Consider the following 72,089-nt stretch of genomic DNA (forward strand, 5'->3'; position numbering starts at 1 on the left):
CAAAAAGTGCTCTGGTCAGGAAGTGGGTAAAATCTTCCGTGGCTGTAGCAGTTAATTTGCACTGAAGTTTTAAAAAGCTGTATGAGAAATTATATTACATACAGCTAGTATAAATACCTAAATATGATTTGGTATTGGTATCTTGTAATCGTCTGTACAGCAGTACTCAGATCTGGTAAGAGAGGGGCAGGACTGAGAGACAAATATGCTGACCAGGAAAATACTAATAGGTGGAGGAGCAGAGTGACAAGAGAAAGACAGCCTGAGGCCACGTACACACGGGCGGATTGTCTGCCCAACTAAGTTCGGCAGACAATCCGACAGACAGTCCGTTCAAAATTTGCATAAACGGACTTGACCACACACGATGAGCAGACAGTCCGCTGAAAGCGTGCGTGATGACGTGTACAGCACGTACGTGGGGACTAGAAAAACGACGTCCAATACACTGCAATGCAACCTTCGGCCGTGTAAACTCTTTCTGAGCATGCGCCATACTTAGTCCGTCCAACTTGCCTACACACGAGCGGACTGTCCGCTGAAACCAAGTTTGGACGGACAAAACCAAGTTTGAACGGACTGTCTTACGGAAATTCCGTAAGACTTTGTTCGTCAGACTGTCCGCTGAAAAAGTCCGCTGAAGCCCACACACGGGCGGACTGTCTGTCCAACTTAGTCCGCTGAACAGTGTTTCAGCGGACTAAGTTGGACAGACAGTCCGCCCGTGTGTACGCGGCCTCAGTCTCCTGCTGTTCCTCCACAATTGCATCCTTTCTTGTATAACTGTAAAGCCCCATACACACTATCAGATTTTCTGCTGTTTTTTTCCTTCAGATTTACCAAAACCATATAATATGAGGTCAAACCTTAGGAGTTTCAATGTGTATGCAATCAGGCAGGCCCTTGCACTACATGGTTTTGGTAAATCTGAAGACAAAACTCAGCAGAAAATCTGATAGTGTGTATGGGGCTAAACAAAGAAAGTAGTTCTAGTTGTGTCTAGTATGTACACTATGTTACAGCTCGCCTGAAAAATCCAAGCAAGATAAAACGAAAGGAAATCCTTTCCTCTCTGTAGACTATGCCAAATATCTGGAAATCCCAATCACCAATGCTTAATAACTCCAACGTTGGCTTATTTTCCCTCATTACAGATAAGGTAAGTTGACTTTCAACTTTTCAGGTCAGGTCACCTCACTTAATCTATAATTATCTTTCAGTTTTGCTTTGGACGCCAAAAATATTATTATACACGAGAACCAATAAATATTTTATTGTCTGGTTTAGGGGAACCATCAAAGTAACTACAATGTGCCAGAAGAAACCGTGGAGGATAAACTGCTTTTCCTATCATTCACAGCAGATAGAAAGCTCATTCAAGAATAACAGTTTTCCATCCATGTAAAAGATAAGAATGAAGGAATGAAGGGCCTGCAAATCATTTTTTAAGCTACATTCCAAATGCAGGAAATGTAAGTATTAATGGGATTACATGACTTCATTAGTGGAATTACACCAAGAGGATTTGTTGGAATCCCTGACTGATAGAGGACTAGACAGCAGACTAGTCCATTTGAGCAAACTCATATATCATGGCAGGGTGCAAAAAATAAAAAAGAGACTTATAGGGGTTTAGGAGAAGGAATACTCTTAATATCCTCTATGTAAAGGCTGGAGGGTGTCCAGGGACATTGTGTATCTTAGTCCTTTCCAAATAAAACAGGAAAAGCCCTAATGTAACCTTGAGAGTGTTACTTAGATAACGAGTGGTCACACTGTAAAAAAGCAATGGTAATAAATTTGTATATAATTTTATTATAATTTCACTTTAAACATTTTATTTTACTGGTATAGCTGCTTGCATGGTAGAAAATCACATGCCATTATATTTATGAATATAGTCAAAGGATAATATCATGTCAGCCCATTGACTTGCATTTACACATTACTATTTAGGGCAATCGTGGGTTTGTAAAAACAAAACTGGTTTAGTTTATCTACTGCCCTGGCATGGTAAACTATAGATCTTCTTACCTTGCAATATATATGGAATACATATATGGGAGTTGTTTTCCATGGTAACACATTTGTATTTCAACAACTTATTAATTAAAAATATACATTTTTATTTACAAAAGCACTAAAAAGCAAAATCAGTACAAAAAATAGTCATCAGTAATCAAAAACTCATCCCCATTTGTGTTACAGCTATTGCAAGATAATAATACTATATTGGTGGAAACCACCACAAATCACTCTCAAAGATGAAGTAGTAAATAATCCAAGATTGCAGAATAAACAACAAAATATACCGTACACAAAATATGATATTCGTTAATTTGGAACTATAACATGGAGTATATTTAGTGCAATCTGGTTAAAAGACATGGAACACCGGTGCACAACAGAACAGTTGATTAGGAACACCACGGGGACGTGTGTAACATAGTAAAAATGATTACAAAGGGACCAGAGAGATACAAGGTATATGATAAACATTGACTTACTGAGTATAAAAATAGGTATAACTAGACCAAATTATTTAACATAAAAATTGCTAAATAGCGACCAAGATCCTGTATATATAAATAACCATTCAAGATGTGTATAAGACTCACCAACATTGTTTTCCATAATATGTTGGTGAGTCCTATACACGTCTTGAATGGCTATTTATATATACAGGGTCTTGATTGCTATTTAGCAATCATTATGCTTAAATAATTTTCTAATTCTACACTTATTCATGTTTTAGAGCATTTTTTCTGGCATTTTCAAACATACTAGCGTAGGGCCCTGATGGCGGCCAATGGCGTAAGCGGTTTGATATGGTAGTTGGTGCCACTACTTACCGGGACCTCTTTCTTGTTGGGATTTGTTCTAGTTATACCTATTTTTATACTCAACCACACAACCATATCACTGTGACACTCAGTAGGAGACACAAGATATAAGCAATAGGTGCCATGCCTAAAAATGCAATTGCATGTTATGTCATTTCTAGAATTGATGGATATATTGTATTCTCCCAGGAGCATAACTACAACTAATGGGGCTTTATAGCAAAATTTTGATGGAGCCCCCAAGCATCCTTCATCTGTGACACCTGGTAATGTCACCTTGGACTGTAGTGGAATTGATCCTAGCATCAAGTATGTCTAAACCAAGAGCAGAAAGCTGGAAAGGTGTTAACATAGTCAGTACATTGCTAGGGATCAGTTCTGTGGATAGCAGTTGCCACAATAGAGCAGCAGTGTGGAATTCACTTTTAACCTTGATTGTCCTTATGAGTACTCACAAGCATTTTTCAGCATCAACTGATCTTTGTCAAAACCTAAAGTATTATGGCTTTGGTCTAAATTTAAAGCCCTCCCCTCCCTTTTATCACCCCAGGAAGCAAATGATGAACATTGTGGTTTAGTATTCTGTATGTAGCACTACCCCCGCAAGGGCCACTGGGATGTTCGGGCCTTTCCCTTCCACACAGCCAGGCAACAGGAGGTTTCACACTTTCTCAAAGGCTAAATAATAAGTCCAGGGGATTTGGTTTTGTTTTGTTTATTTAAGTGATAAACTTGGGTAGGGAATAGGAATGCATGGGATGCCCAGAACTGAACTACTTGGATAATTCTTGACTTGCTAATGTCTTCGGCTGCTAAAAACTGACTTGAAATGGTGCTGCCCACCAGTGGGAATGATAATTAAGCTATAATAACATCAAGAAGGTTCCACAACTGGAGGTGCAGTTGCTGCTTCTTGCAGGAATACAAAAGCACCTGGCACCTTTTAGTAGTTCCTGGAACCTGAAGAGGCTGCTTTGGGTATAGAAAAGAATCACCCCCTTTAAAATAATCACATTTTGGATGTGGATCTGCTGGTATCCTGACTTAAGAAAAGACTGGACAGGTTTGTTGCCATTTCCAGAGACCCTTAAGCCTTCACAGTGGATGCTTTGAAGATCAACTTGATCTTCCCCTTTTCCCCTCTACAGCTACTCCCTTCTGTGCCAATTATCCCCATGTCAACTATCCTTTTATTCGGTTGCTGGCTTTAGCAGCATGTCTGTTAAAAACCCAGGTCCTGAGGGACATTGGCCTGTCAGTTCAATCATTCCTATGATCCTGAATGCTACTAGGTTGACGCCTTGCAAAGTCTTCCATTGCACCCCAAAAGCATATTTTGTGTGGTGCAAGACCAGTAATTTCAACCTAGAAAGTACTCTGTGGGATACTTCCTTCCTCTAGCCTGGTTGAGTTCGAGATCAGAATTTGGCCTTGAGTATCATCAAGAGGAAAATCTTGGTCCTGGCTATTGTTTTAGAGACCACTGTCCTCTTTTTGTTTAGTTAAGTTTTTTGTGCAGGGTGCTCCTCTGCACTTTATCCTGTGTGTACGTGGGACCTTACCCTGGTTCTTCAAAAGCTGCCCTTCAAACCTGTTAAGGGTATTTCTTTGCCTGACCTCACTTGCAAGGTAACATTTCTTGTTGCTATCATCTCATCACAAAGACTTTCTGAGTTAGCTGTGTCTTGCACAAGGGCAAGGTTGTTTTGAGGCCTAAAGCCTCTTTTCTCACTAAGGTGGTTTCACATAATGCACACACAATAATGCATCCTAATGTTTTTCCGCAATAGGATTCCTTCTTTGACCTTCCAGAAGGTTTCCACAGTGGCTCATCTGCTTCCAGCTCCACCATTGCTAGTTATAATTTGAGCCTATGGTCTAAAGCAGGGGACTCCGGACTACGGCCTTCGAACTGTTGCGGAACTAAGCATCCCATGAGGCATTGTAAAACTCTGACATTCACAAACATGACTAGGCATGATGGGAATTGTAGTTCCTGAACAAGGGGAGGGCCATAATTTGGCGACCCCTGGTCTAAAGGATAAGGTTCCTACTTTCCCGGGTTAAGGCACACTCAATTTGTTTTTTTCTGATTTGCAAGGCTGCCTTCTCTTCTTTTGTTCACATGGTTGTAAGTTTTATGCCCAGTTTTGGACATAAAGGTGCTGCAAGCTGCTCTCTGAGTTTGTCAACCCCTTTTTTTTTTATTTAATCTTTATTTATGACAAACAAAAATGAAAGACAATGAGGATATACATAATGAACTTTGTCCTCAACATACTGTAAGGCAGGAATCAATTACACCAATTCATACAAGCAGCAGTAGGTTGTAAAAATCTTCCCATAAGGGGTTAAACTACCTAGCTGGTGTAGAAGCTGCCTAGGTTTGTAGAGATGTGTTTAGGCGAGTATGTATTGCCTCTTTGAGCGAGTAAGGTTTCCGGGTCCGATAGAAGCCCAATCCTGCATGTCCTCCCTAGAGAGGGAGGGTTCGAAGAACCTCCTTCTGACCCTCTCCGGCCATTATCTAGCCCATGGACAAGCAGGAGAAAGGCAACGTACCATCATGGGCCCCTTCTTCCTTACAGAAAGGAGAGGGAGCGTCAACCTTTATAAAAAGTGAAACTAGTGATATTGAAGTAACTAATTTCCACCAGGTAGCATGGTCTAGGCAAAGATGTGTGGATCCAAAATATAACATAAAAACCCAAAAATAAAAGGCATAAAAAATGAGAGAAAAGGGGAAAGTAAGAGAAGGAGGAGCCCTCTCCTCCTGGCATGTACTCATGTCCCTGTGAAAAAAATGCAGGTAATTGCTCACAACTGACGTTCAGCTTTGCAAAAGAGAGTAAAATGGTCCTACCAGGTCTGGGGTCTCTATCATAAGAGGTTGAACTATACTGACAAAGGCGTCCTTTAAGGGAGGGCTCAGCGAGCTCCAGTAAGGTGACATCCAGGCTAGAAGAAATATACCCTGTGTCAGAGGTGTGTTTTATCGAAGGGGCCCAAGTAGTGTTGAAACGTTCCCTAGTGCCATTGTAGGTTGCCACCCATTCCTCTGCTTCTCTAATCTGCTTTACCTTCCTGGGCCATTCCTCTTGGCTAGGCACATGAGTCTGCCTCCAGTAGACAGGAAGCAGGCATTTAGCTGTATTCAGGAAGTGCGGCAAGGCACTCTTCCTAAATTGGCTAACAGGTATAGGAGGAATATGCAGCGACAAACATGGGCATTTAGGTCAGGTGTCTTCCACCTGGGTTAAATTTGAAATATATGTCAGTCCTGGGCCCACAGATGGGCAAGCGGAGCCCGGGGGGGGGGGGCACAGGTACTGGGGGCGTTTGGAGGCATTCAGGCAACAGCACAGACACCCAAATGCATCCACCAGACAGGCAGGAATCTACCTGTCAGTTTTACCCTCTGCGACATACAGACATGGCAGCAAAAGGGTTATTAGACATGTAGCGCCTCATTAGGCTGCTAGCGGTTACATTTAGTTTTTGTCCTCCCTGTAGTCAGGGAGAGCAACAATTGTTTTGTTAAGCCTGCTCTGGGCTCTGCTGGTTTGGGCTTGGTCACTTCCCCCCTGTATCCCAGGGAGCAGGGATATAGTGGGTGGAAGAGTACAGAACCCAGCCTGCATATTAATGCTTCTCCAGCCAATACTTGGTCAGGGCTGTGAGTGTCCAGCAGGGGGTTGAGGTGGGTATAAATAGGATGGAACCCAGAGCAGAGGTCTCTTGTTTTTGGGGGAGTAAGATAAAGCCTGTGGGCTGTGGCGTCCCCGGAAAATCCACCTGTAGCTGAAAGAATATTTTATGGAATCCCAGCTACTGTTTGGCTGGGGGACCCCTGTTCTATACTCCTGAAGCATTTGCTCAAAGTTTCCTGAGGACCCAGGATATAGGCAGTTGAAGTATACAAAACAAAACTGTAGGTGACTACACAAAATTCAGGACACAGTGAGTAGTACCAGTCTTCTGGACATAGAGACTTTCCTGGACCTCTTTTGGGAGATTTACTTTACTACCAGTACATTCAGGACAGTATTTCTGTTGAGGAGTCCCTGTTTAGTGCCACGTTGTCTACACTTCAAAGGGGGTGCCCTCATCCTGAATTATTAGCTCAGCATTAGTGTCCTCTAATGCAAGTTTTAAGTTATTGAAGTATCCCTAGGCTCGGCCTCTAACCACGTTCTATAAAAAAACAAAAAACACAAAAAGATATGCGCAGCCTGTGCCTATCAGGGAATAGAACCTGCGATCAAACAGCAAGACCAGTCTCTGGTCTGCGCTACAGACATAGCAGTATGAATGAATGATATAATTGTATAGTGATCACAGTTAGCACCACTGAGCTTCATCACATCATCCAACACATTGTTGGCTCTTTAGATTGTTATGATCTAAGAAGTAGGTTTTATCAAGGCTTTAAAAATACATTTTAGGCACATTAATGGTCAAGAGCCTTAAGTGTTCTGCTAACCTGGAAAGCTGGTAGCTCTGATTTACAGAGAGGAATGTGCATTCTCAGTTGTGGCAACTTTCTATCTGGTCCTGCCTGATAAAATTCATTACACACTCTGAACAAGCAAAGGTTAGGGAGCTGCAATCAGTTAAAATATTTCCAGACATTAGGGTCATGCAGTGTGTTATCTACATTCTAAAGGCTGCCTTTAAAACCAACACTGCAAAGTTTAATGCTTGAGGGATGGGCTCCTGCCATTGCAATCTGAATAAATTATGAAGTGGGAGAAGTTGAAAACCACTTTTGGAAAGTGCAGGGCTCATTTGTTTGCTTTCCTGTTACCAGTAGAAGTAGTAAAGAAGTTATAATTTGAAAAGAAGTTGTTGAACCATAACACAAAAAGTGGCCTATCTGACATTTAAGAGGGGTCAGTTTATAAAGGGCGGCATCTTTTATTTATTAAAAAATCAACATAAATCTGTAACCTGAATTATAAAACCTATAAAAAAGTCATTATTCACATATTACAGAGCGACTTGGGTTGCAAAAGTTCACTGGTGCTTTTCAGGGGAACAAAGCTGTTAAAGTGGAGCGCCACCCTAAAAAAAAAAAAGAGCATTAATATTCTTAAAAAAAAATAATACATTTTTTTTACCTTGCAGAAATCCCTGTTGCTAGGCAGTCTTCCTAATCTGCCTTCGTCCTGCTACTTGGTGATATTCGTCTTCTCCCCTCCTCCGCGTTGTCTTCTGGGTAATGGGGCACGCTGTGTTCTGGGAACTGTGTGTTCCCTAACACAGCGCGTCCCAGTCACAAATCGCAGCGCAACTCGCGCATGCGCAGTAGGAAACAGAAATAGAAAAAAGAAAGAACTGCGCTAACCACAAATACTCAAATGTGAGTAGGGTATGTATATGTGCCAGACCCACGATATGGGTCTTAGTGTCTTAATATCTCCAAAACCACCTCCAAAGTATAATGAAAACCATATACAAATAAGTGCAATTTAAATGCAAAAACAAACCATAAATACGTGTCAAGAGTGTGAGTTCCCCAAACACAGTATGAGTAAATCAAACTCAGTGCATATACCTTGAGGAGGAATCGCTATCCGGATACTCTTTGACTATTGTCGCCTGTGGTGACCCTCTGTAACGGGGGGTCGCTTGGATCTGGTAAGAAGCCAATTCACTCATTCGGTGTTGGGAAAAGCACAATACATCTTTGGAGAAGATTTCATTTTGTGTACTTATAACTCAGCTGTTTGAAGTTTGTCCTTCACTGCTGCACTCCACTTGAAGCTTTACTTCACTGGTGTTTGTTTACTATATGGACATTTTATTATTATCTTTTTTGACATATAACTATATGGACATTATATAGGGTGTCTCTAAATATAATTTTTTTCTTGATATTTCATTTATGTAAAAAAATTGAAAAAAAAAATTTTTTTTCATATTCTATTCTATTTTTGAATTTTTATTTTTAGAGGTATATGCACTGAGTTTGATTTACTCATACTGTGTTTGGGGAACTCACACTCTTGACACGTATTTATGGTTTGTTTTTGCATTTAAATTGCACTTATTTGTATATGGTTTTCATTATACTTTGGAGGTGGTTTTGGAGATATTAAGACACTAAGACCCATATCGTGGGTCTGGCACATATACATACCCTACTCACATTTGGGTATTTGTGGTTAGCGCAGTTCTTTCTTTTTTCTATTTCTGTTTGGTGTATTCTTGGTGTACATTTTGAATTGCAGCTTCCGTTCAATACCATTTGTATTCCGTAGCGCAGTTTCTTCCCCTTTTTTTCGCAGTAGTAAACAGGCAGTGAAGCCGCAAAGGCTCCACTGCCTGTTTCCCTTAGTGAGGATGGCAGCGCTGGGACCCGAGAGCCGAGGGACATGTCAGCCTCGGCGGCCGAAATCGCGGGCGCCCTGGAGAGGTAAGTCTCCTTATTAAAAGTCAGTAGCTACTTTTGTTTCAGCTGCTGACTTTTAAAAAAACATTTTTTACGGCTGAAACACCGCTTTAAGTAGGTATTAAAGTGAGTAGAACTTTACTTTGTTTGAGGGCCACATGTTCTTTTTAAGCTTTAGGAAAAGACAAAGGTAGAGCAGGCAGAAAGCAGATGTATAGTTAAAATGTATTCATTAGGTATGTAAGTAGTGCTCTTAAAATAATCCACGATTTAGCCCTGGTTCACATTGATATGATTTGGCATGCGATTTGACATGTCAAATCGCATGCCAAATTGGCGGTAATTGCAGGGTCCGAATCGGTGCAACGTCGCACCGATTCCGACACCCCACCGATTCCCAAAAGTAGTTTCTGTACTACTTTTGGTGATTTCAGGGTGCAATTTCCATTGACATCTGTGCAGAACCTCCTCACAGATGTCTCTGAAATCGCCCCCAAAGTCGGGACTAACATGCAGGAATGAAATCATGCGAGTTCAGCTGAACTAGCACGATTTCATTCCTGCTGTCAGTGTGAACCTAAAGCCTCGTACACACAATCAGATTTTCGTCCAGGAATTGTGTGATGACAGACTGTTTGCCTAAAATCCGACCATTAGTACGCTCCATCAGAAAATTGTTGGCCAACTTTCCGCCAACAAATGTTGGTTAGCAGGCTAGTAAATTTTCGGCAGACAATGGTCTGTTGGCAGTTTTCCTAACGTGTGTACACAATTCCATTACACAAAAGTCAAAGTAAAAACATGCATGCTCAGGATCAATGCCCACCAAACACTACATTAGCAGAAGGTGCTCAAAGGCTGGTGCTCAAGAGCTGAAATTCCACGTAGTACGTCACTAGGTTTGTGTTTGTTGGCCAGCAATTGTGTCCTGTTAGTGTGCAAGACAAAATCCAGGCCTACGCCCTTCAGATAAAAGTCTGACGCTTTGTTTGCCAAAAATCCGATCGTGTGTACGAGGCTTTAGATATTAAAAAAGAAAACCCTAACTATAAAATGTATGTAAAATAATTTTCAGGCATTTGGAGAGTGGGTAAGGGTTAGACCCTCTGCCAAGTTTTTCTTTGCAGTCCTTGCCCTGCTGGTGACCACCGTTACCAAGACAGAAAGTAGGGGAAAGTCTTAAATGTTAGGGTTGAGCAAGCAACGAGGATGAACAAATATTCAGGTAATAACTGTCTAAAATGGGGGCTCCCCCCATTTTGGGACAATTTCCTCTTGTTTCTTGTTGCATTATCAGGACAGGAAGTGAAGGAAAATCTTCCCTGTTGGATTCAGATAGCAAAAAAAAAAAAATTTGTTAGGTGCTTTAGCCCTTCCCTACTCTGTCTAAAATAAGAAATATTTTGCCTTTGCATGCTCTTATACACAATACAGTGCACTACAAATACACACTGAATGTAGCACTCCTTCCCTAAGGGTAGCTTGGAATGACCCCTAATGTACTGTGGCAGGGTAACATTTGATACTCAAGAGGTGAATCATTGGCATATAATGGGGTAAAAAAATAGGTTGGGCACCAGTCACTACTCTTTTTACAAACTATTGCTGAACTCAATTCAAATGCCGCGTACACACAATTGGAATTCTCGTCCGTAAAAGCTCTGATGGTTTTCCTGACGGAATTCCAACGGAATTCCGCTCAAGCTGTCTTCCCTACCCACGGTCACACCAAACTCCGATCATTTAAAACGCGGTGACGTACAACACGTACGACGAGGCTAGAAAAAGGAAGTTCAATAGCCAGTAGCCAATAGATTCTATCTCGTAGTTGAATCTGAGCATGCGTGATTTTTGGCGTGTCGGAATTGCATACACACGATCGGAATTTCCGTAACATGCTATCAATTTTTGGCTGTCGGAAATTCGGACAGCTAAATTCTGATGGAGCATACACACGGCTGCATTTGCCGATGAAAAGCTCTTTTCCATTTTTTTTCTGGCCGGAATTCCAATCGTGTGTATGCGGTATAAAAGAGTGAGTTGGGGTACAGGATACACAAAAAGAACAAAATAGCTCATGTCTCTTGGTGGTAATTGGCCATTTAATATAAGCCAAACAGATATATTATCCTGTAACAGCGGCACAGTCTTTTCCTTAAAGCGGAATTCCATCCATAAAATTGAATTTGCAGTATTCAGCAGCAATAAACCTAAGCAACAACATTTGGAAAAATGTACGGTATTTATTTTTTCCACTCACTCTTTCCTGGCTGTTGCTAAGGGGTGCCTTGTAATCTGCTTCTTCCTCTCCCTGGTTCCTGACATCATTTTCCTCAGCGCCTGTGCTCGCTAGTGCTCCTGGGAGATGTGCGTCATCATTTCCCAGAAATCAGTGGGCAGCGATGAGGGCTTCGTTGCCATCACAATGGGGCAGGCACTTCCGACGCCGACGCCCGTTGTGATGGCAACATCAGTAGTGTACCGCTCTGTGAGGTGTACCTCCTGCGCATGCACTGATTGTGGGCTTCACATGCCCACAAACAATATAGAAATTGCCAGGTAAGAGGAATATAAGATGTCTTCCTCTATGAAATTCGCAGTCGAGTGGCGATACATCCCAGAAAGGTGAGTGCTATAAATAGAAGTTTTAAACTAACAATATTCATCAAAAAAGAAATAAAAAAAGTAACAGTTGGAACTCCGCTTTAAAGTGGTAGTAAACTCTCCTTTATTACTTTTCCACATCCAAAACATACTGCATTAACTTATATATAGCTGTATTTTATAGTCGCCAAAGCTGCGTGGTTTGTGAGAGATCCACCGCTGTTCCCTGCAGTGGCGTCATTTGCCTTTCTGTCTCGTTTCTCAGCACGCTCTGTGTGCCGTCAAACCCTTCACCAAGGTGCCGTGCCAACCTCACCGGCAGTCGGCGGTATCCATCTCAGTCATGCGAGAGCTCCGGCACTTCCCAAAATGCAGGCGGTGTAAACATCGGGCCTTTACCAGAAGTACCGTGCATGCAAGGGATTATGCCAGGAAGGGCGGAAGTATACCCTGCACAGGAACAGGATACCAGGAGCTGACAGGGCACAGGCTCCCACCAGGAGACATAGAGAAAGTAAGAAAAATGTACATAAAACCTGACATGAATAGCAGAATTGATATGGCAGTGTGCGGCATTGATGCAATGAATATGGATTCTGCTGGCTGACTTTACTTCCGCTTTAAAGTGAAACTGCACTATGTCCGAGAACCACACACCAAAAAATGCTATTTAACCGCTTCCTACCCTCCCAACGACATATGACGCCGCAGACTTTGAGCGGTGATAGCTGAATGATATTTGCAGTTACAGGTATTATTATTATTCAGGATTTATATAGCGCCAGCAATTTACGCAGCGCTTTACAATGTAAAAAGGAGACAATACAGTTACAATACAATAAAATACAAGAGGATTAAGAGGGCCCTGCTCAGAAGAGCTTACAATCTAATAGGGTGGGGCAGGTGGTACAAAAGGTTATAACTGTGGGGAATGAGCTGATGTTTCTTCTTTTACAGCCGGCGATTCCCTCCACCATAAGAACAATCATGTTTAGCCGATTGATCGTTCTTACAGGCTGGCGGGGGGAGGGCATCCCCCTCCCCCCTGCAACCTCCGGTGCTTCTCCGAGCTCGTCTCTTTATCTGTGAACCGGCGAAGGAAACCGGCCAGCACCGGATGGTGACCATAGAGATTTCCGGCAGGCCAGATGGTCCCCGAAGTCTCTATGATCATTTCGGCATTTTTTTCGACTGCAGAGGCCGGCCGTGACGTCATAACATCGCATCCGGCCTCTGCAGTTGAAAAAATGCCGCCGCCTCGGATCATTTTTTATTTTTTTCTATTTCAGGATTCCCAGCCTAGAGGTGAGATTTGGGGACTTATTGACCCATCACAGTTTGCTACGGAAGTGACGTTCCGTCACCGCCATCTTGCTATAACCCACACTCGTCCACAGTAAGGATACACTAAAGCCTCATGCACACGATAGGACTTTGTACAAACTTTCCCTTGGATGTTTGTACAAAGGGCGTCGGCCCTGAACTTGTATTGCATACACACAGCAGGACTTTTTCAGCCAACTTTCACCAAATCATGTGCTTTACCGCCACCTTTGGTCAACTTCTGTATTGTTGTCTGAACTTTTGCATTGGTTCTGAGCATGTGTGTTTGTACTTTGTACAAAAGTCCTATGGTTTTCTGTACACACGATCAGACTTTGTTCCATCAGACTTTTGTTGCCAGAAAATTTGTCCGTTCGCACAGCCAACAAAAGTCAGTTGAAAACCAAAAAAGTTTGTCCGATGGAGCGTATACACGGTCGGATGTTGCTCCAAAACAGCTAATTTGCATGTTTGTTGTCAAAAAGTCTGATCGTTTGTATGGGCCTTAAGAAGGGGGAAAGCGGACATGTTGTTACACCCACCGGAGTTTTGCATTTTACACGTATTTATAACAGTCAGTTTATATAGTGAAATACAGGACTATAGCCTCATACACACAAAAGGACTTTGTACAAACTTTCCCTTGAATTTTTGTACAAAGGGCGTCGGCCCTGAACTTGTTATGCATACACACAGCAGGACTTTTTCAGCCAACTTTCACCAAATCATGTGGTTTTTCTGCTCTTTACCGCCTCCTTTGGTCAACTTCTGTATTGTTGTCTGATCTTTTGCATTGGTTCTGAGCATGTCTGTTTATACTTTGTACAAAAGTCCTATGGTTTTCTGTACACACGATCAGACTTTGCTCCATCGGACTTTTGTTGCCAGAAAGTTTGTCCATTCGCACAGCCAACAAAAGTCCGATGAAAACCAAAAAAATGTGTCTGATGGAGCGTATACACGGTCGGATGTGGCTCCAAAACAGCTAATTTGCATGTTTGTTGTCAAAAAGTCTGATCGTGTGTACAGGCCTTTACAGCTCCGTCTGACTACTTAGATCTTAAATTTTAAAAGCATAGCAACCCTGCTCATCTCACAGGTTTGCTAATCTGACAGAAGTTCGCTGCTTTTAAAATTCAACATCTAAGCAGTCAGACAGAGTTGTAAGTCCTGTATTTCACTATAGAAACTCACTTTACTGTTATAAATGCATCTAAAATGCAAAACTCCATTGGTTATAACAACATGTCCGCTTTCCCGCTTCTTAGTGTATCCTTACTGTGGACGAGTGTGGGGTGTAGCAAGATGGTGGCGACGGAACGTCACTTTCATAGCAAACTGTGATGGGTCGCTAAATATATTGTTACACAGGCTGAGCTTAGAACTCCCCTCCCCTCCTGAAGACTGCTGGAATGTGTGACATCATTTGCTAGGCATGGAAACCAGTAAGTAAAAAAGTTTAAAACGAATAAATATGATATACTTTCCTATCCATTTACTAATACTAGCAGAATAAAGAATAAAAATAGTCCATGTTGATGGAGAGTGAAGTTCTGCTTTAAGTTGCAGTGGAGCATTTATTTCTCTAATCAGTTTGGCCCTTGACCCTTTGATAATAGCCACAAGTTACTTTGATTTATGGTTCCAGCGGTAGTAGCTTCCACACAGCTCCCCATAGACACCCTTTAGCATAGAGAATTCCTTCACACTGCCAGTGTTTTTCAGGCGCTACCGTGCTAAAAATAGCACCTGTATAGCGCCTGAAAAAGCTGCTCCATGGACTCTAGTGTGAAAGCTCGAGGGCTTTCACACTGGAGAGTTGCGCTGGCAGGGCCTCAAAAAAAGTCCTGCCAGCAGCTGCTTTGGAGCGATGAATGAGCGGTGAACTCACCGCTCCTCCACCGCTGCTCCCCATTGAAATCAATGGGGCAGCGCTGCGACACTGCCTGCATAACGCCGCCCCGGCGTAATTTTGCGGGTGGATTTAACCCCTTTTTGGGCACTAGCGGGGGGTTCAAAAACCGCCCCACTAGCGGCCGAATAGCACTGTTAAAACTACGGTAAATTGGCACTAAAAATAGCGCCACTTTATCGCCGATGCCCCCCTGCGGCTCGATGTGAGAGGGCTCTAACAGATGCTCCATTCAGGCAGCCATCTTCATGCCCAGCTCCCTCTAGATCAGTGATTCTCAACTAGGGTTCCTCCAGAGGTTGCTAGGGGTTCCTTCAGCATTGGGAAATTTCTGCCTCTCAGTTAAGTTCCCACTCACACCATTGATCTTTTTAGCTATCTGTAAGGAGGTAATTCTTCTCAATGACAACAAGTGTAAGGACCATTCTTCCCACTGACCATCACACTAATGTATCATGAGTTGTAGATTTCTAATTTTTAGCAGGGGTTCCTCGAGACCGGAAAACTATTTCAAGGGTTCCTCTGTGTTGAAAAGGTTGAGAAAGGCTGTTCTAGATATAACCTCCAGCTGGGAAGCTAATATCCCTGAACCTCTAGTACAAGCCAGAGAAGGAAAGAATCCTCTGAAAGGTTTGCACTGAATATTTATCACCTTCGTGAGCCCATACCCTGGATCAAAATCCTCATTGATTGGCTAGGGTGGATAAATATTAACAATTCATATATTGTTACCTCTTGTATTAAAGTATATGTAAATATTCACATGGTAAAACAATCCATTCAGTTTAACATAGAAATGAAAGGCAAAAAGATTGTGTATAGTTAAAAAACATTTTCAATACCCTTTTTTTCTTTTTTATAAGTGACCATCTACCCTCTGTTCTCAGCTGGTTTTCCCAGTGAATGGCTGTGCAGGAAGGAGGGTGTCAGCACCAGTCTGATCATTGAAGGAGAGCAGGCTGAGGTCCCAGCACAGCTAGAAAACTCACCATGCTGTGCTCTCATACCTATTGTGGTCAGTTTTAATAAGAATGCAGAGGGACTGGCAGGAACACCAGGAATGTTACACAAAGGAAGCAATGCAAAGAGAGCAGGGTCATTTTTCATACAAGTACATGGTACAGAAGCCACATATCAGGAATATAAAATGTTGTGTTTACATATTCTTTAAAACAGAGTTCCACCCATTCTTATAGTCAGCAGCTACAAAAAGTATAGCTGCTGACTTTTAATAATCGGACACTCACTTGTCTCACGGTCCAGCGATGCGGGGGAACGAAGCCTCGCTCCTCTCCCCCCCTCTCTGCGGCGCAGGAATTGTAACTGTGGGCGCCCGGCTGCATGCACTGTGCATGCGCGAGCCGGACTTTGCGCTGTAAATGGCCAGGCAATCTTCTGGGACCTGTGATGTGTCCCAGAAGATTGCAGGGAAGGAGGGGGGAGAGGGGAACTTCCTTCTGGTGCCGCAGAGCCCTGGGAGGATGAGGGAGCTGGATGCCTCTAAAAAGATGGTATCTGCCCCCCCAAAAAAATTGCATGCCGATTGTGGCATTTTTGAGTGGAACTCCGCTTTTATTATCAGAGACAACTCAACAGCAGCAGGTAGAAATAATTATATCCTGAGCTAAGGAGAAACCTATCGAGCACAGAAAACACAAAGGAAGCTCAAACTGGTTACAGCCTAGCTGCAAAAATAACCCTATATTTAACTAGGGTTCCCCCAAACATAAGGCAGAGTCCCTGCACATAAAAAATGCAAAAATACAACCAATCGAATCAAAATGTATTTATTACAGTTTTTTCCCCACAATATACCACTGCCAACTTTACCAGAACAAAGCTATAAGGCCTCTAAGTCCATTCACACTTGTGCGACTTAAAAATCGTGCAATTTCCATTGCAATTTTTTACACTTCGACTTGATTTGCGGTTTTGATGCAATTTTGATGTGACTTTGTGTGACTTTGTTACCACTTTGGTTTGACAAATATGAACGTTTTGTTTGTGCGCTACAAAGTCGTTAGACATTTGCAGAATAAAAAAAAAATGTGCTTAGTTTTGTTTGGTTTCTTTATTTTCTAACGAATTCCAAATTTTCTGAACGATTTGAAATTGAATCGGTCGAAAATTCATTGACCGATAATAATTCTATGCTGGTTGTTAAGGAGCGAGCCGGAATAGTGTGTTTTTAACTTTGAACTCATGTTCGACAGCAATAAGAACTCCAAAAATTTGCAATACTGAGAATAATCCCTGAGGGACAATTACTAATAGAGATGTGCACCATGTGGACTAGGGCCTTATATTTGGCACGTAAAATGGATTTCTCCTGCCCCATCAACCTATAAAAAAATGGAGCAAGAAACTTAATTACATATTAAAAAGAGAAAGGCTAACGTACAAACACAGAGGAATACATCAAAAATGTAAGAAAAATACGGATCTATTGGTTGGACCCTAACAATCCATAATCCATTATATGATGGTTCACTTTGTAGAGAGGAAGGGGAGAGGAACGGGAGGGACAGAAACTGAGAAATGAGCCCATAAGAGAATAAATGTTGTCATAAGATCAAAGTAGGTAATTAGTGTGGATAAAATCAAAGTGTAGTGGGTGCTTATGCCTTAGGGCAATGTTATATATTGTTAAGTAATATTTACTTGTAATAATTGTATTATGAGTGTTAGTTTTGTTTGTCTTGTTAATGCTTTTGCTTTTGCTGATTTATTCGGATTTATTTTCCTTGTTTGTTTTTTTTGTCTTTTTTTTGTTTTTGTTTTTTTCTCCCTATAATGTTTGAGATGTGATTGCATTCACCCTTCCTTTTTTCTTTTCTTATTGTCTTTTTTTTTTTTGTATGGAATGTGCAACAAAAAAAATAAATAAAATTTGATATTAAAAAAAAACACAACTAAAGGATACAGATTTTTATATGCTGTAATCATACTATGTAACAAACAGGAAGTAGTGTGTCTGCGCATGTTATAAAAAAAGCCGGCTGCTGTATACTTAATAACAGATGACTCGTCAGCTGTCAGCAGGTTTCCCTACTGACAGCTGAATGTAAAAAAAAGAATGCTAGCAATGAAATATTAATAAAAAAATGGCGTGGGGTGCCCCCTCCAATGCACACCCTGCCTTCAGGTCTGGTACAGATTTTAAGGGGAACTCCATGCCAAAATAATTTTTTTTTTAAAACTGGCGTGGGGTCCCCCCAAAATCCATACCAGACCCCTAGCCAAGCATGCAGCCTGGCAGGTCAGGAAAGTGGGAGAACGAGTGACCACCCCCCCGAACCATACCAAGCCATATGATGACCTCAACATTGGGGTGTGCTTTGGGGCAGGGGGACAAGGGCCTCTTCCCCACAACCCTGGCCGGTGGTTGCGAGAGTCTGTGGGCAGGTGGCTTATCGGAATCTGGAAGCCCCCTTTAACAATAAAAATAAATAATATAGTGCAGGCAGATGGCTTGTCCATGTCCACTCTGCTTAGACACAACCCGCTCTCCTCTATGGCCAGTCAGATGTAAATGGACCGCCTGTCCTCTTACACCTACCTGCCATCCAGTACAATCCATCAGACGATGGGGAATGGATTTCTAGCCGACTGTTTTAAGCAAACAGGATCGGATTGGATGTTGGTGGGTGTCAACGGACATGTGTCCGCTGACCCCCATCGTTCCATAGAGGGCAATGGATGGTCCGATTGGGTCTGCTTGAAAAACTGATAGGCAAACCCGATCAGTCCGCTCGTGTGAAAAGGCTGAAAGAACACAGAATGCCAGATCTGTAGATATCTCAAGGCAGCATGGTTTCTGTCAAATCTTAGGTAAAAAAAGGTAATTACATTTTTACTAAGGAATTGAATCATACAATAAGGTAAGATTGGGAGATAATAAGAGATGCATTATGTAATGCCGCGTACACACGGGCGGATTGTATGGCCTACTTAGTCCGTCATACAATCTGACGGACAGTCCGTCCTACTTTCGAATGAACGGACTTGACCACACACGGATGCACAAACAGTCCGTCGAAAGCTTGCGCGATGACGTGTACAGCACGTGCGACGGGACTAGAAATAGGAAGTCCAATACACAGCAATGCAACCTTTCGACGTGTAAATCCTTTCTGAGCATGCGCCATTCTTAGTCCGTCGAACTAGCCTACTGACGAGCGGATTGTCCGCTGAAACCAAAGTATGACGGACAGTATTTAGAAAAATCCGAAATACTTAGTACGCCAGACTGCACGCTGAAAAAGTCCGCTGAAGCCCACACACGAGCGGACTGTCCGCTGAAATGTGTTTCGACGGACTAAGTAGGCCATACAGTCCGCCCGTGTGTACGCGGCTTTAGAGTTATGTCCCATATACATGGTTGGACATTCCGATCACAAAATCCATCTGATTTTTTCCAACGGATTTTGGGCCAAACTTGTCTTGCATACACACGGTTGCACAAAGTTGTCGGAAAATGCGATCGTTCGGAACGAGGCGACATCAAACACGTTTTTCGGGAGTATAAACGGGCCAGTAGCCAATAGCTTTCGTCTCTTAGTTTATTCTGAGCATGCGTGGCACTTTGTCCATCGGAATTGTCTACACACGATCGGAATTTAAACGATCGGATTTTGTTGTCAGAAAATTTTAGATCCTGCTCTCAAACATTGTGCGTCATAAAATCCGACCGAAAAAGTCCGATAGAGCCCACACACGATCGGATTTTCCGACAACATAATCCAATTGTACTTTTCCATTGGAATTTCCGACCGCGTGTATGGGGCATAATTCTTTAACCACTTTCTGCCTGGCCTATAGCAACATGACGGCTGGGCGGTGGTTCAGTTACCCTGACTGGGCATGATATGATGTCCTTCAGGATAACAGCCCCTATGGGGCACGCACTGACACACCGCTACACCGATCTCAGTAAAGAAGCTCTGACGCAGGCTCTTTACCATGTGATCAGCCGTGTCCAATAACGGCTGATCACGGTGTAAACAGGAAAAGTCATTGATCGACTTTTCCTCACTTGCGTCTGACAGACGCGAATAGAGGAGAGCCGATTGGTGGCTCTCCTGACAGGGGGGATTTGCGCTGATTGTTTATCAGCACAGCCCCCCTTCAGATGCCCACACTGGACCACCAGGGAAGCCGCCAGGACCACCAGGGAAGTGGGCAACATGTGGATGGCCAGGTATGTATCCCATGGCTATCCACATGTGCAAATGAATGCCCAATCTGTGCCACAAATGGGCACTGACTGGCACCATTATGTAACAAATTACATCAGTGATGCACAGCAATGCCACCCATCAATGTCATCAATGTCACCCATCAGTGTCCATCAGTGCCACCCATCAGTGCCCATCCATGCTCAACGGTGCCCACCTATCAGTGCCCATCAGTGCTCATCTGTGCCACCTATCAGTGCCACCCATAATTACCCATCAGTGCCACCCATAAGTACCCATCAGTGCCACCTATGAGTGCCCATCGGTGCCACCTACGAGTGCCCATCAGTGCCACATAACAGTGCCACCTAACAGTGCCCATCAGTGCCATCTATCAGTGCCAATCAGTGCCGCCTATCAGTGCCCATCAGTGCCACCGCATTGGTGCCACCTCATCTGTGCCCATCAGTGCCGCCTTATCAGTGCCCGTCAGTGCAGCCATATCAGTGCCCGTCATTGAAGAAGAAAACTTTTTTATTTGTTGCGCAAAAAATAAAAATCACAGAGGTGATCAAATACCACCAAAAGAAATCTCTATTTGTGGGAGCATGACTATAAAAAAATTGTTTGGGTACAGTGTAGCAGGACCGCGCAATTGTCATTCAAAGTGCGACAGCTCTGAAAGCTGAAAATTGGCGTGGGCAGGAAGGTGTCTAAGTGCCTGGCACTGTATTGAAGTGGTTAAACAAGACTGAGAGAATACACACAAAAAAGTCATTGTCTGCCTGGCCTGAGAATCAAAAGGGCTGCGTTCTAGTTGCAGGATTGCAGCCAGATATGTGTTATGAGACACATGCAGAAGATCTGTAGAGGAGCATGGATGGGGCAGAATGCCAGATTTTCACTATGTGGATGAAGATGAGACATTTGGTCAGAACTGTCACAGCAATATCTTGATGTGCGCTCTGGAAAGTGATTAGAAAGAAAATGAGCCATTATTTTTGAATATTTTTCTTTTTGATCTTCAAATGTAGACTATAAAGTCAGTCTGCGGAATACCTTGTTCTGGTATTGCTATTTAACTTTTTTTTTTTATATATATCCTTATTTCAATAATATCTTCTAGTTTCCAGAAATTTGCACTGAATCATTGAATGTACGGAAAAATATAAGCAAAGTCATTTTATTTTAAGTGGGTTTTTCTGTAGTAGACAAAGCACACCCCCAAGTTAAGCCTCGTACACACGATCGGATTTTCGGCAGGGAATTGTGTGATGATAGACTGTTTGCTTAAAATCCCACCGTTAGTACGCTCCATCAGACAACTGTTGCCCAACTTTCTGCCAACAAATGTTGGATGGCAGGCTAGTAAATTTTCTGCGGAAAACGTTTTTTCTTCAGATTTTCCTATCATGTGTACACAAGTCCATCACACAAAAGTCCAAAATACAAACACGCATGCTCGGAATCATTGCTCACCAAACACGACATTAGCAGAAGGTGTCCAAAGGGTGGCGCTCAAGAGCTGAAATTGCACGTAGTAAGTCACTATGTTCGTGTTTGTTGGCCGACAATTGTGTGCCATTTGTATGCAAGACAAGTTTACGGCACATGCCCTTCGGACAAAAGTCTGGCTATTTGTCTGCAGAAAATCCGATCGTGTGTACGTGGCTTTAGACTTGTTTGTAAAATATAATAGACACATGAGTACAAATTTATGGTTGTCCTGTGTGTGTTGAGAGGACCATGACTGCCCATGATGACTAACATCTTAATATTATCTATATATGATCAGGAGATAAAGCAACTGGTAGTATCATTTTTTTCCTGTGAAATTTGACCTTTACTCCTACTATCTCCTACATTCTCACTGGTCCTTTAAATGTCTGTCCTTACTGACCATAAAGGAAGCTTGGGAGGTGCAACCAAGCTGGAATTTGTACAAGAAAAGTCATATTACCTGTCTATATCTCTGGATCCACAGATACTTTTCTTTTTTACAAAAGACATTTTGTTAACATATGTGCATTTTAAAGTAACCCCCGTTTTTTACAGGTTTTTGTTTTAAATATCATTTTAAGCTAGCATAGTAAGAATATTTTTTTCTTTCATGGACAAATGCCCAAAAAAATGGCAGACAATGTTATTTATCTACCCATGGCATGGAGAGACTGACCATACCAATTCTACTGTCAAATACACAACTGTGCTACATTGTTAACATTATAACATTCAGATTTACTAAAAAAAGTTGAACCATGGTGTGCAGATGGTCATGCTATAAGTGCCATGTTGTGGCCTGGAACTGCTTCCACTGTCCGGGCCCTAGCGGCACTATTTCATTCACTGGCACCAATGAAGGGCACAATTCCTTACCAATGACATCAACGATGGGGCACAATTTCAACCAACATCAATGATGGAGCACAGTTCATACCAATGACACCAACAATTGGGCCCAATGACACTAATGATGGGGCACAATTCCTCCCACTGACACCACTGACAGGGATTGTTTATTCCCACTGATGCTGAGACAATTTGTATTCCAGATGGCAACAGTCTGACCCCCTAAAATCTGAAGGACAGTAAATGGGTCTATTGTTTAGAAAATTTGGAGACCCCCTGCTTTAGTGTACATGTTGTATCCTGGAGCTGCATCCACTACCCTGCTGCTCTAGGTCGGTATCCAAACTGTGACCTGGGGCCAGATGCAGCACTTTGGTTGCTTTTATCTGGCCCTTGGGGCACTACTTCATTCACTCACACCAATGAAGGGCACAATTCCTCCCAATGACACCAGCAATTGGGCACAATTCCTACTAATGACATTAACAATGGGGAACAGTTCCTCCTAATGACACCAACAATGGGGCATAATGACATCAATGATGGGGCACAATTCCTTCCAATTACACCAGCAATGGGGCACAATTCCTACTAATGACGACGCGCAACGGCCATTTTTGTATTCACAAAGCATTTGCGCCTGTAACACAGCGCAATTCCCCATTTACTATCATGTTGCTGGAGCACGGGCGGCCGCAATCTGTGCGCCGCTATAGACCTGTCGCACGGCATATTCAACTCAGAATTAAAAGAAGCTGGAAGTGGGAATATTATGGGGGTGATGTGGGGTGATGTAAGGAAATATAGATATGACTGTCCAAGTAACAAATATGGCCAAAATAGGACGGAATATTAACTTTCTCTGAGCAAGACTGCTGCGCCTGCAGATACACTGGAACTGTGTGAGATAATTTTATGCACTGCGCATGCGCAAACGGCATCTGCGCCCGTTCAAGTGCTCTGGCTCACTGCGCCGGCAAAATCTTAGTAAATGTCAAGTCACGTAGGTTCACTTGCATAAGTTGAACAGACGCACCTCTCAACTTGACTTTTTATTTTTTTCGCTGGTTCACTTCTATGGGTTTTTTAAGGCTATTTGTACACAGGTCATGTTAGCATTAAGAAAAAAAAAATGAAGAAAAAAAAATGTGTGGGTGTCCCCCGAAATTCCATACCAGGCCCTTCAGGTCTGGTATGGATATTAAGGGGAACCCCTTGTCAAATAAAAAAAATGATGTGGGGTTCCCCCCAAATATCCATACCAGACCTTTAAGGTCTGGTATGGATTTTAAGGGGAACGCCACGCCAAATTTTTTTTTTAAAATGGCGTGGAGTTCCCCCTAAAAATCCATACCAGACCCTTTATCCGAGCACATAACCTGGCCGGCCTCAGGAAAAGAGGGGGGACGAGAGAGCACCCCCTCTCCTGAACTGTACCAGGCCACATGCCCTCAACATTGGGAGGGTGCTTTGGGGTAGCAAAAGCACCTTGTCCCCATGTTGATGAGGACAAGGGCCTCATCCCCACAACCCTGGCCAGTGGTTGTGGGGGTCTGCGGGAGGGGGGCTTATCGGAATCTGGAAGCCCCCTTTAACAAGGGGACCCCCAAATCCTGCCCCCCCGTGTGAAATGGTAAGGGGGTACAAAAGTAACCCTACCATTTCACCAAAATAGTGACAAAAGGGTTAAAAATGACAGGAGACGGTCTTTGACAAGTCCTTTATTAATGTCTTCTTTCATCTTCTTTCTTCTGGTCTTCTTCCTTCTTCTTTTCTTCATCCTTTGGTTTCTTCATCTTTTTCCTCCATCTTCTTCTTCCTCCGATCCGCTTTTTCTTGCTTCGGTGTTCTCGTCCGGCATCTTCCTCAACGGCATCTCTTCTTGGTTCTCGGGCTGCTCCACGCAATGGGAGGCTCCTGCTGTGTGACGCTTCTCTTCTTCTGACAGGTCTTATGTAACGGAGGGCGGGGCCACCCGGTGACCCCGCCCCCCCTCTGACGCATTGAACCATTATATAAGACCTGTCAGAAGAAGAGAAGTGTCACACAGCGGGAGCCTCCCATTGCACAGAGCTGCCCGAGAACCAAGAAGAGACGCCGTGGAGGAAGATGCCGGACGAGAACACCGGAGCAAGAAGAAGCGGATCGGAGGAAGAAGAAGATGGAGGAAGAAAATGAAGAAACCGAAGGATGAAGAAAAGAAGAAGGAAGAAGACCAGAAGAAAGTAGATGAAAGAAGACTTTAATAAAGGACTTGTCAAAGACCGTCTCCTGTCATTGTTAATCCTTTTGTCACTATTTTGGTGAAATGGTAGGCCCTTGCCATTTCACACGGAGGCGGGATCTGGGGGTCTCCTTGTTAAAGGGGGCTTCCAGATTCCAATAATCCCGCCGCCCGCAGACCCCCACAACCACCGGCCATTGTTGTGGGGATGAGGCCCTTGTCCTCATCAACATGGGGACAAGGTGCTTTGGGGGGGCCACTACCCCAAAGCACCCTCCCAATGTTGAGGGCATGTGGCCTGGTATGGTTCGGGGGGCGCTCTCTCGTCCCCCCTCTTTTCCTGCGGCCTACCAGGTTGTGTGCTCGGATAAGGGTCTGGTATGGATTTTGAGGGGGACCCCCACGCCATATTTTTTTTGACGCGGGGTTCCCCTTAATATCCATGCCAGACCTGAAGGGCCTGGTATGGATTTTGACGGGGACCGCTATGCCTTTTTTTTTTTTTGGCGCGGGGTTACACTTAATATCGATACCAGACCTGAAGGGCATGGTATACTCTTGTAGGGGAACCCATGCCGTTTTTTTTTTTATTAAAGTAGCCTGGCCTGGGACGACTTAAAATCGTGTTGTAAGTCGCCGCAAGTCGCGCTGTGATTCACACTCAAGTCGTGTCCAAGTTGTCACGCTGGAAGTCGTGTTGCCCCTGTGTGAATGCACTGTTAATGATACGGCTCTCGCTACTATGAATTGTGCCAGCATATTATGTGTTGCGCTTATGTGTGTGTCGGTTCATACGCTCACTTGAAAATTTACCTGGCGCACAAATGGAGGCATGAACCGGTGCAGCGCATTCATGTTAGTAAATCAGCCCCAATATCTTTTACAGTACTTTTTGCTATAATAAATATCCCACATTTTTTTTTTCCAAAAAACAATTTTTTTCCTCAGTTTATGCTGATATGTATTCTTCTCCATATTTTTGGCAAAAAAATTGCAATAATCGTATATTGATTGGTTTGCACAAAAGTTATAACATCTACAAAATAGGAGATCTCGGGTTCTCACTCAGTCACAAGCGATCGCGGGTGCCCGGCAGTCATCGAGCCCACCGGGCATTCACATCAGCTCTGGTCATACGCTGTGTCCCTAGTGGGCAAAAGTCAAAGTGACCAGCCGTGCCATTCATGCCAGCCGTTTTACTGCGGCAGCTGGTCGGCAAGCAGTTAATAATCGATGTCTCCTCTGTAATTCCGGCTCCTGTGAACTCAAAGGAAGGCACAGGGAGTAGTGCAGGGAGCGGGAGGTGAAGGAGGGGACTTCCAGAGGCAGCGCTGATCACAGACTGTGGGAGAGTGCATGGAGCTCGATCCCATGGATTTATAAGGAGGTAAGATCCAATGATGAGTTATCTTATTGCAGAATGTGTAGGGGGGAAGGGGGGTGAGAGCCAAAGAATTGTGCATAAAAGGGAGCAGTGTGATGCAGGGAGAGGGGGGCAGAGAGCCAGTGCAGCATTGTGTGTATAAGGCATGTCAAATTTATGTTAGTGGTCCACGGGATTCAAAATTGTGAGTTTAATGCCCCGTGAGTTCCGAAAGGTTGGCGACCACTGCTCAAGATGAAGTGTGGTCTCTTGATTCTGCAGCCACTGTCCTGCTGCTCTGGATGATATGATGTGGAGCCTTTAAGCTGCGTCCACTGCTTTGCTACTCTAGATGATATGTATTTGTGTCTTGGAGCTTCATCCACTGCCCTGCTGCTCTACATGATGTGTACATGTTGTGTACCATTGTCCCATATGTCTATGAGAGGCTGAAAGCTGCTGCAACTGGACCTGGCTGAACAGTACACCAAATCGTACCAATGTTTAGGGCAGTATATATGCCCAGAAACCAATGCTTGGAATGCAGACTGGCCATTTGTCCTTTGGCACGTACTGCCCTAAATGTTAGTGCTGCTCAGTGCACTGCCCAGTCCCTTCCAGCCATAGCAGCAGTCAGCCTCCCATAGAGTTTAACAGGCTTCCAGGAGTGGGTTGGATGGTGACCCTGTGCTTTCTGCCCACATCTAAACACCAGAGCCTCAGATACTGGTTTTAAACACCCAGTGTGCATGGGGTCTATAGTGTATGTAAGGCCTAACGATCAACTTCTTATTTTTTTCTCTTTTTATTTGTTAAATATACCACTGAAAGTGCAAAGACTACCTGTTGATCCTGCCAGAAATCCAGTCAGCTTGTAACCTCCTTTACACAATATGTACATGTTGTGTCTTGAAGCTGCGTCCACTGTCCTGCTTCTCTAGATGATGGCTCACCAGGAGGTCTGGGTTGAATCAAGCAGCCACTGAATTTCTATAAAGGTTATTTTTTTTTTCCCCTCCATGTGTTTCACCTCTTGGCTTGGGATTATTTTTCACCTTGACAAGTTATACACATTATGACAGCCAACGTTCCAGACATGCCATGAAACTCCACCAAGCAGTAACCCTGGTCAGACCACCAGGCCAACTGTTGCTTCAGCCTGATCCTTGCAGCGTATCCATAATAAACCTTCAGTACTATGATGTGATGGAGAAAGAGCAGGAGAATGGGATAACGAACCTAGTAAAGCTTCAACAACATTCTTGTGCTTTCACTTAATTGCTGATAACATCAAATGACTACTGGAAGCTCTCCTAACTCGCTCCTGATGGTATCTTAGATAGTGGTAAAAATACACTAACAGCATATATGTGGGGAGGATAGAAAAATGTGCTCACTCAATGAAACATAAATTATATCTTGTCTATGAGTTCAAGAGGTGAATTCAAGTCTTTTCTTTTTTTCTTTTTTATTAGGAAAGGAGTTAAATATAGAGTTTGTTACTGTCATGGTGACCTGATAAGTCTGAGCTCCTTCACCAATCTTCTCTTGAGATGAAGCATATGTTTCTAGATATTCACCAACTCTATAGCAATAGGCCAAGGCCATATTACTGTTGATATTATTGCTCTTCTTATTATTCTTACAATATTATTTAAAGAGGAAGTAAACCCTGATGAGTTTACTTCCTCTTTCATTCCCTGCAAAGGTAAAGCATAATGGACTACTATGCATCACATTATGTGTCACTTACCTGACACAGGAGCCAGCGAAGTCACCGCTGTCCCCTGTAGTCCGGCGCATCCATCTTCTCGGTGGGTCTCGCTGCTCCGCCGCTTTCATTCGGCAATGCCGCGATGAAGTCACTCCCGTGCATGCGCACGGGAGCCGCCACTCGCGGCATATCGCCGTTGACCGCGGCGCGCTCAGTGCCGTAGACAGTGGTGCCTGTCTTTTGGCAAATATCTCCTAAACCGTGTAGGTTTAGGAGATATTTCTTGGACCTACAGGTAAGCCTTAATCTAGGCTTACCTGTAGGTCAAAGTTGGTTGTAAGGGTTTACAACCACTTTAAAGCTCAAGAAGAAAACAGAAAGATACATTCCAGACCCTATAAAAAGCTTACATGTAAACTAGAGCTGCGGAAATTAACGATTAATTGTTCGATAAATCGTTAATTTCTTTGATCGATCAAAATAATTTTGATCGAGGACGATCCGCGGAGTGAGCTCCGCGGTCTCGCCCATAGGAAAGGCCACGGCTTCGGCCTAGCTCCGGAGCCGTGGCCATCTTGGTCCACCCGACGGCGGCCTAGACACACACACTGATGTCATCATCGCCCGCCTGCTTGTGTCTACTCTGAGGACGGATGAGTCTGCCTGCTGTCTATTCCAGACAGAGCAGACAATCATGAATATTAAGGTATGGGGGAGATGTGGGGAGATGTGGACAGTACAGCATGGGGGGAGATGTGGGCAGTACAGCATGGGGGGAGATGTGGGCAGTACTTCATGGGGGGAGATGTGGGCAGTACTTTATGGGGGGGAGATATGGACAGTACAGCATGGGGGGAGATGTGAACAGTACAGCATGGGGGGAGATGTGGACAATACAGTTAAACTAACTTTCTACGTTTTACTTAAAGTTTAATAAAAAAAAATTGTAAAAACTGTATGTGCGTTAATTAGTCGATTAATCGATTAAAAATAAAATCAATTAATAGAACAGGAAAGTTATAATCAGTAACAGCCCTAATGTAAACGTCTGTCAATAGTAGTGAATTAGCTCCCTAGTAGCAACTAGACATGTGCGATTCGTTTCGTACGAATCTCAAATTCGTACCAATTTCCCTAAATTCATATGGTGCGCATTGCCATGCATCCGAATTTTGTACGAAATACGAACTTTTGTTTACGAATCCCCAGGAGGAGGTCAGCACAGCACAGGGATGGTGGGAGCCCCTAATCTAACGAAAATTTGTATTTCTGATAGGAAATTCTTCAACGGAATTTCGTATTTTCGGATAAAAGCCAAACTTCCATCAGCATCGACTGTCATATTGAGGTATATTTTTGCCTTTAAATTCATCGTAAAGAACATTCGTACAAGTTAACAAAGCTAACGACAATTCGTACTTTGTGCGAATTGAAATTTTATTTCGGACACGAAATACGAAGTATGAATTAATTTTAATACGAACCGTAATGGAACAGAACGAAACAAATTTATTGACGGCGCTCATGTCTAGTAGCAACAGTTTAAAATCCAAAGCACAGGGAGCAGTGTGAAGAGAAAGACTGCAACAGATCAACACATTCCCCCTCGAGTCCCAGCAAAAACTCTCCAATCAGCAGGGAGCTTGAGCTTTGCTGATTTGACAACTCTGGCTGTGACTCAGCAGGGGTAGTGTCAGGCCACTGCAGAGAAACTATTGGGTGTGGTGGTCATGTGTCCTGAATTTTGGCCTACTGTTGGGAAATCTTTTTTACTGCTAATCAGAGTTATGCCCTGTACACACAGTCGGACTTTCCGACGACAAAATCCGTCTGATTTTTTCCGACGGATTTTGGCCCAAACTTGACTAGCATACACACAGTCACACAAAGTTGTCGGAAAATCCGATTGTTCTGAACGCAGTGATGTAGAACACGTATGAGGGGACTATAAACGGGCCAGTAGCCAATAGCTTTCGTCTCGTAATTTATTCTGAGCATGCGTGGCATTTTGTCCTTTGGAATTGTCTACACACGATCAGAATTTAAACTATCGCCTTTTGTTGGAAAATGTTAGATCCCGCTCTCAAACTTTGTGTGTCGAGGATTCCGACTGAAAAAGTCAGATGGAGCCAACACACGATCGGATTTTCCAACAATACGATCTGATCGCACATTTTCTGTCGGAAAGTCCGACCGTGTGTACAGGGCTTTAGAATCATACATGTATGGACACATGCACTCTGGTACCTTGGCGTTTAGATGTGGGTGGATGGCACAGAAGGCACAGGTGCACCATCCAGCCCCACTGTCGGCAGATAGCTAAACTCTATGGGAGGCTGAAAGCTGCTGCAGCTGGACAGGGCTGAACAGTACCAATGTTTAGGGCAGTATGCACCCGGAAACCAATGCTTGGAATGCAGACTTCTTGCATTCTGGGCATTTGTCCTTTGGCACATACCCCACTAATTGTTAGTACTGTTCAGTGCACCATCCTGTCCCATCCAGCTACATCAGCTATCAGCCTCCCATAGAGTTTAACAGACTGCTGGCAGTGGGGCTGGATATTGCACCTGTGCCTTCTGCCCACATCTAAACACCGGAGCCACGTACGCTGGTTTTAAACACCCAGTTTGCATGGAGTCTAAAGTGTATGTAAAGCCTAACAATCAACTTCTATTATTTTTTCCCTTTTTATTTGTTAAATATACCACTGAATGTGCAAAGACTACCTGTTGATCCTACCAGAAATCCAGCCAGATTGTAACCTCCTTTACAATCTTCGTACTGCACTGAAATCTCAAACAGGTTAACAGCCCTTTCAGATTCACTTCTGTGAACTGCAGAACACTTCTCTCTTATGTTATATAGATAAGGAGAAGTGTTCTGTAGCCCAGATCAGTGGTGACCAGCCTAGGGTGATAACACAGCTTGTCCACAGTTGCAGCATTGTGAGAGAGTGTAAGGTGTCACTGAAATACCTATTTGTCTTTTATTATGTCCATGGATATGTACATGTACAGTATACTAAAGCCTTGTACACACGGTCAGAGAATCCATCGGAATGTGTCCTATCGGACCGTGTCGTCGGATAATCGGATAATCCGACTGTGTGTGGTATGCATCGGACTGATTCCGTCCGGATCAAAAGTGAGTACACCCCTAACATTTTTGTAAATATTTTATTATATCCTTTCATGTGGCAACACTGAAGAAATGACACTTTGCTACAATGTAAAGTAGTGAGTGTACAGCTTGTACAACAGTGTAAATTTGCTATCCCCTCAAAATAAAAACACACAGCTATTAATGTCTAAACTGCTGGCAACAATATGGCGGGAAAAACAAAAGGACACTTAGCTAAGATAATAAGGAAATAATAAGGAAAACCTAATTTTATTTCTCTTGTAAGGCTGCCGAGACCAACGCTGTCCCAAACTTTGCAGATGCTATGGCCTGAATATCAAGGCTATAGTGGCGCGCAAAGTTTGTGCAGGTACTCCAACTGGCAGTCCTACAGATGTCTTCTAACGGAACTGCCCAGGAGGGCGTATGCTGCCCAGGAGGCTGCCATCCCTCACGTTGAATGAGCATGTGTCACTTCCGGAGGAGCCAGACCTTGGTTCTTGTAGGCTAGGGTGATGACCCTTGATACCCAGGAAGAAATCACTCTTGATGTTGCTGCCTCACCCCTTTGGCACCCACTAGGAGGATAAAAAGGTTATCCACCTTCCTAATAGGAGCAGATCTCTTCAGATATATGGCCAGCAGGCTCACCAGATCCAGTGAGCTGAAATCCTCTGTTAGTGCAGATGAAGGTATTTGGTCAAAACTTGGGAGGATTGCCTCCCAATTCTCATGGAAGCTAGATGCGACCTTAGACCTCAGACTTGGAACAGGTCGGAGAATGGCTTTTTTTTGGAAGGATCACACAGTAAGGTTCTTTGCAGGACAGAGCCGCCAATTCTGAAACTCTCCTTGCCAAGACTATGGCGACCAAAAACTATTTTTAAGGTCGGGAACCATAAGGAGCAAGAGTCTGGAGGTATAATGGAGGTTGTGTGAGTGACCTGAGGACCAAGCCGAGATCCTAGGAAGGTATAAGGCATTTCTTTGGTGGTCTAATACAAATTGCAGCCTGCAGAAAACGCCTGATTAGGGGATATTCAGCCCACCTATGCCCGGTGAGAGATGATAGGGCAGAGACCTGCACCCTAATCGAGTTATATACTAACCTCTAGGAGCAAGATTTCTTGGGCTGTGTAAGACAATGGGAAGAGTGTCTCGTTGGAATCGCCATGTCCTGGAGGCTCTCCTGTACTGCTTCGTGGATATAGTCTTTAAACCTCCTTGCATCATCCTCTTTATCTGCTGCCACTTCTCCAAGGCAACCCTTGCAGATAAGCATTCCAAGCAAGGCTGGGAGTTTGCAGGCCCAGCACAGACCCTGTGGAGGATGTTGCGCTTGGGTCTGGGCAGGGGTAGATGTCTAGACACCCAGTTCATGCAGGTGGGGAGAGAGCGAGAGCCTCCGTACAGGTGGACGGGATTCATGGTGCCGCTGTGACACAGAACGTTGGACTTATGTTTTAATGAGCATCTGCGCTTTGGGCTTTGGCTTCTACAAAACAGCCGAGCCAGACAACCGTGAGCGAATGGTTAGCACTCTTTTCCCCATTGTCCCACGCCGCCCCCCCCTCGTACCTTTCTTTAGATCTTTGTGCCTCTGACCTGTGTGGTGTGCTCATCTAAAAAAAAACTCTTCCCACCCCCTGTTTTTCTCCTTAAAAATATATTTTTTGTGTCATGTCCCCTTTAAGCAGCTTACAGTGAGGGAAGGCAGCAGGGTGCAACAGGCAGCTTGCTAAGTCCACAGGCAGGTCACTAATAAATAAAAAATTACTTACCCTACAGACTCTCTGATGAGAAAAAGGAGGAAGAGAGAGACTGTCTTACCTGGAACTGACATGCAGAGAAAACAGGAAGCATGGACGCTCAGGCCATCTGACCCTCTGCCTTTTGTTTAATCAATTGTCAGGTGATTGGAGGGGAACCACCCTCCAAACAGGATGTGGAAGAGAGAGAGGGAGCCCGGCACGCTGCTAAGGAGACACAGTATGGGAGAAAAACAAGGACTGCAGCCACAGCGTTCCTAAGAAGCACTGCATAGGTCGGTAAATAATGTGCTATCTAAGCAACAATGCCCATATTCCAGGCACAAGGGTACCCTGGCTGACGGGGGATTTACTACCCACACACAGGGTCTTCCAACCCAGGAGAGACAGAGAACCTGGGGGGAGGTGCAGTAGGGGGGATACTGCTCACCGACATCTATCCGATCTGGAAACTTTTGGCATGTGGCCTGGAGCGACAAAAAATGAAGAACACCGGGGATTAGGAGGGTGGGTCTTTTGTTCTACCTATTCGAGGTGATCCTTGGGGTTACCTATGGAGGATCAACCCATGGTGTGCTGACGTGAGAGTAAGTGAGTACGCCCCTAAGTGAAAATGTCCAAATTGGGCCCAATTAGCCATTTTCCCTCCCCGGTGTCATGTGACTCGTTAGTGTTACAAAGTCTTAGGTGTGAAGGGGGAGCAGGTGTGTTATATTTGGTATTATCACGCTCACTCTCTAATACTGGTCACTGGAAGTTCAACATTGCACCTCATGGCAACAAACTCTCTGAGGATCTGAAAAAATGAATTGTTGCTCTACATAAAGATGGCCTAGGCTATAAGAAGATTGCCAAAACCCTGACACTGAGCTGCAGCATGGTGGCCAAGACCATACAGCGGTTTAACAGGACAGGTTCCACTCAGAACAGGCCTTGCCATGGCCAACCAAAGAAGTTGCGTACACGTGCTTTGCGTCATATCCAGAGGTTGTCTTTGGGAGATAGACATATGAGTGCTGTCAGCATTGCTGCAGAGATTGAAGGGGTGGGGGGTCAGCCTGTCAGTGCTCAGACCATATGCAGCACACTGCATCAAATTGGTCTGAATGGCTGTCATCCTAGAAGAAAGCCTCTTCTAAAGATGATGCACAAGAAAGCCTGTAAACTGTTTACTGAAGACAAGCAGACTAAGGACATGGAATACTGGAACCATGTCCTGTCATCTGATGAGATCAAAATAACACCAGGTGAAGAGTACAAAGACAAGTGTGTCTTGCCTACAGTCAAGCATGTTGGTGGGAGTGTCATGGTCTGGGGCTGCATGAGTGCTGCCGACACTGGGGAGCTACAGTTCATCGAGGGAACCATGAATGCCAACATGTACTGTGACATACTGAAGCAGAGCATGATCCCCTCCCTTCGGAGACTGGGCCGCAGGGCAGTATTCCAACATAATAACCCCAAACACACCTCCAAGATGACCACTGCCTTGCTAAAGACGCGGAGGGTAAAGGTAATGGACTGGCCAAGTATGTCTCCAGACCTAAACCCTATTGAGCAAGGTATCTAACATCCACCAGCTCCGTGATGTCATCATGGAGGAGTGGAAGTGGACTTCAGTAGCATTCTGTAAAGCTCTGGTGAACCCCATGCCCAAGAAGGTTAAGGCAGTGCTGGAAAAAAATGGTGGCCACACAAAATATTGCCACTTTGGGCCCGATTAGGACATTTTCACTTTAGGGGTGTACTCACTTTTGTTGCCAGCAGTTTAGACATTAATGGCTGTGTGTTGAGCTTTTTTAAGGGGACAGCAAATTTACACTGTTATACAAGCTGTACACTCACTACTTTACATTGTAGCAAAGTGTCATTTCTTCAGTGTTGTTACATGAAAAGATATAATAAAATATTTACAAAAATGTGAGGGGTGTACTAATTTTTGTGAGATACTGTACATTGTACATTCACATCAGTCCCTACCCTCAAGGAGCTTACAACCTAAGATTCCTAACACACATTCATACACATACTAGGGCCAATTAACCTACCAGCATGTCTTTAGAGCGTGGGAGGAAACCGGAGTAAACCCACACAGTAAACCCACAGGGAAAACATGCAAACTCCAGGCAGATAGTGTCGTGGTCAGGATTCGACCAGCAACCCGTTTTGCTGCTAGGTGAAAGGAGAGTTTAAAACCCTATGGAGAGTTTATACATTTTCAGCAAAGATTTACCCAACAGAGACATTTCTGTAACCGCAGTCTTTATTTTTCTCAGGCAGATCTCCAATTACCAATATTATTTCCAGAAAAAAAAAGAAAAACAAATATATATATATATATATATATATATATATATATACAGTGGTGTGAAAAAGTGTTTGCCCCCTTCCTCATTTCCTGTTCCTTTGCATGTTTGTCACACTTAAGTGTTTCGGAACATCAAACCAATTTAAACAATAGTCAAGGACAACACAAGTAAACACAAAATGCAATTTGTAAATGAAGGTGTTTATTATTAAAGGTGAAAAAAAATCCAAACCATCATGGCCCTGTGTGAAAAAGTGATTGCCCCCTAAACCTAATAACTGGTTGGGCCACCCTTAGCAGCAACAACTGCAACCAAGCATTTGCGATAACGTGCAATGAGGCTTTTACAGCGTCCTGGAGGAATTTTGGCCCACTCATCTTTGCAGAATTGTCCTAATTCAGTTACATTAGAGGGTTTTCGAGCATTACCGGCCTTTTTAAGGTCATACCACAACATCTCAATAGGATTCAGGTCAGGACTTTGGCTAGGCCACTCCAAAGTTTTCATTTTGTTTTTCTTCAGCCATTCGGTGGTGGACTTGCTGGTGTGTTTAGGATCATTGTCCTGCTGCAGAACCCAAGTTCGTTTCAGCTTGAGTACACGAACAGATGGTCGGACATTCTCCTTCAGGATCTCTTGGTAGACAGCAGAATTCATAGTTCCTTTTATCACGGCAAGTCTTCCAGGTCCTGAAGCAGCAAAACAGCCCCAGACCATCACACTACCACCACCATATTTTACTGTTGGTATAATGTTCTTTTTATGAAATGCAGTGTTCCTTCTACGCCAGATATACTTGGACACACACCTTCCAAAGAGTTCCACTTTTGTCTCATCGGTCCACAGAATGTTGTCCCAAAAGTCTTGGGGATCATCAAGATGTGTTGTGGAGAAATTGAGACGAGCTTTGATGTTCTTTTTGCTCAGCAGTGGTTTTCTCCTTGGAACTCTGCCATGCAGGCCATTTTTGCCCAGTCTTTTCCTGATGGTGGAGGCATGAATGCTGACCTTAACTGAGGCAAGTGAGGCCTGCAGTTCCTTGGACATTGTTGTGGGGTCTTTTGTGACCTCTTGGATGAGTCGTCGCTGCGCTCTTGGGGTAATTTTGGGCGGCCGGCCACTCCTGGGAAGGTTCACCACTGTTCCATGTCTTCGCCATTTGTGGATAATGGCTCTCACTGTGGTTCGCTGGATTCCCAAAGCTTTGGAAATGGCTTTATAACCCTTTCCAGACTAATAGATCTCAATTACTTTCTTTCTCAATTGTTCCTGAATTTCTTTGGGTCTCGGCATGATGTGTAGCTTTTAAGGATCTTCTGGTGGACCTTACTGTGTCAAGCAGCTCCTATTTAAGTGATGCCTTGATTGTGAACAGGTGTGGCAATAATCAGGCCTGGGTGTGGCTAGAGAAATTTAACTCAGGTGTGGACAACCACTGTTATAGTATGTTTTAACAAGGGGGGCAATCACTTTTTCACACAGGGCCATGATGGTTTGGATTTTTTTTCACCTTTAATAATAAACACCTTCATTTACAAATTGCATTTTGTGTTTACTTGTGTTGTCCTTGACTATTGTTTAAATTGGTTTGATGTTCCGAAACACTTAAGTGTGACAAACATGCAAAGGAACAGGAAATGAGGAAGGGGGCAAACACTTTTTCACACCACTGTATATATATATTTCTTGAATTTGAGGGGAAATGACATTCAGGAAAAGTTAACAAAATGGATTTTATTGCTTTCACATGTAAAGTTGAAGGGTTAAAAGCAGCAATTTTCTTGTAAAGTCAGAGAATCTTTCTTTACATAAAGTAGTGTATAAGACAGGAACCTGAGTCTGGGATCAATTCATGGGATCAATTCATTCATAGTGGCGGTAGAAGGTGGGACAAAAAGGAATTACAGGTCAAGGAAAACACTGCAGAGAGGATATGGTATGTTTAAATGAAAATGACCCAATTAAAACCCTTGAGATTGTAGGACCCACCTCTCCCCAGACCTACCTATAATACCTTAACTAAAATAAGACCACGAGACCATTATTTAATTTTGGCAAAACTTGGCAGCGGCACCTTTATTGGTTTTCAACAGTGTATTTATCATCACCATTTATTAAATCACGTAACCACAAATACAACCAAACAGAATTCTATCTGTTCAGTTTTTAGAACTCGAGCAGTAGCACAATTTAAATATAAATAACAGTCCCCCCCAGAATCCGGGGTGACCCAACCACATATAGGTGCTTGTGACTGGGGCGGGAGGGAGGGAGCTCCAATCTTCTTGGTGGTCCACAGTCAAAGAGGAATACCCCTTCACCTGTTAACCTTTTATAACCTCAGGAAAGCGTCCAGCACATTCCCTTAAACCTGATTGGCCCTTCCCTAAACGGGGGGGGGGGATTTTGGGGAGTCCACAATCTTAAGAAAGTGGACCCATAATGTGTCCCCTTTTTTCATGAGATTGTAGGACCCACCTCTCCCCAGACCTACCTATAATACCTTAACTAAAATAAGACCACGAGACCATTATTTAGGAGCTTGTGCGTGCTGTCTGCGTGCTCTGTACCCAGTACACACCGCTATATCCACCTACATAGCTCTTCTCTATTTGAGCCATCTGCCATCTGCAGGAGTTATTGGAAGTTGTGTGTGCCTCCAGCACAGCACAGTATACATCTGTATATACCCCTTTATCTCTGGTGTTCTATAATAAAGGCATCTGCAGGAGTTAGTGGGTGTTTTGTGCCTCCAGCACAATATACACCTGTATCTACCCTTTATTGCTGTTCTCTAATAGAGCCATCTGCAGGGCTTAGTGGGTGTTGTGTGACTCCATTACAGTATACCCCTTTATCTCTGGTGTTCTATAATAAAGGCATCTGCAGGAGTTAGTGGGTGTTGTGTGCCTCCAGCACAACATACACTACCCAACTGCTGTTTTACCCAACTCCCTTCAGGCCATTACCATGTCTGAAAGGCCAGCAAGGAGAGGCAGACAGGCGCAAGCCGATAAAAGAGGGCAAGCAGGCTCTGTGTCTAGAGACAACAGTGCTGGTCGTGGACACGGTGCATTGTCATCAGCACGTGGCCATGGGACACGCTTGTCCTTCTTTTCGGCAGCTGGACATGTTGAACGACAACATGCCAATGACTTGGTAGAGTGGATGACCAAGCCCTCTTCATCCTCCTCATCCTCTCTCACCCAGTCTCAGGGTGTTAGCAAAGCAGCTGCCAACGCATTGTCTTCCCTCGTCTCAATGTCATCATCAGTGACTCCTTCCCTAGACCCACCACGTCCTCCTGAGGAGTCTCCTGAACTCTTTGAGCACAGGGTTGGGTACATGCTCCAGGAGAATGCCCAGTGTTTTGTAGGCTCTGATGATGACACTCAGCTAGAGGAAGGCAGTAGCGTGAATGCAGAGAGAGGGGATGCTCAAGAAGGACAGCAATCTGGCAGTCATGTTCCACAAGCTGCAGCATATTGCCAGGTTTGCTACAGCGATGAAGAGGGAGGGGATGATGAGGGAACTGACTCCACATGGGTGCCTGGTAGGAGAGAGGAGGAGGAGGAGGAGGAGGAGGAGGCACATGTCCAACGAGGCAGGATGCCCTCCGGGGGCCAGCTTAGGGGCAGCACACCAACTGAATCACACCGCAGAGCTCCGCCTGTGCAGGGCGCTGCCTCTGCGCGTTATTCTAAAAGTTCTTTGGTGTGGGCCTTTTTTGAGACAAGTGCATCAGATCACACCGCTGCTATTTGCAGCATATGTCTCAAGCGTATCTCGCGTGGCCAAAACATCAGCCGCTTGGGTACCACATGCTTGACCAGACATATGTTGACCTGCCATGCAGCTCGTTGGCAAGTGTACCTCAAAGACCCACACCAAAGAACAAAGCGGACCTCTCCTTGCTCCTCATCAGCTGGCATCTCCAACCCCACTAGACCTTCAGTCCTCTCTGAAACCTGCTCTGAGAGGAATGAAGGTGTAGAATTAGGTGTGTCACAGCCAAGTGCTTCCGGGCACTCTGCTAGCAGTACACCCACGTCCGATTATAGCAGGCAAATGTCCCTGCCCCAGCTGCTGGACCGGCGAAAGAAGTTCACTCCCAGCCGTCCACATGCCCAGCGGTTGAATGCTAGCTTGGCTAAATTGCTAGCACTTCAACTGCTGCCTTTTCAGCTGGTAGACTCGGCCCCCTTCCGTGAGTTTGTACAATGTGCGGTTCCTCAGTGGCAGGTCCCCAAACGCCACTTTTTCTCACGGAAGGCGATTCCGGCTCTCTACCGGCATGTGGAAGGCAATGTCCTTGCTCGCTGGACAGGGCGGTCAGCGGTAAGGTGCATATTACCAGTGACTCATGGTCCAGCAGGCATGGACAGGGACGTTACCTGTCTTTCACGGCCCATTGGGTCACTCTTCTGGCAGCTGGGAAGGATGCAGGACAAGGTGCAGTAGTGTTGGAGGTTGTTCCACCACCACGCCTCCAAAATGCTACTATTGGTTGTGACACACCTCTCTCCTCCACCCCCTCCTCTTCTTCTTCCTCCATGGCCTCTTCCAGTGCTCTGTCCTCAGAACCAGCGGTGCTCCGTAGGCGTTCCAGGGGCTACGCAAGTACGCAGGCAAAACGATGACATGCCGTGCTTGCACTGGTTTGTTTGGGGGACAGGAGCCACACTGGGGCGGATGTTTTGTCAGCTCTGCAGGGGCAGGCCGAGAGGTGGTTGACGCCACGCCAGCTTAAGCCAGGAATGGTGGTTTGCGACAATGGCACCAACCTCCTCTCCGCCCTCCGACAGGGACAACTGACCCATGTGCCCTGTGTAGCTCACGTCCTTAACCTGGTGGTGCAGCGGTTCTTGGGCAGGTACCCGGGCTTACAGGATGTCCTGAAGCAGGCCAGGAAAGTCTGTGTGCATTTCTGCCGATCATGTAATGCCTGTGCTCGGCTTGCTGAGCTCCAACCTGCCCAAGAACCGCCTTATATGTGACATGCCCACCAGGTGGAACTCAACGTTGGCCATGCTGCAGCAGCTGCACACGCAGCAGCGGGCCATCAATGAGTACCTGTGCGACTATGGCACCAGGACAGGGTCAGGGGAGCTCGGTTTTTTCTCACCACGCCATTGGGGCATGATCAGGGATGCATGCACTGTCCTGTCACTGTTTGAGGAGGCCACAAGGATGGTGAGCAGTGACAGTGCATGCATCAGTGACACTGTACCTCTTGTCCACCTCTTGGAGCATACGCTGCGTGGAATAATGGACAGGGCACTTGAGGCAGAACAGAGGCAGGAAGAGGAGGACTTCCTTGCCTCTCAAGGCCCCCTTTATCCAGACAGTGTTCCTGCTGTGCCACCCATCACACAGGAAGAGGATGAGGAGGAGGAAGAGGAGGAGGAGGATGATTGTGTCAGCATGGAGGTGGAGGCTGGCACTCAGCATCAGCACGTGGACTTGTACGGGGCTGGGAGGAGGTAGCTGCGGATCATGTTGTCCTTAGTGACCCAGAGGACTCCGGACCGAATGCCTCAGCTAACCTAGGCTGCATGGCCTCACTGATCCTGCAAAGCCTGCGGAAGGATCCTCGTATTCTTTGGATCAAGGAGAGGGACCATTACTGGCTGGCCACTCTCCTTGATCCACGGTACAAGGGTAAGGTTGCCGACCTTATCTTGCCATCGCAAAGGGAGCTGAGGATGAGACATCTCCGGGAGGCCTTGCAGAATGGTCTGTGCAACGTGTTCCCAGAGACTGGGAGGTTACAAACTCCTGGTCCTGGACAACGTGTTGCTGAGGCATCGGTCAGAAGGAGCGGTGGAGAAGGTGGCCGTCTGACTGATGCTTTCAGACAATTTTTTAGTCCGCAGCCCCAAGGTATGATCGGTTCCAGCAACCATCGCCAGCGTCTGATTTACATGGTGCAGGAATACCTAGGGGCAAGGTCAGACTTGGACACCTTTCCCACCGAAAATCCTCTGGCTTACTGGGTCTTGAGGATGGATCACTGGCCAGAGCTTGCACAGTATGCAATTGAGCTACTGGCCTGTCCTGCATCCAGCGTTCTTTCAGAACGCACCTTCAGTGCTGCTGGTGGCTTTGTTACCGATCACAGGGTGTGCCTGTCCACCGAATCAGTTGATCGACTGACCTTCATCAAGATGAATCAGTCTTGGATCACCCACAGCTACCAAGCTGATGTAACCGAATAATTTTTTTTGAAATATCACATCCCTTCAAGACTGCCTATGCTGATGCTGAGTGACTGTCCTGTTATGTTGATTGTCTATCCTCTTCCTCCTCCGCTGATATGTTGGAAGAACATTTCTGGTTCTGGGTGATACCATCAGCCCAATTTTTCTGCCCCTGTTTAACAGGGGCGTTTAATTACAATTTTTGATGCAATGCTTTGCAGCAGGGCTAATTCCTGCAATAAAAATAGAGTATATGGGAGAGGTTGCAGTGTGGTGGCACCAGCACCAGTGCCTAAGGCCCAATTTTTCTGCCCCTGTTTAACAAGGGCTTTAAGTACAATTTTTGATGCAATGCTTTGCAGCAGGGCTAATTCCTGCAATAAAACTAGAGTATATGGGAGAGCTTGCATTGTCGTGGCACCAGCACCAGTGCCTAAGGCCCAATTTTTCTGCCCCTGTTTAACAGGGACATGTATTTACAATTCTTGATATAATATTTCACAGGAGGACCCCTTCCTGTGCCCACCCAGAGTAACTGTGAGGACTTATAGTGTTGTGGCTCCAGCACCACAACCACCAAAGGTCAATTTTTCTACCACTGTTCAACAATGGCATGTAATTACAATTCTTGATATAATCGTTCACAGCAGGGCGCTCCAGCGCCCACCAAGAGTCACTTTGAGGGATTACAATGTTGTGGCAAAACCAACACCTTGTTCCGCCATTTCTGCAGAGCATATAGGGCAGGCCCCTACTTTCAAACATCCAACTTACAAACATCTCCTACTTGCAAAAGGAAGGAGACAACAGCAAGTGAGATGAAAAAAGATGGACGACAAAACAAATTATACAGGGGTGATAACCCTTCCCTATGTTTTCCAAAAAGCTTAAAAATAGTTTTTTTGACTGGAGCTACACTTTAAAAATGTACCAGTTGAAAATTACAAACAGATTCAACTTAACACAACAAACCTACACAGTCCCTGTCTTGTTTGCACCGCCTGTATACTGCTGTTCTGAGTATATAGGGCCTGGGGGCCACACGCATTCCCTTTTTTTAATATGGGTACTGGGTTCCCCTTAATATGCGTACAAGACCCAAAGAGGCTGGTAATGGGCAGGGAGGGCTACCCATGCCATTTTTCTCAATGATTTTCAATCATATTGCAGGAACCAGATATAACATTAAAACCGCAAGCAGTTTTAAATGATGTTATTTCCGTTTAATGTCATTTTGTGCAGGGACTGTTCTAAACACGGGAAACACGTGGCACTTCACAGGCATACTACAGACACCCCACAGGCACCATATTTAACCACTTCAGCTCCGGACCAATAAACACCTTAAGGACCAGAGGTCTTTTTGCAATTTCGCACTGCGCTGCTTTAACTGGTAATTGCGCGGTCATGCAATATTGCACCCAAACGAAATTTGCGTCCTTTTCTTCCCACAAATAGAGCTTTCTTTTGATGGTATTTGATTGCCTCTGCGATTTTTTTTTTTTGCGATATAAATGGAAAAAGAGCGAAAATTTTGAAAAAAAAAGATATTTTCTTCTTTTTGTTATAAGAAAAATCGAATAAACTAAATTTTAGTCATACATTGAGGGCAAAATTTATTCAGCCACATGTCTTTAGTAAAAAAAATGTCAATAAGCGTATATTTTTTGGTTTGCGCAAAAGTTATAGCGTCTACAAACTAGAGTACATTTTCTGGAATTTACACAGCTTTTAATTTATGACTGCCGATCTCATTTCTTGAGGTGCTAAAATGGCAGGGAAGTACAAATCCCCCCCAAATGACCCCATTTTGGAAAGTAGACACCCCAAGGAAATTGCTGATGGGTATGTTGAGCCCATTGAATATTTATTTTTTTTGTCCTAAGGGATTGAATAATGACAAAAAAAAAAAAAAAAAATTTTTTTTACAAAAAGTTGTCACTAAATGATATATTGCTCACACATGCCATGGTTATATGTGAAATGACACCCCAAAATACATTCTGCTGCTTCTCCCGAGTACGGGGATACCACATGTGTGGGACTTTTTGGGAGTCTAGTCGCGCACGGCACCCCGAAAACCAATCACCACCTTCAGGATTTCTAAGGGTGCAAATTTTTGATTTAACTCCTCACTACCTATCACAGTTTCGAAGGCCATAAAATGCCAAAATAGCACAAAACCCCCCCAAATGACCCCATTTTGGAAAGTAGACACCCCAAGCTATTTACTGAGAGGCATGTTGAGTCCATGGAATATTTTATATTTTGCCAAAAGTTGCGGGAATATTACAAACTTTTTTTTTTTTGCACAAAGTTGTCACTAAATGATATATTGCTCACACATGCTATGGGCAGAAGTCAAATTACACCCCAAAATAAATTCTGCTGCTTCTCCCGAGTACGGGGATACCACATGTGGGGGACTTTTTGGGAGCCTAGTTAACTAGCTACCTAGCGACACTAGCGACACTGATGCAGCGTTCAGAAAAATTATCGCTTAGTGACACTGGCAAAAGGGGGTGAAAGGGTTAACTAGCAGAAATCAGGGGGTTAAAACCATTATTGGGTAGTATATCGGGGTACCTAGCGCTATAAAAACCTGGCGGTGAACCTAAAAAAATAACTAGCTACCTAGCGACTGTAGCGACACTAATGCAGCGATCAGAAAAACGATCGCTTAGTGACACTGGCAAAAGGGGGTGAAAGGGTTAACTAGCGGCAATCAGGGGGTTAAAAACATTATTGGGTAGTATATCGGGGTACCTAGCGATATAAAAACCTGGCGGTGAACCTAAAAAAATAACTAGCTACCTAGCGACACATGCAGCGATCAGAAAAATGATCGCTTAGTGACACTGGCAAAAGGGGGTGAAAGGGTTAACTAGCGGCAATCAGGGGGTTAAAAACATTATTGGGTAGTATATCGGGGTACCTAGCGCTATAAAAACCTGGCGGTGAACCTAAAAAAAATAACTAGCTACCTAGCGACTGTAGCGACACTAATGCAGCGATCAGAAAAACGATCGCTTAGTGACACTGGCAAAAGGGGGTGAAAGGGTTAACTAGCGGCAATCAGGGGGTTAAAAACATTATTGGGTAGTATATCGGGGTACCTAGCGATATAAAAACCTGGCGGTGAACCTAAAAAAATAACTAGCTACCTAGCGACACTAGCGACACATGCAGCGATCAGAAAAATGATCGCTTAGTGACACTGGCAAAAGGGGGTGAAAGGGTTAACTCTAGGGGCAATCAGGGGGTTAAATCTTTATTGGGGGGTGATAGGGGGCTACCCTGGACCTAACACTAACTGTCCTGACAGTTTTTACTGTCACAACTGACACTGAATGCATTGATCAGTAAAGAAATGATCAATGCAATCAGTGACACTGTGACTGGGGGGGGAGGGGGATCGGGGGGCGATCGGGGGGGGGATCGGGGGGGGTTTGTGTGCCTGTGTGTACCTACATGTCAGTGTAGTGTTCGTGCAGACTTACTTTTACTCTTCTCCTCGTAGTCCGGTCAAAAAGACCGCCCCGAGGAGAATGACATCACTTCCTCCTTCCTGTGTAAACAATACACAGGGGAGGAAGCTTCTCATTGGCCAGGAGCGATCCAGAGGGGGTGGCCGAAAACGAACGGCCATCCCCTCATCACGGAGCGCTCCTGGACCGAATCGGACCGCCGTAACCAGCGGGAGGGGGTCCGATGGGACCCCCCACCCGCTGGAAGGCAATCACGTAGATGTACGTGATTATGCCTGCCTGTGCCATTGTGCTGACGTACAATGGCAATACGGCGGTCCTCAAGTGGTTAAAGGAATATTTAACTTTTTTTTTTCACTTTAATCGTCATTAAAATCAGTGCTTCCGCCAAAACGGCCATTTTTAAAAACATTTTAGGCATTGACCCATGTCCCCTGGGGCAGGAGCCAGGTCCCCAAACCCTTTTTAGGACAATATCTTGCATATTAGCCATTAAAATTAGCACTTTTAATTTCGAACGTTCGAGTCCCATAGACTTCAATGGGGTTCTAAAGTTCGTACGAATTTGGGGTCCGTTCGAAAGTTCTGGTGCGAACCGAACCGGGGGGTGTTTGGCTCATCCCTATTCGGGACCTGTAATGTCATCCTGCAATCCCCTATTGATATTCCCATTGTGAACTGTGAAATTAGTAGGAGCAGGAGATAGCACAGCAACAGAGGGGTTAACAGGCAGCAATGCCACAGCAGAAGAGGGAGGCACAGACACCTGAAAAAGAGATTGAACCAGAGAAGACAAAGATCCTACTAACCCATTCAGAATATGCAGTTGATTTAACTCACCAGCTGCTGAAGGCTGTCCTGCACCATGCTGACTTCCCACCTCCAGAAGTGCTGCTGGGTCTGGGGGTTGCAAGGAATACTCAACCTGGGACTGCTGAGGCACCTCAGCTCGCCGAGTGCCTTGCTGTGTTTTTTCAGCTGCAAGCTGCCTTGAGAGGTGCTGCACTGGCTTCCTCCCCGTTAGTTCTGCTGCTGGCTGCTGTACTTGACTCCGCCTACCGCCTTTGTCTGCTGGTGACTGGGAGTAAGTTCGCCGTTTCTTCGAGCCGCGACGGCCCCTTGACACACCGACCGAATCTTCCGACCATTCGCGAGGTCTGCTCTCCTCTTCGTCTGCCTCCACAGCCTGCCGAAAACGTTCGGGAGGAGCACTTCTCCTCGTTCTTCCGCGAAGGGGTGGCTCTTTCTCTCTCCTCCCTTCGCCATTAAGACCAGCCTGCTCGCCGCCCACCGCTGAGTCTCCACCTCCATCTTCTTCCAGCTGTTCAGCTGAGTCTGGCTCTAAACAGCGGCAAAGCCATTCCTCTCCTCCTGCACTGCCCGCCTTCTCCAGGAGCTGCCGCAATAAGGATTCCATTATGAGGAAAGCTCCAATCTTCTTGGTGGTCCACAGTCAAAGAGGAATACCCCTTCACCTGTTAACCTTTTATAACCTTAGGAAAGCTTCCAGCACATTCCCTTAAACCTGATTGGCCCTTCCCTAAACTCCTGCTTTCACCTTCTTAAAGGGGCCTCACCCAGATAAACTAATATTTACTGTCCTGCTAGCTGCACTCATCTGTAATAGCTGACGGGGGGGTTTGGGGAGTCCACAATCTCAAGAAAGTGGACCCATAATGTGTCCCCTTTTTTCATTCTATGCTATTATTGTACTGAATTGTTGTAGAAGATTGTCCTTTTTTGTCTCGAGATTGTATTAGTTACGTTTAAAATATAATGACTAATAATGTAATTTTACATAACGATAAAGTAGATAGATAGATAGATATGATACTGAATTTTGAATAACATTTAAGCCAAAGTCAATCTGTCCATCTCTCCACCTTGGCCAATCAGAGGAAGCCTTGTATTTATAAAACAAAATTTTTTGTACAAGGCTTCATCTGAATGGCTGAGGAGCACTCGGCCTGACTCAAATTTGTTCCAGCAGCAGAAGTAGCCTGTGATGCTGTCAAAACACAGCACTGCATACTCTATGTAGTTAATGCTACTACAGTATAATACAGCATTGACAGCAGCAAAAAGATAGTTATCAATAATAAATAAATTAAGAAATTAGTCATCTTGACCCAAACAAGCTATTTAGGCTTTAAATTAGAATCAAATTTAACGAATCCAGATGTCTAAATTTCAGTGCTATTTTTTTTTGGTGGTTTGAAATTTTTAAAAGGCTCTTAGGCAAAAGGGACCAAAAGCTAGGCTATTTCCACCTTATATCTGCTTATGCTATTGCTTGAGTCTCTTAGTATCCCTTGTGAAATTTTAAAACAAAAAACACATTTTTGTTTGGTCTAAACATCTCATCAGACAGGACTTCCAGGAAATTCTCCAACAATTTTGTACAGTTTTTCACTGTTTGCTAATTCATATTACACATTTTTCTTGGAGTCTGGTTTGGATTTCCATTGACCACATTTAGACTTTACGTTTGGAAATGTTGGAATTTGGAGGATTGTGAATTCCTAAAACGTTTTTCTGAACCACAGCTGATCAAACTTTTTGGAAGGTTGCTTATCTCTAATAAGCAAATATACAATATATAGTATTATGCTACAGAAAGATGTTATCAATGATCCATCATTCCGGGCTAACTTGCCAGTTGGATTCTGCCAGCTGGACACATCCATGTTAAAAGAGACTTACATCATCATGTGGCCTAGAGCTTAAAGTGTCTAAAGCCAAAAGTTTTTTCTTTTGCTTTGGATAAAATAATGAAGGATTAAAACCACTGTTTTATTTTTTGCTATCTGTGTCTCATTAGGCAGATTCCCCCTCACTTCTTGTCCTATAACTCAACAGAAAGTAAAAGAATATGTTTCTGATGAGATAGGAACCCCATCTTAGACAGTTCCCCTTAGTGGAAGTTATCCACTCTTTTCCTGTTCTGGTGACAAATATAAAGTTTGACTCTCGCTTTCATTCCCAGTGATGCTGGTTACCAGGACAGTAAGCCCTTGTACACGTGGTCAGAGAATTCGTCGGAATGTGTCCTATCGGACCGTGTTGTCGGATAATCCGACTGTGTGTGATATGCATCGGACTGTTTCCGTCGGAATATCCGTCGGACCAAATTTTCAAACTTGCTGGAAATATTTTCCGGCAAACTGGTCCGATAGGACATACTCCGATCATGTGTAGAGAATTCCGATCGGACCAAGTGCCACGCATGCTCAGATCAAATTCCTACATCAAAGCTATTGGCTACTAGCCTGAACGTAGTCCCATCGTAACGAAATTACGTCATCACGTTCTGAAAGATCGGATTTTGCGACAACTTTGTCCAACCGTGTGTATGCAACAGTTTCAGACAAAATCCGACGGACAAAATCCGGCGGATTGGTTGTCGAAATGTCCGAACGTGTGTACAAGGGCACAGAGAGATTAAATATCTCACACAAGCGGAATTTCCGTCGGAAAAATCTTGGATGGTTTTTCCGACAGAATTCCGCTCAAGCTTGGCTTGCATACACACGGTCACACAAAACTTTTGAACTCTGAACTTTCGACCGTCAAGAACGCGGTGACGTACAATACTACAACAAGCTGAGAAAATGAAGTGCAATGCTTCAGAGAATGCATCGTATTGTTTCTGAGCATGCATAGGAATTTTGCGCGTCGGAATTGCTACAGACGATCGGAATAACTTTTTCCGTCGGAAAAATAGAAAACTTGCTCTCAATCCTTTGCTGGCAGAAATTCCACCAGCAAAAGTCTAATGGAGCATACACACGGTCGGAATTTCTGACCAAAAGCTCACATCGGACTTTTGCTGGCGGAATTTCTGATCATGTGTACGGTGCATAAGGGACACAGACAGTAATTGAACCTGACAATAGTTCTAATCCCCCCCCAATCTTAATCTGAATTAATTTTTGCATTTAAGTATACTTTAAAATGTTAATAAACCCAAACATCTATTATATTGCAGCTTACCAATTCTTAGCCCCTGTACACACGGTCGGAGATTTCGACAACCAAATCCGTCGGATTTTCTCCGTCGGATTTTGTCCGTCAGATCTTGTCCGAAACTGTTGCATACACACGGTCGGACTAAGTTGTCGAAAAATCCGATCTTTCAGAACGTGATGACGTAATTTCGTTACGATGGGACTACGTTCAGGCTAGTAGCCAATAGCTTTGATGTAGGAATTTGATCTGAGCATGCGTGGCACTTGGTCCGATCAAAATTCGCTACACATGATCGGAGTATGTCCGACCGGCCCAGTTGGTCGGGAAATATTTCCAACATGTTGGAAAATTGGGTCGGACGGATATTCCGACGGAATCAGTCCGATGCATACCACACACAGTCGGATTATCCGACGACACGGTCCGATAGGACACATTCCGTTGGATTCTCCGACCGTGTGTACAGGGGCTTAGATGTGATGGCTGCATTGGTTTTCTTATGAGGCTTTCTTTTTTCTATTTTCACTTGATGATCCAGCCAGTAAATGTTCTGCTCTCCAGCAGAATATACACTATATTACCAAAAGTATTGAGACACCTGTCTTTACACGCACATGAACTTTAATGGCATCCCATAACAAATTCAACCCTTCTGGGAAGGCTGTCCACAAGGTTTAGGAGTGTGTCTATGGAAGTGTTTGACCATTCTTCCAGAAGCACATTTGTGAGGTCAGGCACTGATGTGGACAAGAAGGCCTGGCTCACAGTTTACGCTTTATTCATCCCAAAGGTGTTCTATCTGGTTGAGGTCAGAGCTCTGTGCAGGTCAGTCCATTTCCTCTAATAAGCAAGTATACAATATACAGTATGATGCTGCAGAAAGATGTTATCAATGATCCATCATTCCGGGCTAACTTACCAATTGGATTCTGTCAGTGCAACACATCCATGTTAAAACAGACTTACATCATCATGTGGCCTAGTGCTTAAAGTGTCTCATTAGGCAGATTTCCCCTCACTTCTTCTCTTGTAAACTCAACAGAAAGTGAAAGAATATGTTTCAGATGAGATAGGAACCCCATCTTGGACAGTTCCCCTCACTGGAAGTTATCTACCGTACTCTTTTCCTGCTCTGGTGACAACTATAAAGTTGTCACTCACCTTCGTTCCCATTGATGTTGTCCACTCATCCATGTCTTTATGGACCTTGCTTTGTGCACTGGTCCAAATCATTTGGTGGTGGTGGGGGATTATGATGTGGGGTTGTTTTTCAGAGGTTGGGCTTGGCCCCTTAGTTCCAGTGAAGGAAACTCTTAAGGTGTCAGCCTACCAAGACATTTTGGACAATTTTATGCTCCTAACTTTATGGGAACAGATTGGGGATGGCCCCTTCCTGTTCCAACATGACTGCACACCAGTGCACAAAGCAAGGTCTATAAAGACATGGATGAGCGAGTTTGGGTTGGAGGAACTTGACTGGCCTACACAGAGTCCTGACTTCAACGCAATAGAACATTTTTGGGATGAATTAGAGCAGGGCATGTGACATCAGTACCTGACCTCACTTCTGGAAGAATGGTCACACATTCCCGTAGATACACTCCTTAACCTTGTGGACAGCCTTCCCAGAAGAGTTGAAGCTGTTATAGCTGCAAAGATGAGCCAACTCAATATTGAATCCTACAGACTTATGCCCCATAAACACGGTCGGACATTTCGACCACAAAATCCATCAGATTTTTTGCAACGGATATTGGCAGAAACTTGTGTTGCATACACACTGTCACACAAAGTTGTCGGAAAATCTGATCGTTTTGAACGAGGTGATATCAAACACGTATGTCTGGACTATAAATGGACCAGTAGCCAATAGCTTTCCTCACTTCGTTTATTCTGAGCATGTGTGGCACTTTGTCCACGGTATTGTCTACACACGATCAGAATTTATGCGATCGGATTTTGTTGTCGGAAAATTTTAGATCCTGCTCTCAAACTTTGTGCGTCGGAAAATCCGACGGAAAAAGTCCTCTGGATCCCACACACGGTAGGATGTTCTGACAACATGATCCAATCACACATTTTCCGTCGGAAAATCTGACCGTGTGTATGGGGCATTATATGCCATTAAAATTCAAGACAAGTGTCCCAATACTTTTGGTAATATAGTGTATATTCTCCTGGAGCGTATACTGTGTACCAGTTACAGTGGTCAGACAACCCATTTAACACTAGCAGGGGTGCTTACAATGATCAACTTTTATTTATGTAAAACCTTTATCCCAAAAGGAAAAACTATGTTTGCTGTAACTTCTTACTGACTTAGCTGAAGTTTAGCTTCAATTTTTTTAGTGTATTTAAGTCTCTTAGTACATCTAACACTCCCCTCCCTCCAGACTGACAATGCTGCTGTCAAAAGGTGCCCCCTGTGCTCATTCATCCGGAGTGGGGTTGCTCTAATAGAGGGGGCGTGTAATTGGCCAGATCACCAGGTGAAGACAGAGGGTAAAAATCCTGAAAAAGAAAAAGAAAATGAATGCAGCCACCACATCGAATGATTGATAAGCTGCAATAGATTACATTTTTGGGTTTCGGTTAAGGCTAGGTTCACATTGCAGCGATGAGGGAATGCCGCGAATCCGCGGCGGGTTCCTGCATCGCATGCCTCCCGGCGGCAGTTCACACTGCCCTATGCGGACTGCTGGGAGTGTCAGTGAAATGTTAATGACACCCCCAGATCAGTTCGCATATCGCAGTGCGATCTGCAAACTCGGACAGGAATCGGATCGCATGGTGTGAACACCCATGCGATCCGATTCTGCTGCGGACCAAAAAAAGGGTCCTGTGCGAGTTTGGGGCGGATGCGATGCGAATTCAGCCATACTGTCTGTATGGCTGAACTCGCATCCCACAGAGATCACATGTGATTTGCACTGCAGTGCGGTGCGAATCACATCCGGTTCTCGTAGCCGCAGCAGTGTGAACCCAGCCTAAATACTGCTTTAAGTTCCTTCTCCAAAGGCATACAACACAATACAAGACAGATAGGCATTATTATTATTAAAATTCATTTTTTGTTTCCTTACTTCAGCATGCGGAAAAATGCCAAAAACTTTTACCAAGTCCCCGCTACAGAAATAAAGTTAGCTAACCCTACCTCTCCTCTGTATGCCATGTAAGCAGATACAGGTTCTGCCTGTGATAGGATGGATTACTGTATATTTCCAGACCGCAAGTCCTGTTTTCTGAACTGCAAGTCAGAGCTATACACAAGGCACTGGTATGGCATGTTGGCATATGTCGTCCCTAAACTGTAGTTATGAAGGTAGTAGATTGCATTAAATTACCAATCATTAATCATTGCGGAGAAAGTTTCACAATCGTTAAACATTGTCAGAAAAGGTCAAATATTTGTGTTTTATCAAATGAGATCTGACAGGACAATTGAAATATAGATAACATGAGAAGGAAAGTAGAGGAGCCCCATCATTTTTATTATAAGTGAAGCACTTAGCGGGGAACAGACTGAAATCAATCTATAAGTACAGAAGATATTTATTGCCAGTAAAACTCTGCTGGAGAGCTACAACTATTCATTGCACCCGACTCAATCATACCTGGACTATGCAGCCTGTTCTGTCACTAGTTATATTGATTATTTTTCTCAAACACATTTTTACAAAAAAGTCTCTTGACTTTACAAAAAAGTTTTCTTGACTTTAAACTTTAAAGTAGAAACACCGACCTATCCAACAGACAACAAGTAAAATAGACCAGTGAACAAGAGATTCTTATCACGTAGCCCTATGGTGTGGGTGGAGCAGGGAATACTTGGGAATCATTTTCCATGATAAATCAGTATATAGTTACATAGTTAGTCTGGTTGTAAAAAGTCCATCTAGTTAGATACAGCAATGTTTGAAAGTTTTTTTTTATCATATATTATTGTAATATAATGTCTGATGGATTTATTTGATCTATTATAGTGAGACCCGTTCCTTCCAACTACCCCCCAAGTGTGTCCTGACGAAGCAAAACAGCAAAATGCGTTGATGCACAGGGGCTCACTGCCATTTATTTGGTGTCAACTTTCTTGTTTACACTAGATACTAATTACTATCATATGCCTATCGTATGTTTTTAATTATTTTTTATTTGACCTTTTTGATATGACTTATCGTTAATAAAATATATTTTGTACTATATCATTGTCCATCTTGCCTGTAAAGTCCAAATTAGGGCCTTGTGGCCCTTTATCCTTTCTCTCCTCCATCTAGTTAAAAAAAAAAAAAAGAAGAAATACAGTATATATATATATATATATATATATATATATATATATATATATATACACATACATATACACAACTACACACACACGCACAATCCTATACCCACAGCTCACCCCCTATACCTCACAATTGTCAGTTAAAGCGACGCAGTGCCGTATCGCAAAAAGTGTTCTGGTCAGGAAGGGGGTAAATTCTTCCAGGGCTAAGGTGGTTAATGGCGACACTATCACTAAATTGAGGATCAGCAGCAACACTAATGTAGCGGCCGTCTCCTGAAGAGCATGCGCTATGTGTTTTTCAAAATTAAACTTTGCCTAAACTGCAGTTAGGTTTGGGTATTATTTGTCTAAATTTTACTTCTGTATCAGTCTGACTGGACTGTGAAATGTTCAGCCTGGCCACAGGGGGCACTCTCTCTTCTGGTAGGCGTGGAACTAGGGTCTGGTTAGGTGTTTAAATTACTCTCTCCCTTGGAGTCAGACCAGGGGAGTGGCCCTCTTGCTGTGCCCTCCTGGAGAGGGTATTTAAGATGTGGATGTCACGTGGTTCGGGGTTCCTGTCCAGTATGATGTGCTGTCCTCCTAACCAGCCCCCAGGAAGGCTATGGCCTGGGGTGCGGATCCACCCGACTGTAATGCCTCGGGGGTGGCTAGCCCAAGGCAAGGAAACGAAAGCAGGATTCTGAGGTGGTTGGGTGCCGTCTCCGGTTCGGGAGAGACCCAGTGTACTTCAAACATTCCAGGGGAGGACTCTTTAGAAGAACACCACGTATGGGTTGGTTTTCTTAACAAGAGCCTGGAAGGGCAGAAGTCACCGAAAGAATACGGTCTTGTGGATATCGCCAAGCAGGCTGAAAGACCCAGGTATCCTACAAGTGTTCTACAGCTTAGTTTCCCTACGTGTTCTGCAACAACATCTGTGACAAAGACTTTGTTCCTGAGTAAGCACCTTGTTGGCTGCTGGGCCTTGTGAGAGAGAGACTGTCCAACCTGAGTGTTCATCCAGCTGCGAATGGCTATTCTCTGGATGCAGTCAAAGTAAACAAGTTCTTACTGTTTTTTTGGACTTTGACATTGTGAGTATCTGAACTTCCCTTTCCAACCCTCTGGTCCCAAGTTGAAAGACTGTTCAATGGTTTGAGTTTTGCAAATAAAATCCATTCAAGTGGATCTATTGTCAGTCTCAAGTTACTGGGTCACCTACCACACCTATCCCCTAGACGTGTTACAAGGAGAACGTAAGAGAACAGTAAGCCGAAAAATAACCAGCAGCTCCTTCGGGGGTTAGTGCTACACTAACATTGCGCTGAGGTTCAGTGGAAAACTCTACTTATGTTTTAACTGAGTAGGAATGAAGCATTTTTTTTAAGAAGCATATCAACCTCTAATAATATTCATATAGCACTCACTACTACAGGGGTCGCTGCATAGATGCTGCAGCCAGGTCACACACAGTTACCGGTACACAGTCACACTCACTCTTTTGGCTCAATGAACAGTCTAGAGGTATGCTTTTCTGATGCTTTATTGCAGAACTTGAACTTGGATAGGTTTAGGGTAACTGTGGGATTAGGGATGAGCTTCGTGTTCGAGTCGAACGCATGTTCGACTCGAACATCGGTCGTTCGTGCGTTCGCCGAATTCCGAACGTTTGGGCCGTTCGCGGCAAAATTCGTGTGGCCCACAATGCACTGCGATGGCGCAATGCATTGCTGTCTCACGATTGGCCAAGCATGCACTGTGACCCCGCATGCTTGGCCAATCGCAGCGCCAGCAGCGAGGAGAGCAATGGTTGGACACAGGCATCCTGCCTGTGGCCAATCATAGCTCAGCCTGTGTAGTGCACGCCCCACACTATATAAAGCCGCCTTTCAGGCGGCCTCGTGTAGTGTTTGTTAGCATCTGAAGCAGTGGGTGTTCTGTGTACCTTCAACACAGTTACACACCAATCGTTTTTGGCTGATTTACTATTTTGCTCTTGTGTAGTGGTTACTGTCTGTGCCCTGACCGCAGTATACACCACTATATTCACCTCACCTATATAGCTAGTGATCTAGCTTTAATAATAGAGCTTGCAGTCAGTAGCGTTAGTGCGTGCTGTCTGCGTGCTCTGTACCCAGTACATACCACTATATACACCTACATAGCTGTTCTCTATTTGAGCCCACTTGCCATCTGCAGGAGTTATTGGAAGTTGTGCTGTGCTTCCAGCACAGCACAGTATACATCTGTATATACCCCTTTAACTCTGCTGTTTTCTGGTTATTGTCTGCGTGCCCTGACCGCAGTATACACCGTGATATTCCCCTCACCTATATAGCTAGTGGTCCATCTTTAACAATAGAGCTTGCAGTCAGTAGTGTCACTCAGGAGATAGTGCGTGCTGTGTGCGTGCTCTGTACCCAGTACATACCGCTATTATCCACCTACATAGCTGTTCTCTATTTGGGCCCGATTGTCATCTGCGGGAGTTATTGGAAGTTGTGTGTGCCTCCAGCACAGCACAGTATACATCTGTATATACCCCTTTAACTCTGCTGTTCTATAAAAAAGGCATCTGCAGGAGTTAGTGGGTGTTGTGTGCCTCCAGCACAATATAAACTACCCAACCACTGTTTTACCCAACTCCCTTCAGGCCATTACCATGTCTGGAAGGCCAGCAAGGAGAGGCAGACAGGCGCGAGCCGATAAAAGAGGGCAAGCAGGCTCTGTGTCTAGAGACAACAGTGCTGGTCGTGGACGCGGTGCATTGTCATCAGCACGTGGCCATGGGACATGCTTGTCCTTCTTTTCTGCAGCTGGACATGTTGAACCGCAACATGCCAACGACTTGGTAGAGTGGATGACCAAGCCCTCTTCATCCTCCTCATCCTCTCTCACCCAGTCTCAGGGTAGTAGAAAAGCAGCTGCCAACACATCGTCGTCCCTCCTCTCAATGTCATCATCAGTGACTCCTTCCCTAGACCCACCACGTCCTCCTGAGGAGTCTCCTGAACTCTTTGAGCACAGTGTTGGGTACATGCTCCAGGAGGATGCCCAGTGTTTGGTGGGCTCTGATGATGACACTCAGCTAGAGGAAGGCAGTAGCGTGAGCGCAGAGAGAGAGGATGCTCAAGAAGCACAGCAATCTGGCAGTCATGTTCCACAAGCTGCAGCATACTGCCAGGTTTGCTACAGCGATGAAGAGGGAGGGGATAATGAGGGCACTGACTCCATGTGGGTGCCTGGAAGGAGGGAGGAGGAGGAGGAGGAGGAGGAGGCACATGTCCAACGAGGCAGGATTAGGGGCAGCACACCGACGGAATCACACCGCAGAGCTCCGCCTGCGCAGAGCGCTTCCTCTGCGCGTTATTCTAAAAGTTCTTTGGTGTGGGCCTTTTTTGAGACGAGTGCATCAGATCGCACCGCTGCTATTTGCAACATATGTCTCAAGCGTATCTCACGTGGCCAAAACATCAGCCGCTTGGGCACCACATGCTTGACCAGACATATGTTGACCTGCCATGCAGCTCGTTGGCAAGCGTACCTGAAAGACCCACACCAAAGAACAAAGCGGACCTCTCCTTGCTCCTCATCAGCTGGCATCTCTAACCCCACTAGACCTTCAGTCCTCTCTGAAACCTGCTCTGAGAGGAATGAAGGTGTAGAATTAGGTGTGTCACAGCCAAGTGCTTCCGGGAACTCTGCTAGTGGTACATCCACATCCGATTATAGCAGGCAAATGTCCCTGCCCCAGCTGCTGGACCGGCGGAAGAAGTTTACTCCCAGCCATCCACATGCCCAGCGGTTGAATGCTAGCTTGGCTAAATTGCTAGCACTTCAACTGCTGCCTTTTCAGTTGGTAGACTCGGCCCCCTTCCGTGAGTTTGTACAATGTGCGGTTCCTCAGTGGCAGGTCCCCAAACGCTACTTTTTCTCACGGAAGGCGATTCCGGCTCTCTACCGGCATGTGGAAGGCAATGTCCTTGCCTCGCTGGACAGGGCGGTCAGCGGTAAGGTGCATATTACCGCTGACTCATGGTCCAGCAGGCATGGACAGGGACGTTACCTGTCTTTCACGGCCCATTGGGTCACCCTTCTGGCTGCTGGGAAGGATGCAGGACAAGGTGCAGTAGTGTTGGAGGTTGTTCCGCCACCACGCCTCCAAAATGCTACTATTGGTTGTGACACACCTCTCTCCTCCACCCCCTCCTCTTCTTCTTCCTCCATGGCCTCTTCCAGTGCTCTGTCCTCAGAACCAGCGGTGCTCCGTAGGCGTTGCAGGGGCTACGCAAGTACGCAGGCAAAACGATGCCATGCCGTGCTTGCGCTGGTTTGTTTGGGGGACAGGAGCCACACTGGGGCGGATGTTTTGTCAGCTCTGCAGGGGCAGGCCGAGAGGTGGTTGACGCCACGCCAGCTTAAGCCAGGAATGGTGGTTTGCGACAATGGCACCAACCTCCTCTCCGCCCTCCGACAGGGACAACTGACCCATGTGCCCTGTGTAGCTCACGTCCTTATCTTGCCATCACAGAGGGAGCAGAGGATGAGACATCTCCGGGAGGCCTTGCAGAAAGCTCTGTGCAACGCGTTCCCAGAGACTGGGAGGTCACAAACTCCTGGTCCTGGACAACGTGTTGCTGAGGCATCAGTCAGAAGGAGCGGTGGAGAAGGTGGCCGTCTGACTGATGCTTTCAGACAATTTTTTAGTCCGCAGCCCCAAGGTATGATTGGTTCCAGCACCCATCGCCAGCGTCTAATTTACATGGTGCAGGAATACCTAGGGGCAAGGTCAGACTTGGACACCTTTCCCACTGAAAATCCTCTGGCTTACTGGGTCTTGAGGATGGATCACTGGCCAGAGCTTGCACAGTATGCAATTGAGCTACTGGCCTGTCCTGCATCCAGCGTTCTTTCGGAACGCACCTTCAGTGCTGCTGGTGGCTTCGTTACCGATCACAGGGTGCGCCTGTCCACCGAATCAGTTGATCGACTGACCTTCATCAAGATGAATCAGTCTTGGATCACCCACAGCTACCAAGCACCTGAAGCTGATGTAACCGAATAATTCTTTTTGAAATACCACATCCCTTCAAGACTGCCTATGCTGATGCTGAGTGACTGTCCTGTTATGTTGATTGTCTATCCTTTTCCTCCTCCGCTGATATGTTGGAAGAACATTTTTGGTTCTGGGTGATGCCAGCAGCCCAATTTTTCTGCCCCTGTTTAACAGGGGCGTTTAAGTACAATTTTTGATGCAATGCTTTGCAGCAGGGCTAATTCCTGCAATAAAACTAGAGTGTATGGCAGAGGTTGCAGTGTGATGACACCAGTGCCTAAGGCCCAATTTTTCTGCCCCTGTTTAACAGGGGCGTTTAAGTACAATTTTTGATGCAATGCTTTGCAGCAGGGCTAATTCCTGCAATAAAACTAGAGTATATGGCAGAGGTTGCAGTGTGATGGCACCAGTGCCTAAGGCCCAATTTTTCTGCCCCTGTTTAACAGGGGCGTTTAAGTACAATTTTTGATGCAATGCTTTGCAGCAGGGCTAATTCCTGCAATAAAACTAGAGTATATGGCAGAGGTTGCAGTGTGATGGCACCAGTGCCTAAGGCCCAATTTTTCTGCCCCTGTTTAACAGGGGCGTTTAAGTACAATTTTTGATGCAATGCTTTGCAGCAGGGCTAATTCCTGCAATAAAACTAGAGTATATGGCAGAGGTTGCAGTGTGATGGCACCAGTGCCTAAGGCCCAATTTTTCTGCCCCTGTTTAACAGGAGCGTTTAAGTAAAATTTTTGATGCAATGCTTTGCAGCAGGGCTAATTCCTGCAATAAAACTAGAGTATATGGCAGAGGTTGCAGTGTGATGGCACCAGTGCCTAAGGCCCAATTTTTCTGCCCCTGTTTAACAGGGACATGTAATTACAATTCTTGATATGATATTTCACAGGAGGGCCCCTTCCTGTGCCCACCCAGAGTAACGGTGAGGACTTATAGTGTTGTGGCACCAGCACCACAACCACCAAAGGTCAATTTTTCTACTACTGTTCAACAATGGCATGTAATTACAATTCTTGATATAATCGTTCACAGCAGGGCGCTCCAGCGCCCACCAAGAGTCACTTTGAGGGCTTACAATGTTGTTGCAAAACCAACACCTTGTTCCGCCATTTCTGCAGAGCATATAGGGCAGGCCCCTACTTTCAAACATCCAATTTACAAACATCTCCTACTTGCAAACGGAAGGAGACAACAGCAAGTGAGATGAAAAAAGATGGACGACAAAACAAATTATACAGGGGTGATAACCCTTCCCTATGTTTTCCAAAAAGCTTAAAAATAGTTTTTTTGACTGGAGCTACACTTTAAAAATGTACCAGTTGAAAATTACAAACAGATTCAACTTAACACAACAAACCTACACAGTCCCTGTCTTGTTTGCACTGCCTGTATACTGCTGTTCTGAGTATATAGGGCCTGGGGGCCACACGCATTTCCTTTTTTTTAATATGGGTACGGGGTTCCCCTTAATATGCGTACGAAACCCAAAGGGGCTGGTAATGGGCAGGGAGGGCTACCCATGCCATTTTTCTGAATGATTTTCAACCATATTGCAGGAACCAGATATAACATTAAAACCGCAAGCAGTTTTAAATGGTGTTATTTCCGTTTAATGTCATTTTGTGCAGGGACTGTTCTAAACACGGGAAACACGTGGCACTTCACAGGCATACTACAGACACCCCCCAGGCACCATATTTAAAGGAATATTTCACTTTTTTTTTTCACTTTAATCGTCATTAAAATCAGTGCTCCCGCCAAAACGGTAGTTTTTAAAACTTTTTTTTGCAGTGACCCATGTCCCCTGAGGCAGGAGGCAGGTCGCCAAACCCTTTTTAGGACAGTATCTTGCATATTAGCCGTTAAAATTAGCACTTTCCAATTCGAACGTTCGAGTCCCATAGACTTCAATGGGGTTCTAACGTTTGTACCGAACGCGGGGGTCGTTCGCAAGTTCTGATGCGAACCGAACCGGGGGGTGTTCGGCTCATCCCTATGTGGGATATTCCAGTAACTTTTAATAGTGGTTAATGGCGACACCTAAGGACACTAAACTTCCCCTTAGTATGGTGAGCATGAGCAAGTATGCTTGCTTGCAGCAAATATTGGACTGAATCTTCCAGGAACACTTGTAGTAAATTCCCTTTAGGTAGATCGGTTGCAGGAGATTTATCAAAGAGATAATGTGAACAAAAAATCCTTCCCTGCAGAAAATGGTGGATAGTGGACTGAGCTTTTCAGAACACCAGAGACCATGTCCCCTTAGGAAAAAACTGACTCCAGCACAAGAGAGATAGTGAGGCCCGGAACGGAAAAGAGAGAAAAGAAAAAGTAGTGCAGGGCCAGGCATGACCGTGTGTTTAGGGGAGACAATGCATGGGTTAGTAATTAAGAAATGGTGTTGCGCTCCAGCTAAATAAATCGAATTAAACTAAAATAAACTAACATGTACTCAAGTACCAACCAAACAAAAATAAAATAAAGTAAAATGTGGAACTGTATATTTAAATAAGCTCAGACAATGTGCATAAATTCCAAAGTGCAATACCACAGGTCAGATTGTGCACTTAACATAAAAAACTTGACATAAAAAACTTGGTAAAAAAAAAACTTGGTAAAAAAGATCTTCTATTGATGATAGTGAGATAGTGTTGAGTGCACACATATATAAATGATATGGTACGGAGAACAAAAAAAAAAAAAAATGTGTCGTTATACAAGTGTAATACAAATCAAAAATTGCACAAAATGCTAATAGTCCATGTGCAGTGTACCATGTGTATGAACAAAATACTAATAGTCCATAAACAGTGAAATGTGTTTTTGAACAAAAGCTCCAAAAAAAATATATATATATATAAGGTGAACCACAATTATACAGAGAGCATGTCCATTTGGTGGTAAAATATGTCCATTTAGTGATAAACAAAGCAGTATCCTGCGTGCTCCAAAAACAAAAAGTGAATTCCACCAGTGCTCCTATGCGTATAATATCCTCACACTAGGTGCAGTAATTACCTTACCTTACTGCTGTAAGGTAAACAGCATTTCCAAAGTAACGCTTGTTGTCCAGTAATGCAGGTACAATAGGTGATGTAATCCTAGACTCTCATTCACCGTGGACACGTTGTAGCATGCAGGAAAAACAAGGGGAACACTCCAATGGTGAAGTATGTATTCACAATTTATTGGGTATAAAACGAAGATGTAGGTACTCACATTTAAAACAATAATAAAAAGCACAGCTAAACGAACGCGTGTCACGCTCGTGCTTCCGGACGTCACTTCCGGTGTCCTTACTGGCCAATTGTGTTCCTACGCGTATCGTCAAATGACTTGATGAATGACTTGACATGTGGCTCACTGATTGTAGTGAAAAGCTACATTTTCCTAAACTAGCACCTATCTAGGAGGGTGCTGCATTAAACTCCATTGTTTTGTCTAAGCTCCATCTGCAGATCTATACAGTAAAATCTTGGATTGCGAGTAACTTGGTCTGCGAGTGTTTAAGATGAGCAATCTTTTTTTTATAACTTTTACAAATGAGGGAGTTCTTGTAATATGAGTGTCACAACAGAGTATAAAAGTGAAGAGAGGCATCTCTAAGTGTAGCAATATGGATAAATTGAATGAAGGTACAACATTTAGGCTCGGTTTACACTGCCGCGACTTGGGGCCTGACTTTTGAGACTCCAAGTCACATGACATGTGAAATCCCATGTTAGTTAATGAGAGCTGTCTTAATTAGAACTACTGAAGTTGCTGCGACTTTAGAAAAGGTTCCTGTACTACTTCAAGGTGACTTCTATCCGACTTGTGCCCATAGACTTTAATGGAAGTTGCCTTGAAGTCACATTGCTATAATCTTTTTATATGGACTATAGACTGAAGCACTTATCAATAAATGGTTGTGGAAGGAATCATCTGAGTTTCCATCATTAATTATGGGGAAATTCCCTTTTATATACAAGTGCTTTGAATTACAAGCACGTTTCGGGAATTAATTATGCTCACAGTCCAAGGTTTTACTTTACATGCCACTTAATAGAAAGTGGTAATGAACCTTTTTTTCTATTTTACATTTTCATAGCAAGCATGATTGCTGCCTGCTCTCCAAGGTATTCCATACATACCTGATGAGCTGCTCCTCTCATCCCATGCTCAGTCACAAAAGTGACTTCAGGTGCTGGAACAAAAAAAGTACCATCAGACCTATACCAAATCCGCCCAGCTGTACTCACTAACTGCAACTGAATGTTCAAATTCAACGTTCAACAGACATGAATGAAGAATGCCAACTGTAGTCTGTGGTGGGCACTGTAAAACACCACTGCAAAAATTACCAGGGGTGGAACCCCTGGGGACCTCTTGTGGAGCTCTATGGTTATGAAACCCTGATCTTACCAGTCTTTACTATCTTAATAAATGAATTTATAGCACAAAAAAAACAGTACAGTCTAACTCTGGCCATGTTTTCATTTTAATTGTTGCCCGTCATAATTCATATTGAGATTTTTAGGTTTCTCTGAATTAGTTGCATATTACCAGTCAAGCTGATTTGAAATAAAAACATTGAAAAGCTTGTAATTAGCAGAAGAAATTCTATACAGACCTGTGTTCCAATAAATCAAAATGATAATAATCCTGTTATAGCCAAGGCGGATATAATACAATAAGTGTGACCTTGTAAGTGTGTGAGCTCTCCTAGGTGTTTGGCAGGAGCCCCGGCATCTGGTCAGCGACAAAAATCTTGGCTAAGACACAATGAAATAGCATGGAAATTAGATCAGGACGTTAACAAAGGCATTCCGGATACAGCTTGTATATTCCTTTAAATCCTGGATCATATATTAATACTAAATGTAACTGAAATTGCTATCAAGTGATTTGGAGTCTTGTTTAAAAAGTGTAATAAGTAGAACGTTTCTTGTTGCCTATAGCCAGAAAACGAAATCCAAGTCATTTCTGCAGCACAGAACTGAAAATGAAACATCATTTTGGATCTTGCTGATATGGGCAGCAAATAATGTCCCTGTTAGCACACTTTTCATGCATAAGGGGCCTCTAATGAATTATGTTGAAGAGCAAGGCAATGTTTAAAAAGTGCGAGACAGATTAACTACAATTTAGCAGCTTGTAGCGCTCCCTAGTGGCATTTTATTTGTCTGTTCACATGCCAGGGGGCCTACTGTAAGTTATGGGCCAGAGAGGTTGGGTTACCTGTTCCTTATAGCTGGAGCACTTGTGACCACATGGTGACCTCCAGGAACTTTTATAACCAGCAAAAGGCGCCTGTAGATACAAAAAAACAAAACAAAAAACGTGCCGGTTTGACCAAAGGTGAATAATGCCCTTACTATATGTGTAAGCCATTTACATACTTCTTGAAGCCTGACTGAAAAACCTGAGATGACATTCCACAAATTCTACCTTGTTGCTATGATGTTGCTAAGATGGAGATGGTCCAAGCTGTTAGTGTTTGCCCCCAGTATCACAGGAACAAGCTCTCAAATGCTGAGCTCAGAGCTACTGCCTTGGGGGAGAGATAGGGCATGTGAAGGGATTGGAATGAGAGGAAAAGCTTGCTCCAGTGATGGTGAACGTGAATATTAATGGCTGCGGAGTGTCTTAGCAATCTCCTAGCAACAAGGCACGCCAGGCGGTATCATCTCTGGGAGTTTTTCAGTCAGGCTTTGGGAGGTACATAAATGGCCTACATGTATAGCAAGGGAATTATTCAACTTTAGTCAAAGCTGCATAGTTTGTTTTTATCTACCAACAATCCTTACTAGCAGTGTTTGGTTTTTTGGTAAAGGTGGACAATCCCTTTAACTCTCCAGTAACTACTGAAATTTTAAATACTAGTTTTGGGACAAACTGATCCATCAGTGTGTTAATACACAGCAAGAATGTAATTGGGTTCCAATGCATCCAAAACGTGTAAAAATTAGGTGTGTTGTATTTTTTTTTTTTTCTCAGGCAATGCACTGTAACATATTCCCATGCATTGCGACATGGTGCAATGCGTGTACATTTTACACGCTTGCTGACCGCCGCACTCCGATATACTTCAGCAGAATGGCATGGGGGCGCAAAAGGACATACCTGTACATCCCTTCATAATCCTGGCATAGTGGGTGCACGCCGCCCGCGAGGAGATTGCAGCAAAGAGAGGCAGAACAGGAAAATGCCTATGTAAACAAAGCATTTCCCTGTCCTGCCTAGTGACATGACAAGGATCTTCTGTTCCCTGTCACCGGGAACAGTGATCTCTGTCATGTCAGTGGTAGCCCAACCCCCCTACATTTAGAACACAATGAGGGAGCACACTAAACCCCTTGATCGCCCCCTAGTGTTTAACCCCTTCCATGCTAGTGACATTTATGCAGTAATCAGTAGCTATTTTTAGCTCTAATCGCTGTATAAATGTCACTGGACCCAAAATAGTGTCAAAAGTGTCAGATCTGTCTACCATAATGTCGCAGTCCGGATAAAAATCACAGATCACCGCCATTACTAATAAAAATAATAATAAAAATGTCATAAGTCTATCCCCTATTTTGTAGACGCTATAACTTTTGCGCAAACCAATCAATATACACTTATGCCGCGTACAGTCTTCCCGACGGACTTCCGATGGATTTCTGAACTAACGGACTTGGCCACACACAAACAGACTAAGTTCATTCGAAAGTCCATTAGTTTTGAACGTGATGATGTACACGGGACTAAACAAGGAAGTTCAATGGCCAATAGCTGCCCTTGCGTCGTATTTGGTCCATTGGACTAGCACATAGACGAACTGCTTTCCCGATTTTTAGTCCGTCGGAATTAAGTCCGTCGGATAGATTTGAAACATGTTCTATTTCTAGGTCCGTCTGATTTTTTTTTGAAAAACGATCGGATTAGCCCACACATGATCAGATTGTCCGACGGACTGATCCCGTCGGACCTAGTCTGCCGGAAAGTCCAGTCGTGTGTACGCGGCATTAGAGATTTTTTTTACCAAAAATATGTAGAAGAATACATATCGGCCTAAACTGAGGAAGAAATTTGTATTTTTTATACATTTTTTGGGGACATTTATTATAGCAACTCAATTATTCAGCAACATATATATATAGCAACTTTTATATAGCAACTCATTTATTCATGAAAACTCACTTATTCAGGGAAGCCTATCCCACACCCACCTAAAGCCCCGTACACACGACCGGACTTTTCAACATCCAAAGTCTGACGGAATGATTCCGGCAGACTATTCGATCGTGTGTGGGCTGCAACGGACTTTTGATTCGCAAAAGTCTGACAGACTTTAGAAATGGAACATGCTTCAAATTTTTCCGCAAGAACTCTGCCGGACCCAGTTCCTACCGAGAAATTCGCTCATGTGTGTGCTAGTCTGACGGACTAAAACCGACGCTAGGGCAGCTATTGGCTACTGGCTATGAACTTCCTTATTCTAGTCCAGTCATACGTCATCACGTTCGAATCCTTCGGACTTTGGTGTGATTGTGTGTGGCCAAGTCCGTTCATTCGGAAAGTCCGTCAGAACTCTGTCAGAACTCCGTCAGAACTCCGTCGAAAGTCTGCCGGACTTAAGTCCTGTCGTGTGTACGCGGCATAACTGTGCCAGAGCCACCCCCATCAAATCATTCTCTGCAGCTATTACCTTTTGTACCCCCCCCCCCCTCCCTTTAGAATGTAAGCTCTACGAGCAGGACCCTCCTGTACCTTTTGTATTGTACTGTAATTGTGTTATCCCCCTATACATTGTAAATCGCTGCGTAAACTGTTGGTGCTATATAAATCGTGAATAATAATAATAGCAAAAAGTATAAAATACAATATTGCTTTTTTTTCAAAATTGTCGGACTTTTTTTGTTTATAGCGCAAAAAATAAAAACCGCAGAGGTGATAAAATACCACCAAAAGAAAGCTCTATTTGTGGGAAAAAAAGGTCAATTTTATTTGGGTACAATGTCGTACGACGTTGCCGAATCGCAAAAAACGCTCTGGTCATTCAGGGGGTAAAATTTCCGGGGCTGAAGTGGTTAAAATACGTTGCTGCACATTAATGCGAGCTGCCACAATGCAAAGATAAACATAGGCCCTTAACATTCTTATCCAGCACTTGGGTGTGAAGTCTACATGAAACTCTTTATAGGCATCCTTATGATGATCTTTATGAAGATGATAAACCACAGGTCATGTGAAATCAACCAATTTTTCCTTCAACCTCTGCACTGACACAAAATTATTTTTCAAGGGAACAAACAGTTCTGAACGTAGACAAGATAAATCTTCTGGATTATTAATGAAAAATTATGTTATGCTGTATGCAATTAATTTTATCAGTAAAACGCAGACTTATTTATCAGGGTGGCTGTGGTTTGATAAATAATTGTTATTACTCTTTTCAATCTGTGTCTCATAGGGGTGCAAAAACTGAAGAGGGAGATTAGATGAGGAAGTAAACGGTTTAATACATTAGAGCGTGCTTGTTCTGCTCTAGTGGGGATCCAGGATTAGACGCTTTAGACCACTTTTAAGAATAGGTAAAATAGATCATGGGTCAAAGAGAGGTTTGGGATTTAACCACTTGAAGATCGGCATTTTCTGTCACTTTTTGTTTCCATGTAAAAAACTGTTCTTTTTTTGCTAAAAAAATTAGTCAGAACCCCCAAACATTATATACTTTTATTTTAAAGAAGAGGCCCTAGAGAATAAATTGGTGGGTTTTGCAATGTTTTATGTCTCACGGTATATGCGCAGTGGTTTTTCAAAGTTTTTTGGGAAAAAAAATACACTTTTAAAAATTTTTATGCAAAAAAAAAACAACACACATACATAACCCAATTTTTTGTAAAATATAAAAGATGATGTCATGCCGCGTAAATAGATACTAAACATGTCACGCTTTAAAATTGCCTACACCAGCACAAGGGCGACAAACGATGTAAATGTTGCTTTCCATAGGCAACGTTTTAAAAGCCTTTACAGGTTACCACTTTAGATGTACAGAGGAGGTCTAGTGCTAGAATTACTGCCCATGATCTGATTTTCACGCCTATACCTCATGTGTGAGACGATCTCAGTTTGCGTGATTGCGGGACTGACGCACGTGGTGACTTTGCATGTTAGCACGAGGGGACTGGGGCACTTTCATTTTTTTTTAATTACACATTTTTATTTTTTCTCATCACTTTTATTGCTGTCACAGGGAATGTAAACATCCTTATGGCAGCTACTCTTTATGGAGGGATCTGGGGTCTGTAAGACACCAAATCCCTCCTTTGCACTTGAAAGCATTAAAAACCAAGATCTGTGTTTTTTAATACTTTTGATTTTCAAGAATTGGCGTCTTTAAGATGGCGTTAAACTGGAAGTGATGTCATGTCATTGCTTCCGTGTTACCATAGGGGCAACCCGATCAAAGCCGACTCCAGCTTTCTTCAGGGTCTACGACTAGCTGGGGGACATGCCAGCTAGTAGCTTGGGTCTCCCGGTGGGATGGGAGAGTCCAAGCGCACCACGGAAGGCAGTTAGCCGCTCCGGTTGTTGTTACAAGAGAGCCGACCGTCTGCTCTAAAAACGGGTTGAGATCTGGGAATCGTCGTTATACGTTGGAATTTTGAAGAGGGATATCATTGTTATGGCAACAGCTAGCTGCCATAACCCAGTATGCTCTTCTTCGGCTGGCGGTCCGCTTTCAGATAAAAGTGGTCTCTGCGGCGGATTCGCTGTAAGATCACTTTTATCGGTAATGTCGCCTTTGCCGATTACTGGGGCTGCTGGCAGCAATGGAGGTGATCGTGTCTGCTCCTGTCTGTGGTATTGAGCTGAGTGAGGGGAAGATGGCCCCCACCTGTCTCCATACCATTGCAGGGCAGAAGAGACGTCAAAACGTCACGTCCGCCCATAGCTCTTAAAGAGACTGTTTGTTTTTTTGTTTTGTTTTTTAGATTTTTTTTATAAAACTACATTTTTTTTATTGCATTTTAGTGTAAATATGAGATCTGAGGTCTTTTTGACCCCAGTTCTCATATTTAAAAGATCCTGTCATGCTTTTCTTTATATTACAAGGGATGTTTACATTCCTTGTAATAGGAATAAAAGTGACACCATTTTTTTTAAAGAACAGTGTAAAAATAAAAAATAAAAAAGGTAAAATAAGACAAAAAAATTTAAACGCACCCCGTCCCGCGAAGCTTGTGTGCAGAAGGCATACGTGAATAGCGGCTGAATATGAAAATGGTGTTCAAACTACACATGTGAGGTATCACAGCGATTGGTAGAACGAGAGCAATAATTCTAGACCTCCTCTGTAACTCTAAACATGCAACCTGTAGAATTTTTTTAAACGTCGTCTATGGAGATTTTTAAGGGTAAAAGTTTGTCGCCATTCCATTAGCGAGCGCAACTTTGAAGCGTGACATGTTGTGTATCAATTTATTCGGCGTAACTTTATCTTTCACAAAATATAATAAAAAAATGGGCTAACTTCTGTTGTCTTATTTTTTTAATTCAAAAAAGTGTGCTTGTAAGGCTGCTGCTCAAATATGGTGTGACAAAAACGATTGCAACAACCGCTATTTTATTCTCTAGCATGTTAGAAAAAAAATATATATAATGTTTGTGGGTTCCAAGTAATTTTCTAGCAATAAAAACGGATTTTAACTTTTAAACAACAAGTCTGAAATATAGGCCCAGTCTTAAAGTGGTTAATATTAGATTTTTCACATGATCGCAGTCTCTGCCTAGTCCCGGGCATTGATGGGCACGCACTGTACAAAAGGTACCTCCACATGCACAGGTGCAGAAGACCCCACCCACATGCTATAGAGAAGGACACTCGCTTTCTGTATGAAAACAGTGGTTTCTCTACAGAGGGCTGACACACCCCTTACTGTGCCTGAGCTAGAGATCTTCAATTAACGGGGAGTATGAACGTTGCTGAATGCAGAGCTATAGAGGTTTGCTGAACCTATACAGAGAGACCACTGCTTCCGCACAAAGAGCAAGTGTCATTCTCTACAGCCTGCTAGCAGAGCAAAGGCTTATCTATTCAGGTGATGGATGTTTTCTAAACAAAACATTCCAAAGGGCGCTGGGACTTCAGACATCATTAACCACTTCCTCTTTGTCTCCCTGCAAAGGTAAAGCATAATGGGCTTCTATGCATCGCACTTACCTGACACAGGAGCCAGTGATGTCACCGCTGTCTCCTGTAGCACGGAGCGTCCATCTTCTTCCGGGTATCGCTGCTCTGGCGCTGTGAGTGGCCAGAGCAGCGATGATGCATGCGCACGGGAGCCGCCACTAATGGTATATTGCCGTTAGCAGTGGCATGCTCAGTGCGCCTGTGGTGCCTGTCTTTTTGCAAATATCTCATAAACCTTGTAGGTTTAGGAGATATATCATGGACCTACAGGTAAGCCTTAATCTAGCACAATTGGTGGCTGACTAAATACTTTTTTGCCCCACTGTATCTTCCTCTTGACAATACCCCACAGATTATCTATGGGGTTTGGGTCAGGTGAGTTTGTTGGCCAATCAAGCACAGTGATACCATGATCATTAAACCAGGTAGTGTTACTTTTGGCAGTGTGAGCAAAAAGTGGTCTGTAAAGGTTTACAACCACTTTAAGGACCAGGCCTATCCCGAAACTTTGTTTACAAGTAAAAATCTGTATTTTTTTTGCTAGAAAATTACTTAGAACCCCAAAACATTATACTGTATATATATTTTTTTAGGAGATACATTTTTTTATGTCACATGGTATTTGTGCAGCGTTTTTTCAAACACAATTTTTTGGGAGAAAAATACAATTTAACCACTTGCTTACTGGGCACTTAAGCTTTCGGTGCTCTCACACTTTGAATGACAATTACTCAGTCATGCAACACTGTACCCAAATGAATTTTTTGTCCTTTTTTTCCCACAAATAGAGCTTTCTTTTGGTGGTATTTGATCACCTCTGGGGTTTTTATTTTTTGCGCTATAAATGAAAAAAACCGAAAATTTTGGAAAAAAAAATGAAAATTTTGGAAAAAAACGCATATTTCTTTGTTTCTGTGACAGAATTATGCAAATTATTAATTTTTCTTCATAAATTTTGGCCACAATTTATACTGCTACATATCTTTGGTAAAAATAACCCAAATTAGTGGATATTATTTGGTCTTTGTGAAAGTTAGAGAGTCTACAAGCTGTTGTGCGAATCACACAAAATTGATCACATCTGATGTACTGGTGGCCTATCTCGCTTCTTGTGACCCGAACAAGTCAGGAAAGTACAAATACCCCCCAAATGACCCCTTTTTGGAAAGTAGACATTCCAAGGTATTTAGTAAGAGGCATAGTGAGCTTTTTGATGTTGTCATTTTTTTCCCACAATTCTTTGCAAAATTAAGATTTTTCATTTTTTTTTCTCCACAAAATTGTCATTGTAATAGGTTATTTCTCTCACGTGGCATGTGTATACCACAAATGACACCCCCCAAAAAATTCTGCTACTCCTCCTGAGTATTACAATACCACATGTGTGGGACTTTTTCACAGCCTGGCCACATAGAGAGGCCCAACATGCAGGTAGCGCCATCATGTGTTCTAGGAACATAAATTACACATCTAACTTGTTGACTATTTATTACACTTTTGAAGCACCAGGACAATGACATGTGACACTGATGACAGATGGCACTGATACGTGGCAATGATGACACTTATATGTGGCACTGATGACACGTGGCACTGATGACAGATGGCACTAATATGTGGCACTGATGACAGATGGCACTAATATGTGGCACTGATGACACGTGGCACTTATACGTGGCACTGATTACACGTGGCACTAATACGTGACACTGAAGACACGTGGCACTAATACGTGGCACTGATGACAGATGGCACTAATACGTGGCGCTAATACGTGCCACCGCTGACAGATGGCACTAATACATGCCACTGATGACGCGTGACACTGATGACAGATGGCACTGATAAGTGGCATTGATGACATGTGACACTGACAACAGATGGTACGTGACACTGACAGGTGGCACTGATGACAAATGGCACTGATACGTGGCACTGATGACAGATGGCACTAATACGTGGCACTGATGACAGATGGCACTATGTGGCACTGATGACACGTGGCACTGATGACAGATGGCACTTATACGTGGCACTGATGACAGATGGCACTGGGGACAAATGGCACTGACAACAGGTGGCACTGGGGGCAGGTAGCACTGGGGTGGATGGCACTGGGGGCAGGTAGCACTGGGGTGGATGGCACTGCTGGGGGAGGATAGCACTGCTGGGGGAGGATGGCACTGCTGAGGGAGGATGGCACTGCTGGGGGAGGATGGCACTTTTTTTTTTTTTTTACTTTTTTTTTTTTCAACTCAAGGCAGAACGGCTGCCACTGCAGCCGTTCATCTCTCCCCTCTCACACTGTCTGTGTGAGGAGGGAGAGCGGCGCTGAGAGATGATCTCATATGTTTACATATGAGATCATCTCCCATTGGACACGCCGATCACGATGTAAACGGCCGCTGTGATTGGCCGTTTACAGCGATCTGTGTTTGCCTGTCCCCGGGGGACACGGCGAACACAGAACTTCCGCGATGCGTGCCCGCGGCGGCGCGCATTGCGGAAGTAAACATTAGGACGTCCAGGGACGGCCTCCCGGACGAACGCGCCTGCTCTACGGCCATCATTCGGCTATAGGGAGGGCGTGAGGTGGTTAATAAAGTGAAAAAAAAACACAATATAACCCAATTTTTGGTAAAATATGAAATATGATGTTATGCTGAGTAAAGAGATACCTAAAATGTCATGCTTTAAAAATTGTGCTCGCTTGTGGAATGGTGCCAAACTTCGGTACTTAAAAATCTCCATAGGCAATGTTTTAAAAATGTTTACAGATTACCTGTTTGGAGTTACGGAGGAGGTCCACTGCTAGAAATATTGCTCTCGCTCTAA

This window comes from Lithobates pipiens, unplaced genomic scaffold (genome assembly GCF_037356315.1).
Source record: "Lithobates pipiens isolate NorthernLeopardFrog02 unplaced genomic scaffold, aLitPip1_a1.2 Scaffold_19, whole genome shotgun sequence".
Lineage (NCBI taxonomy): Eukaryota > Metazoa > Chordata > Amphibia > Anura > Ranidae > Lithobates > Lithobates pipiens.